The sequence below is a fragment of the Papaver somniferum genome, unplaced genomic scaffold (assembly GCF_003573695.1).
Source record: "Papaver somniferum cultivar HN1 unplaced genomic scaffold, ASM357369v1 unplaced-scaffold_10, whole genome shotgun sequence".
NCBI classification, from domain to species: domain Eukaryota; kingdom Viridiplantae; phylum Streptophyta; class Magnoliopsida; order Ranunculales; family Papaveraceae; genus Papaver; species Papaver somniferum.
In genome coordinates, this window is record NW_020618825.1 from 16,139,388 (window position 1) to 16,211,476 (window position 72,089).

General features: G+C 36.2%; 2 protein-coding genes across 2 annotated transcripts; one reads left to right on the forward strand and one right to left on the reverse strand.

Annotated features, from left to right (window-relative positions):
• Positions 1-24,179: 24,179 nt before the first annotated feature.
• Positions 24,180-24,971, reverse strand: LOC113326137 (mulatexin-like). The gene is made up of 2 exons (XM_026573922.1): positions 24,857-24,971; positions 24,180-24,708 (listed from the first exon to the last, which is right to left on the reverse strand). The coding sequence occupies exons 1-2, from the start codon at positions 24,969-24,971 to the stop codon at positions 24,212-24,214; spliced, it is 612 nt and encodes a 203-aa protein (XP_026429707.1). The 3' UTR covers positions 24,180-24,211.
• Positions 24,972-40,961: 15,990 nt separating this feature from the next.
• Positions 40,962-41,759, forward strand: LOC113326449. The gene is made up of 2 exons (XM_026574178.1): positions 40,962-41,481; positions 41,578-41,759. The coding sequence occupies exons 1-2, from the start codon at positions 40,962-40,964 to the stop codon at positions 41,757-41,759; spliced, it is 702 nt and encodes a 233-aa protein (XP_026429963.1).
• The last annotated feature ends 30,330 nt before the right edge of the window (positions 41,760-72,089 follow it).

Consider the following 72,089-nt stretch of genomic DNA (forward strand, 5'->3'; position numbering starts at 1 on the left):
TAGTTGTGATAAATTCTCTACAGTTCATAAAAAGTTTCTTGCAGCAATTACTGCTGGGTCTGCGCCTAAAAATTTCAAAGAAGCCATGAAGCATCCAGGATGGCGTAAGGCAATGGCAGAAGAAATACGAGCTTTGGAAGAACAAGGAACATGGGAATTAGAAGAATTACCGCCGGGAAAGAAAGCTCTTGGTAGTAAATGGATTTACACAGAGAAGTATGATGAGAATGGACAGTTGGTGCGGCTCAAAGCTAGACTGGTGATCTTTGGGAATCATCAAGTAGAAGGGTTGGATTACAATGAGACATTTGCACCAGTGGCGAAAATGACGACAGTGCGGACTTTCCTAGCTGTGGCAGCAATTAAGAATTGGGAAGTGCATCAGATGGATGTACATAATGCATTTCTTCATGAAGACTTGGAAGAAGGAGTGTATATGAAAATACCACCTGGATTTGCTCAAGGTAAGTCTAATATGGTGTGTAGGATGAAAAAATCTTTATATGGTTTAAAGCAGGCTCCTCGGTGTTGGTTTGCAAAATTGTCTGCAGCTTTGAAGAATTATGGGTTTCGGCAATCATATTCCGATTATTCTCTTTTTACTATGACTAAGGGAAAAACCCAACTTAACGTTTTGGTCTATGTGGATGATTTGATTGTTGCGGGTAATGATTTAGTTGCGCTTGATCAATTCAAACTTTACTTGGGACAATGTTTCAAGATGAAAGATTTGGGAAACTTGAAGTATTTTCTGGGTTTGGAGTTGGCACGGAGTGCACAAGGTTTTTATATGTGTCAACGCAAATATGCATTGGATATCATCATGGAAGCAGGTTTATTAGGTGCAAAACCTGCAGAATTTCCAATGGAAACTAATCATCGTCTTTCTTTGGACAAAGGAGATTTGTTCACGGATGTGGAAAAATATCGAAAACTGATTGGGCGTTTAATCTATTTGTCCGTGACTAGGCCAGACCTAGCATATTCCGTTCATATTTTGTCTCAATTCATGCAACTGCCGAGAATAGCACATTGGGAAGCGGCTCTTCGTGTGGTTCGATATTTGAAGAAGAATCCTGGGCAGGGAATTCTGTTGCGCTCTGATAGTGGTCTTAATTTGAAAGGATGGTGTGACTCAGATTGGGCTGGTTGTCCCTTAACTAGACGCTCGTTGACAGGATGGTTTGTTCTTCTTGGGTATTCTCCAATATCCTGGAAAACTAAGAAGCAATATACCGTTTTTCGTTCGTCAGCTGAAGCGGAATATAGATCTATGGCGGCGGCTACGTGTGAGTTAAAATGGTTGAAAAAATTACTGGGTCATTTGGGAGTTCATCATCCACATGGTATGCGTCTTCTATGTGATAGTCAATCGGCTTTGTATATTGCCCAGAATCCATTTTTTCATGAACGAACAAAGCATATTGAAGTGGATTGTCATCTGGTTAGAGATGTTATCATGCAGAAGCTTATTACGCCTTCTTACACTCCTACAACAGTGCAATTGGCGGATATTTTTACTAAATTTTTAGGGAAAGCTCAGTTTTAGTTTCTTATTTCCAGGATGGGCATGTGTGATCTCCATGCTCCGTCTTGAGGGAGGGTATTAGGAGAGTTATATATGGGCTCGAGACTGTTGGTTTGAGACCCAGGATTGAGACCCATCTTCTCAGTCTACTGTCTAAATTGTTATGGACAGTCCAACGTCTAAACGGTTATGGACAGTCCAATGTAAGGTCGAACTCTAGGGTCTAAAACTAGGGTTGTGTCTTGTATAAGAAGCAGGTTGAATGAATGAAAGAGATACGGACTATTTTGATATATGTGTTTACAAAATCTAACATTGATGACTGTTTTCAGCTGCTAAAGAATAACATTCATAGAAATGTGTTAATGTGGGTTATATTTAATGAAGTTGCTCGATAATTTAAGAGTATGTTCAAAGGTTACAACTTTGCTGATATTTACATTTTTGGAAAGTACGGACTAATGAGTTTCATAAGACTTTACAAAGAGGTAGACGTAGAAACACTAAACTTGGGTACGTTTGTTGGAGAAGATCTGCATAATCATATAGAATTAACAATTTTTCTCAAGGATGAGTTCAGTCAGCGTATAATGGGTGCGAAAAGCGGCGACAATTTACCAGGTAAAGCGTCTGTTACATACGAAAAGGTGGTGATTCATACCACTGGCCAGTTTGGTGACTCTCTAAGAGAACTGGTTAATAAAGATGCACCAATCAGGTACTGTCCAAGCAGTAATGTTCACATTGGTTTTCCTGATTGGTATTCTCATGAGGATATGGGGTTACTTTTTCCCAGAACTAAATATCGGGGTGTTTTATTTTTTTTTGCTTTTTTGGGAATACACTGAGTTTGATACTCTAAGTCCTGTGCAGATGATTTTGAAATTTGAGAAGCTAATCCATGTCTTAAACCATCAGAGGAACGAATCAATTGGATTTGAATTCAAAAATGTAATTCAAAATTTGGGAGATACATTTTCTATACTCGTGATCGCTGCTTGGATTGTCAACTCCATTACAATCACTAATGAGGTGACTTTGGTGTTTGATCGCGGAAAATTTAAATGCACATCTTCTGATGCGTGGAACAATATTTTGTGGCTATTTCGTTTTATAATATACAAGGCTATGACTTTTGTGTTCGATCGTGGTAAGTCGTACCAGTTGCTTAAAAGAATTATATAGAGATTACAAGCCGCGCGCATTGTCGTGATGTATTTCCAGAATTTCAGACTTGAGGACAAGTCATTTTTCCAGTAGGGCGGGATGTTGCGACATCAAAACCACCTGTTTTCTATTTCCTTATTTAGTTTGCTTAAGTTCTCCTTATTTAGCTTAGATTAGTTTCCTAGTTTGAATATAATTATTAATATTAGCTTTGCTTGTTTACCAAGGCTTTGAAGCTATAAATAGCCTGGTCATAAGTTGTTTTGGATCAATCAATCAAATAACAATTCAAGTTTACTTTTATTTTCTTCTTAAAGTAGTAGGTGTGTGCTTTTTTCTTTCTCCAAGTCCCAAAAATGGAAGAGCTTCTTGCAGGGGAGCCCGTCCGTTATAAGGGTGTGCACTTACATCTTGCCCAGCTGACTCCAAAACCTATTTTAGGCTCAACAGGGGAAGAATGTGTAGCTCTTGTGTGGCGTCGGGGCTATTTTAGTATCTTACATACGAACTCCAATATCGCAACACTGTATGGAGAATTATTGATATTCACAAAGACAAACTATCCCGCTCAAGCAGGCTTCTTTACCGTTAGATGATCAAATCAACGGTTAGATTCGCATTCAGGAAAGGACCCACCATTTTTCCTAAAGGGTTCAAGGATGTTAGATCTGGATTTTAGCGTGATCTAACGGTAAAAAAACCGCTTGAGCGGGATACCTACCCGCAAAATGATGCGGGACAGCATTGCTCATTCACAAATATCATGTCCAACCAATCATTTAGTTATGAAAGGAATATTCTCAATTCCTTCGTAATTGGATTCTCTTGCAATCCTTCGGTGGTGCAATGGAAAACAAATATTTTGCAGGTAATATATCCATTTTTAATCTGGTTCTGAATTTTGAAAGCCTTTTCAGTTCAAAGAATTCGACCCATTTTTTGAAAATTAATTTAATTAGACTTTGAGTTCCCCAAACCAACACGTTGTAAGGGAAATACAAGGAGTTGAACATTAATCCTAAATCATTTATTAATGATTATCCAGTTACCGTGGAAGCTGAGCATTTTAGCTGACATTTTAGTTGCATTTAGATATGTTTTTTTTTTGTTTTTTGGAAGTCATATTTCAATTCATTCAAACCAAAACGGTGATTACATGATTACTTACAAAATTATCAAAAACACCAAAATACAAGATAATCAAAACTCAAATATAAATGATGACACAAATTGCAAATACATCGCGAAGAGAGAGCCATGCACCGCAAAGATATCCAATTTTCGTACCAGTAGTATTGACGAATGATGGTGTGAATCGGAATCAACTCCGACCATTTTAAATATTTATCTTCTTCAATAAGAGATGCTCCAATTAAAATGGAGTAGTTTGCCCAAAATCTTGGAGAGCCAAATGAATCCGGATGCCCTAAATCCCTCTTGTTGAAGATAAATCCAAAGCGAATCCGAGCAGAATCATAGATGTTCTTGATGAATCGAGAATAGCATCCCAAGACCATGGAGATTTGAGAAAATCGCTATTAGAGCGAAGAGAAAATCGTCCTAAAGACGAAGAAAAGATCGCTCAAATAGCGAAGAAATGTATCCATAGACACCAAAAACAACAAAATAAATTTCTCAAACTACAAATTAGAAATTAAATATCCTTGCACAAATCTAGCAAAAAAAAACTAAATCTGAGCAAAAAGAAAAAATTCTAGAGCTTTTTTTCTTTTTTCTCTTAGGAGAGAGAGGATAGAAGAAAGCATTTGGATACGCGTAAATTAACAATTAAAGCATTTGTGTACCGAGAAAAATCAATCAAACGGACCGCAGTTTGACCATCAGTAAACCAAGCTTGACTTCAAGGTTTGAACCTTGGCTTTGGGTGAACCTCAGAGTACTTTATTTGGCCCATTTAGTTATAGCCTGCATGGACTTATAACTTAAGGCTTCAATAAAGTTCTTTGTCCAATGTGAAAACTACAGGGAGACCCATTCTTACACATTTCCCTACTGTGAAACCCATTCCCACAAAATCTCACGGGCACACCCAAAATCGGCCAACAAATTATTCATAGGCCCAGAGTTTTTAAAATTCGTTTATTTTCTTTTTTATTTCCCAGTTTAGCCTCAGTTTCAGTTTCAATGATTTAGGCGCAGAGATTTAGATTCAGGGATTCAGTTTTTGAGAGATTGAGAAGGAGGTAGAATACGAGCGGGAGCTGAGAGATTGAACTATCGATAGATGAGAAGGAACTGATTGAGATATTCGATTTACTCAGAAAAGATAATTCAAGCTTTAGCCTCACTTGTTCTGATCGAGAGATTGATTATCGAGATTTGTCCTTGATTATCGAGATTCAATTTACTCAGCAAGCCTTAGCCTCACTTGTCCTTGATTACTGAGATTCAATTTACTCAGCGAATCTTCAGGTTCGTTCGTTTTCATTCCAATCTTGATTCTGATTTTTGTTTAATCTTGATTCGATTCTATGTTTTAGTTTCTGTAAGATTATGATCTATTATTTTAGGTTTTCGAAGCTTAATTTTTAGTTTTTCGAATCGTTTTTTAGATCTTTTAAGCTTATTTTTGTTTATTTTCTAGGTTTTGAATTTGTTACCATCAATGTAGATCTTTTCGATTCAATTTTTTTTGTTTCGATTTCATGTTCCAATGTTGATATACCAATTTACTAGGTTTTGCTTTTGTTCTGTTGGATTTTTTATTTGATTTGTTTTTCCATTCTTATTTTTGATCTGTTATCTGTTATTGATTTTGATATCCTGTTGATTTCTCATCTGATTATGGTTAATGTAGATTGTTTGCTGTGGTTGATTTGATCTTTTAATTTTGAGTAAGAATTTTTGTGAAGCAATATGCAGGGTAGATATGTTTGACTTTTTCTCTTTGTGTTTTGCAGGGTGAAAATGCTTGTTGGTAGTGCACTAGCTGTAATTCACTACTTCAATTAATTCTTAGCACATCCTGTTGATATCAACACAACTTTGGAGTCTTTGAAGACAGCCGTTTGCCATAAGTGAACTCGTTTATTACCGCATCATGTCATATTTTCCTTTAATGATGGAAGCAAGTTTGTGCGAGTTGATTCTGATATTCTGCTTCAGTGTTTTGTATCTCGTTGCCACTGTAAAGGTCAGAAGAGCTTTGATTTACTTGTCGAAGTTGGCTGTAATTCTTCCAGAAGTCGTAGTAGAGCTTCAAGTAGTCGTGTAATGGAACTTGAACCCGAACAAGTTATGGTGAATTTCCTTGAAGATGGTTATGTGCCTGTTAACAAGGTTCTTAGGACTGAAGGTTGGGATAAATTACTTGGTGAAGTTGGTAAAGTGTTTTTTGGAGGTGTAGCAGAGGTACGTATTGCAGTAAACAGGTACGAGTTAAAAGCTGGGCGTGTTCTTGTATATACTAAGAATGAACCTAGCAGGTTCTATGAAAAATGCCCTAAAGAAAACTTCCCTTGGGAGTATAAGGTTTGTGCTGTTGATGTTGAAAACACGATGCTTAAGGTTAAGAAGTATGTTAGCAGTCATAGCTGTGGTGTTGGATGTGAAAGTATTTTCCACATGATCAGCAGTAAATTTGTTTCTAGTATGATCAAGGATGAAATTAGAAGTGATCCGAGTTTCATAGCTTCTGATTTGAAAAAGTTTTTTAAAACTAGCTACGGGATTAATGTGAAATATTACCAAGCTTACAATGGAAGAGAGAAAGTGTATGAGGATATATTTGGTGATGAAGCCATTTCATATTCGCATCTTCCATGGTAAATCCTGGGAGTTGGATTGATTTTCACTTTTCTGTTTATGCATCATTTCTGTTTAGATGCATAAGACATTATACATTTTTTGTTTTAGCTGCATAATGTCTTATGCATTATGGTTTTCACTTATTGATTTTATGCATCCTTTTTATGCATTATTTGCTTTCACTTTTCTAGTTATGCATCATTTCTGTTTAGATGCATAAGACATTATACATTTTTTGTTTTAGCTGCATAATGTCTTATGCATCATTTAGTTTACATGCATGAGCCATTATTCATTTTTTTTAGCTGCACATACTTCATGTAGACGCTGGCATGATTTTTTTTTTTTCCGTGCAGGGTTCTTTCCACTAGCCATGGCCCTGGTACCTGGTGAAGATGATGATAACTGGGAATGGTTCATCAGGAATTTGAGTAATGTTCTTGATCATGATCAAAGGAAAATCACATTTTTATCTGATCCTACAAAAGGATTAAAGAGAGCGATTCCATTTTACTTTCCTGGAGCCTTCCATAGTTTCTGCTATTATCATCTTAAGATGAACTTACCTATTTATGCATCTGACGAAAGGTATGCTGCCGTTATTTATTCATTTCAAGCTGTTGCGTTTTCTCTTAGTCCCGAAGTTTTCCAAATTGTCATCGCTACTATTAGGGGTCTTAGTTGTGGTTGGGTTGCATACTATATTGAAGATATCCCTCCATAGAAGTGGTCAAATGCCATTTTCCAGGGTTGTAGGTATGGTAGGACATCTTCTACTCTTGTTGAATCCTTCAATAGTTGGATGAAGGTACACAAGAAGCTCCCTGCAAATTCTCTTCTGGATCAGATAAGGAAGGATGTGATGAGTATGATGTCAGAAAGGCAGAATACTGGTAATAGTTTCATAACAATTCTCACACCGAAGAATAAAAATAAGATGAAGGCTCTTATTGATGAGGGTTTAACCTGTCTGGTTATACAGTCCGATACTCATGTTTATGAAGTGGAGGGAGGGGAGAGTTCTCATAGTGTTAGCCTTGAGGCAAGGACATGTACCTGTCAGAGGTGGCGCGTCTATGGGTTTCCATGTGTGCATGCTTTCACATCGATAAAAATGTCTGGTTCTAATCCATATGACTTTGTTGAACCTTATTTCACTACTTCATACTTCAATAATGCCTACATCCATGCAATTCATCTTATTCCGAACTATAACAGGCCTGAAGTTTATGAAGGTAATGATATTATCGATGTACCTGATGTTAGGAGGCCGCCAGGGAGACCACAAGCTAATAGGCATTTGAGCATATATGAGAAGCCTCCCAGGAGAGCTATGCGCTGTGGTAATTGTTTTGATATTGGTCATCATAACAAGCAAACATGTACAGATCCTACCTGTTACAAGAAGCCTCAGAAGCCGCCGAAGCAGCCTAAAGGAAGTTAAAGGAGAGCAATTATCTTGTTTGTTTCTTCAGACTATTACTTTTATGTTTGAACCTTATTCATTTTTATTTCATTAGTTTCTGTATTAGTTTTTATGAACAATTACTTTTTCTTTACTTAGTTTCTTTTTTGTATTGGTTTTATGAAGATGGTTGCATAACGAGTCATTCAACTGTGGTTCCTTCATGCATCTTCATAACAAGTCATTCGTCTGCATAACAAGTCATGCACATTTATTTTATTCTGCATAACATGTTATTTCAGGGTTTTTTTGTTGCTTAGCATGTGCTTTTTTGTTGTGTAACATGATATTAGATGTTTATATGTAACCTGTTGTTCATTCATTTTCCTTGTAAGATTTATATCATGTTATGTTTATAATCGGGGGTCGAGGGGGCAGCGCCTCCTCGTTATCATGGTACAGTTAAATGAAATAAAATTGCAGCAAATACAAGCACTAAAACAAGCATTGAAATAACATAAATATATATATATGTAAACATCGACAAGATATAAGTTGTTCAGAAAAGATATAAGTTTTCTGATCTTCATGGTAATGTAACAATATATACCAACACATTACACTACCTACGAGTTAATAATGACCGACTAAAGTTAAGCTTTACACATTACACACCACTGAAGGTTTTCGCTTCATATCAATAGATACCTATCAAGCCACAATATCATCTATTGCATCCCAGAAGTCTTCATGGCCATCTATGGCCCAATTCTTACCAGTATCTGTCAGCATTTTCAATGCCAAACTTACTCTCTTCTTGTTGGCTTTCGCTATTGCTTCTTATCTTGTCAACTCTTCCCATTTCTGTTGGCCATTTAATTTCATCCTCATCTTCATATAGTAACAGACAAATATGAGGCAGTCGGGTAAGAACCTTGTTCATGGACCTTGGGCACAAGAATATCCCTGTATACAAGTTTCTCTCTCTTTATATCCACGACATCTGCTGAGAGTCCCAGTTTGTCATATCTTTGGATCAAATAAGGCATACAAGCATTTGCCATCTGGAGTGCTTGATGCTTGCATTTTAACTTTATAGCCCGAAAGACTGTTGAAGAAGTTACACTCACCCTCAAAGAATTCATACTCTAACAATGTCCAATGTTTACCAGCAGGGTTTTCCTTTGTGATATAGTTCATTGGAATGAACATTTTCTCAACTAAAATAGGTAGATTTAAGATGAATCGTTCAACATACCTGGAAATCCCATCTTTTCCCTTGTTTTTAACAAAATACTGCACAACAAATATAGTAAACAATGTTGAATAACTTATTGTGCAGAAGTAACAATGTGGGTATCACAGGTTATGCAGTAAAACAATGATGAATAATTTTTCATGCAGAAAAGTAGTTGTTTAACTTACCCAAGCATCTGGCCTCATGAATGCCGCCTCAGCATACCTTTGATGAAAACTCACCAGATCCTTCTCAATTTTTCGCTTACGGAACAACATATAACTGTAGAAGCTTATTACATGTTCTTCCAGGTATTGATTATTCAGCAGCTGTATTATTACATCTCCGTGAATCTAAGTATCCCATAGGTGCGTGTCTTCGTATGATTCTCCTTCTCTGAGAAACCAAGCCGAATTGCTGCAAAAGACATAATAAGATTTTTCTTTTAAGTGACAATCAAAGGAATACATAACAAATATAACAACATTTTTATATGCATAACCTGTGATGCAGCAAGTATAATCAATGCATAACTGGTCATGCATTTAATATTGGAACTGGATAATATGTTATGCATTGCTTTGTTAAGGTGTATAACTTATTATGCATTCATATTTTTAAAAACTGACAATCAAATGTACCCACAAATTGTGACAAACTGTTATGCATTGAAATATTAAATGCATAATATGTTATGCACTGAAGTTTTATAAAGCAAAACTTGTTATGCATTTAACTTTAAGAAGCATAACCTGTAATGCATCGATTTGTTTAACAAGCATAAAAGTAGTTTGATGTACTCACAGGCTGTTGGCATGGTCAAAGTATCTCTGAAGTACTTCCATGGAGGATGTTTCTAATGTATCTTTGTAATATAAAAAGCATTCCATTGTTTCCAGCGGTGGTAATTTTGTGAACGACCCTTTTGCAGAAGTACGAGGATTAACTTCTTCAACTTCATTATCTACAGCCTTGTCTATTTTCTTTGGTTGCTTCCCTAGGTAACAATCTTTGAGGAGTACAGTGGTTGTTCTCTCATCACCTGTTGTCCTTTTCTTAATTCTTTTTACCTTGCTTCCCATTTCCACCAGGTTCTCATCTTTATGTTCCTACTGCCCATCCTCTTTTGCCTGGTTGACTTTTCCCTTCACTACTGACTTTTTCTTCAATGGTGACCTCTTCGAAAATTCTGTTCTTGGTACAAACTCCCCTCCTACTTCTTCTTCTTAGAGATTCATGTAACCAAAATGTGTTAGATATAAACAGTTTATTATGAAATTAAGTAAATAGTTGATTAAACATCAATACAACGATATAATAAATAGTTTATAGTTGACTAAAAATAATAAGTAGTATATAGTTGATTCGAGATTAATAAAAATATCATATAAAGATGTTATGTTGCTTTTCTGAAAGTTTCAAAATACAAAATATGTTTATATTTTAGGTACCAGGTTTTGTGTTTTTATCTCCATCTCAGCATTTTCATTATAGCCTTTTTCTTTTTCAGCATCTTGTGTGGCACCAGGAGTTAAAGGATTCTCAACTACCATCTCCTTCTCTACATCAACAACCATCTCAACAACTACTTGTTGTGGCTTTTCAGCCACCGGATCTTCTGGTTGTTGTGGTTCTTCAGCTTGATGTTGTGGTATCTCAACAAAAGGTTGTTGTAGATTTGCAGCTTGTTGTTGTGGTCCACCAGCATCATGTTTAGTTGCAGCATAAGGTTGTGATAAATGTAGATTAAATGTGGGCACTACATATTCTTATGCTTTCTTCTGAGTTTCTAGAAGAATGTCATCATCACCACCGGCCAAAAAGTCTCTTTCCTGTGCTTCAAGTCTTTCTTGTGTTGTTGCTATATTGGGTGTTGGCTCCAATTCCACTTGATTTTTTTTTCCTTGTCGTCGCTGGAGAGATTAACAGCTTTTTCCATGTCCATGAACTTGAAAGGTGAATACTGGATACCTTGACTAGCCGTTTGGTCTTGGCTATCGAGTCTGATAACTTTTGGCACTGATTCTTGTGTAGGTGGTTCAGTTGAAGATACCAGTTCAACAAGAGTCTCATTCCTTGGAAAGTTTTGTCTCAGTGGGTCGCTTGGCTCAGCTGATGATACATTGACACTAGGTCCACCTGACGACTCATCATGCACTTCTATATTGCCATAATCAACGAGCAATTCCTTCACGTAATTATACAAATTTTCATTGAAGTCTACTCCACTATGTTTATTCTCCTAAGTCTGCTTCATGTCATTCAGCTTTGCTTCAATGATCTGCAACCTTGCTTCAGCTCTATCGGGGGGACACTTTTCTTGTTCAATGATATTTATCGCATCCAGAAATGCTTCTTCATACTTGTCCCTGTTATCTTCAAGATTCATTGCGACGACATCATATATCTCTTTCTTTTTTCTTGGTTTTCTTGGTTCACATAGTTCCATCTCCATTGCACTGTACTCATCTCTAAATTTCTCATTATACTGCAACATGATTAATGACACTCATCAAAGGAATGCATAAAAAATATAACAACATTTTTTATATGCATAACCTGTGATGCAGCTAGTCTAAACAATTCATAACTAGTCATGCATTTAATATTGGAACTAGATAAGATGTCATGCATTGATTTGTTAAGGTGCATAACTTATTATGCATTTAAAAACACAACCCTGCTTAACTCCTTTTCAATATTGAAAAAAGCATAATCGGTCATGCATTCATATATTGGGATGCATAACATGTTATGCATTGATTTATTAAGGTGCATAACTTATTATACAGTTATCATTTTTGCTAGCGTAACTTATTATGCATTCATTTTTAAGGAATTTAGAGATACTATCATAGATGCATGAAGGTCAATTATAAATCATGAAATGTTCACAAACAGGTACCTCTAAGAATGTAATATTCTTCTTGAGCATTGCTTTCTTCATTGTTGCCAAGTCCCACTTTGCAGCTATCGGTGTAGCATTGGAACTGACCTTGACGATGTCGGATGATATCGCATCTATGTGAGAATGCTCAGTCAACCAAATCTGAAAAAAATAATAACTAATAAGATATTTTGTATTCAAGAAAGTAATATTTATTAACAGATATTATGAAAGTAAAAAAAACTAACTCACAGGTGAATATATAGTGCAACCACTGCAATTCCTGATATAAAGATTGTCTCTTTTGACATTCTTGATGCTCTTCATCAGGTGTTCATGAATAAGATCAGGAAAAGAGACAGAATCCATGGTTTCCAAATCCTTAACCAAACCAACATATGAGACGTCTAAATTGTCTCCACTTGAACGACAAAAGAACAAGACGACTAGCATGTAAAGGCAGATAAGGCAGAAAACTTCCTCTTCATGACCTTTCTTATCAAGTTTTTTCAACACCAGCCTTTCAATATCATCTGTCCACACCTTTGTTACCCGTGCTAATAAATTCTGGCTTTGTTTTGGATGAGAATTGCTTGACGAGGGAAAGTGACTAAGTCATCTCTATCTCTGCCTTCGAAGTCAGAATATCATTTCCCCTGTCTCCTTTGATTCTTGGAATCATATATGTAACAGCAAGCTCACTAGACGTTGATGTTATAGACTTGTTTTTAGACAACTTGAATGAATATTGATTCAAATCTTCATGGTCATATGATAGAAAGACTTCATCCATCAGATTGTTGCTCTTACCATCCAAGTATGCCATGTTTGCATCATATAACCAGTTATAGAACTTCCCAAACACACACACATTCATCATGTTAGCCTGCAACGGATTCAAACCACCTATGTATTTTATCTTACCAAACAAGTGACCTACCTTTAGGAAACCTGATCTATAAGTACCTCCTTGAACTGCAGATTTGGTTTTAGGTTTAACTGCATAAACAAAAGAACAAAAAAAAATGCATTTTAGTACTGCTATTTTAGAACAATAAAGGATTGCATAACAAATATAACAACATTTTTTATATGCATAACCTGTGACGCATCAAGTCTAAACAATGCATAACTAGTCATGAATTTAATATTGGAACTGGATAATATGTTATGCATTGATTTGTTAAGGTGCATAATTTATTATGCATTCATATTTTTAAATAATTTATGCTCCTTAACATTCTGCTATTTTAGAACTGTATAACCACACATGCATCTTTCTCAGGCATCTACATAAACCATTATGCACATCTTTTACCATGCATAATCTATCATGCACACTAGTTAATACTACATAAACAAACAGTTGAATGCATAACATATTCTGCATATTTTTAAAAAGGCACAATATGTTATGCATTTGTTTTTTTAACAAGCATGTAAATGATAAGAGAAGTTTATTAACTGATGCATAACAGGAACATGACGGAATTCAACACACCTTGTTTATAGAAAACACACTGCTTATTAGATTCTTCTTCTTCATCATCTTCACTCTCGGATCTTTCGATTTGCTTCTTCTTCATCCTTTTCAGGTCTTTCGATTGTTTGGGTTCATGTCTTTTTATTTTCTTCCGATGATCAACATCTTGCCTCACTGAAACAGACCAAATCAATGACAGCAATTAAAAAATATATCACACAGAAGATACCACAAGCAAATCTTACCATCTTCGGCATCATTTGCATTATCATCCTCATTATCTGTATCATCACCCAATACTTCCTTTGGCGCAGCATTATTTGCTTTCTTTTTTCTCTTAGTAGCTTTTCCAGGCCTAGGTGAACTAGGTGATACTTGAGGTGACACCTGATATTTTAATCTCTGCGACTTCCTTGACGGGGTTGCTTCGGGATCTTTTCAACACACAAATAAATAATCTATTCATATTAAGTTATGCAGTAAATTTGGTAAGCAGAACCTGTTATGCATCTGCATAACACGTTATGCACATTTTTCTACAGAATTTTGTTATGCAGATGAATCACAAACACACGAAGGAACGTAAATGCATACCCGCGACTTTTCTTTTCTTCTTCGCAGCGTCGTGCTTTTCCTTGGTTCTTGTCTCCTTTTGTTGCTGGTCACCAGCAGTTTCCCTTTTTTGCTCTTCTAGGTTATCATCATTAGCAGGTAAAAATGATGTTAAAATTTAAATAGATGAAAATTAAAAAGCAACACTTAAAAATCCTAGCATTTTTAGGGGCCACTCAAAAGGAATTAGGGGCCAACAATAAGACAAAATAGGGTCACCCAAACCTAAATAGAGTCCACCCTTATCAATTTTTTTCGTAATGACAAAATTACCCTTCAATAATCGGAAGTTAAACAACAATTCGGTAGTTTTTTTTCCCTATTTTTTGTACGACCATAATCGGTAGTAAATTGTGTTAATTAAACTTCCGAAAATATAGTGTCCCTAAAATGATATTTTTCAAAAATCCTTCAATTTTCGAATTTTGGTACTACCATAATCGGTAGTAAATTTAATTTCCGAATGTATATCGGCCCCAAAATGAGATTTTGCCAAAATTCTTTAATTTTCTAACTTTGGTACTGTCAGTAAATTATGTTAATTTAACCTCCGAATATATTCAATTTTTGAATTTTGTTACTACTATAATCGGTAGTAAATTTAACTTCTGAATGTATGTTGGCCTCAAAATGAGTTTTTGAAAAAGAAACTTAATTTTTCGAATTTGGAATTATAACAATCGGAAGTAAGGTAAGCGAACTTAACTTCTGATTATATAGTGGCAGTTTGAAATGAGAATTACCATATTCGATAGTAATTTAAGTTAATAAAACTACCGATTATATACTGGCCCCAAAATGAGTTTTTGGATAAAAACCTTAATTTCCAAATTTTGGAATTATAAAAATCGGAAGTAAGGTAAGTAAACGTAACTTCCGATTATATAGTGGCATTTTGAAATGAGAATTACCATATTCGGTAGTATTTTAAGTTAATAAAACTACCGATTATATAGTAGCCCCAAAATGAGTTTTTGGATAAAAACCTTAATTTCCAAATTTTGGAAGTATAACAATCGGAAGGTAAGTAAACATAACTTCCGATTATATAGTGGCATTTTGAAATGAGAATTACCATATTCGGTAGTATTTGAAGTTAATTAAACTTCCGATTATATACTGGCCCCAAAATGAGTTTTTGAAAAAAAATCTTCAATTTTCGAATTTTGGTACTACCATAATCGGTAGTTAATTGTGTTCATTATCTACCGGTTGTGTTTAATTTTTAGTACTGAAAAATTGAATTTTTTGAATGAAGAATGATCGGTAGATAACAATCATTTTATCTACCGATTCTGGTTGATGTTCATCGTTTCTTAAGAACATCATCCATAATCGGTAGGTAAAATAGATTACTATCTACCGATTACGTTTCTGCAACTGTAAATCCAAGAACATCAACCATAATCAGTAGGTAAAATAGATTGTTACCTACCGATTATGTTTCTGCTGCTGCAAATCCAAGAAAATTTCGGATCAAAATTTTGATTTCAAGTAATCTGATCCTAATTTTGGATCACAACTACCGATTATGGTCGCACCAAAAATCGAAAAAAAAAAGAAAAAAAAAACTACTGAATTGTTGTTTAACTTCCGATTATTAAAGGTAATTTTGTCATTACAATTTTTTTTTAAGGGGTGAACTGTATTTAAGTTTGGGTGACCCTATTTTGTTTTAGTGTTGGCCCCTAATTCCTTTTGAGTGGCCCCTAAAAATGCAAGGTTCAAAATGGGTGTTATGCAGTGTTTTTTTTTTGTAAGCATAACCTGTCATGCATCTGCATAACAAGTTACACACATTAATTTGATGCTGCATACCCTGTCATGCATCTGCAGAACAAGTTATGCAGATTTATTTTATACAGAATCACACATGAGAACTAGTTATGCATACAAGAGACTTTCATACTCTTTTTCAGAGCATCTCCTTTTGCTTTCATTTGCATCTCCTTCAGTGGTTTGTCACTATCAGTTTCTTCTTGTTCATCTTGAACATCAACAAGTAAAATCACATTGAGGAGAAAATTATGTTAAAATCGAAGAAGAATAAAGTAATAACTCAAAACAAATTATGGGTATTCAGGATGAAACTCTCACCAGAAACAGTTTTCTTTTTAAGTTTACTTTTTTTTCCGGTTCATCATCTGCAATTACTGTAACAAAATTTAAGATTAAAAAAAGAATTGGAAAAAAAAAATCAAACACTAACAGATGAAGCTAATGATAAATATCACCGGGTTTTTTCTGTTTCTTCGACTTCATTTTTCTTCATCTGAATCATCAAGAACAAAAATTAAAATTGAAAAAAAAAATCAAATGTACCGAATGCATGCAAGAATAAGATCGATTAAACTAGTTTTAGTACCTAATTTCTTCTCTTTTGATTTCTGAAGACGTGTTTTTGTTGGTGTTTCATCCATTTTGGTTCTACTAAATTCTAGGGTTAAGGTTTTTTAGAGTTTGAAATTGATTTTTAGGGTTTGATCAACTTCAATCGTCGGTTTTAAATGATTGATTTGTTTGAATGATGTAGAAGAAAATCTTTGCAGGTACGTTTATGGAGGAATAGGAATAGAAAAATAAACTGGTGAGAAACGGATGAGGAATAAATGAGAAGAATAGAAAAGAAACGGGTGAGAGGAATAAATGTTCTGACCGTTTTCGGGAGTTAATAGAACTTCCCAAAAACGGTGATGGGTAATTGAGGAATTCTGCACGTTTTTAAAAATTTTAAATAATGTTGGGTGCGACTGTAGAGAAAAGTAATTGTGGGCCTGGCGGTAAGAAAAAAAATAATTCTAGGCCTGCGCCTAATTTTCCCTTGCTGAATACATGTTCCTTGAGGTCCAATTAGGGGTGAACATTTTATCCGTCATCTGCGGATTTAGACGAGACCAACCGTATTTGTGCGGATGGATGCCCAGATCGTTCGCTAACGGGTTGGGCGTGGATGAGATTTTTGAAATCCAACGGATTATGGATTAGACCCGGATACAACCTTGAAAATCCGTTGGACATCCATACCCGTTAGATTAACGGTACTTATATAGTTTTTAGAAAATATATGGATAGTTTGGAACTTTTAAAGTGTTTACTTTGAGTGTTTTCCATGGCATTTCTGTATTTGTATACATAAATAAATTGTGTAGGTTCCATAAGAAGTCATCTATATTGGATTTATTTTTTCATTATAAATCTTAACTAACACAAGTCCATTGGATTATCCGCACCCAATCCGTTCATTCGTGCATCCACTGGATGCAAAACAGTTGGATGTTAGATTGGTTGCGGATGCCAAATTTGAAATCCGCAGTGAATTGAATTGGATGCGGATGAGGTGAAAACCGGACCATACCGTTCCATGCTCACCCCTGGTCCTATATACTAACTAAAACTTAACAGTTACAAACTTACAGTTGATAAATACGAATTAAAACTTAGCAGTTACAGTGACAAATAAAAGCTTCTTGATGGATCCCATCCACTACAAGAAAAGTTGGATTAAGCGACCAGTCATTTTTGGTTGGAAAAGCCCATATTGAGTCGCTCTAACCCTTAAAGCGACTTAATTTGGCTCTCGCTCCCGAGTTGCAAAAGGTGGGATTTTTACAAGTCTAGAGCAGCTAGGCAATCACTTTAGTAATCAAGCAATTATCACATAGCGTCTTTTTTCTTAATTGCTTCATGGCTAGAACGACCTTCCTAGAGCAAGCAAAATAGTGATCGCTTTAAAGCTAGACCAACCAAAATACAGCAAGTAAAACGCTGATCACTTCATAGATAAACCAACGATAATAGAGCAAGTAAAACGCCGATCGCTTCATAGATTGACCAACCATAATAGAGCAAGTGAAATACCTGAAGTTGGTTGCTTACATTTTTGAGCTACCAAATTTTTTGCCCTGAAGTTAGTTCCTTACATTTTTGAGCTACCGAAGTTGGTTGCTTACATTTTTGAGCTACCAAATGTTTTGCCCTGAAGTTGGTTTCCTACATTTTTGAGCTACCAAACTTTTTAACCGTTACATCTGTTGTTCTAGTGCCGGAAGTATCTGGCCGATTTCGATTTAGATAATCCCAAATTGAAATTAAAATTAAAATTACAATTAAAATTGATACTAAAACAAATTATGAACCAAATTAAAAACTGAATCAAGTTTTATTGTATCACATAGATCAATTTACATCATTTCTTTTAAAAAAAAAACAATCTTTACAGGAACAAAAAGATCAAAAATACAAACTAATCATTTCTTTAAAAAATGCTGATTACAATTTCCTTAATTTTGAAACTAAAGATGAACACTCCTTCGACTTTGTAGCACCAAGATCATAATAAGAGATTCATACTGCCATCATTCTTGTGTTTAAGTTCCTATCTGATCATTCATCATTCAAGTGTAAAGAAACCAGCAAATCCTGAATCTCCACAACTTGTAGTCTGCTTTTTGCCACAATGTTACTAATTCAGATTATACAAAACACGAACATGTCAAATCAAAGATAATGATATTCATAATATAAATTTTAGAAATGATCTAATGAAGAATGTCATTATTAGCCAGGAACATCTGAAACAAAGGACATGATTGGGACATATTTTCGGTATTCCGATGGAGGCACTAGTTTCCTCAATAACGAGACCATCACAATGGTGGATGTTAGGTTGTCAAGGACTGAGCTTAGAAAGAAAGTGACAATTCCAACCTGAAATGTACAACAAAAACCCATGGTGTTATCACAGCAACGTCATGCATTTCAATCACATGAAGATATCAAAAAACATCTAACGTATACTTATATCAAGAATATATTTTCATGACTATACTCTTAGGAAAATCTATATCTAATGTACTTCAATATTTCAGCTTAGCCATGGATGGGATAATCGGAAGCCACCAGAACTTCATAACATGAGCCATCAAAATATGGCAGTGATTCTCTGTCCTTGCAGATTTTTAGAATGAAAAACAGATATACATGTTTCTGCTGAGAATGCATTTTACAATAGTGTGAACAACAACTTCAAGGATTAGTTTGGCTGTATAATACATATGTAGGCATCTGACAGTAAAAAGTGCATAACACCTTACTTATATGCTTTTGGAGCAAATGGCTCAATAGAAACAACAGAGGTAACACCAATACACCATGTCATAATATGGAAATGGAATCAGAAGAATCAGTCAATGAGGAGTAGCGACCACTCACCACACAAAGAAGAGTCCGTGGCTTCCGAGTAGTTATATTATCAGTAACCAGTTTAAATCCTTGATGAGCATCAACTATCTCTACTATGGTCATTGCACCAAGCAAAAAAAAATACTATTTCACTAACTTCTGCATATGTATGACTGAGCTCATTCACAGCTATATCAGTCGAGGGAGCCTGTACCAGAAAAGACAACAAATTGTCACAACCAAACAAATAAGAACTTAATAGGGGAAAGAAACAAACATGAAAACCTCCAGATAAGAGAGGTTAGAAATGAAAGGAGCAGCTGATTATTTCGAAAAAGAAAATAGCCAGTATCATGTTTCTATATACTTTTCCCATTAAGCTGAAATCTCAAGAAATTGAAATGAATCTTACCCCGATGCTTCTGATAACCCATAAACTAACTGCCATCAATAATCCAACTCCACTTTTATTGAATGCTAAAGATTCCTCAAAGATAATCCCTGCATATCCTAATCCGAATACCAATTCCATGTCTATGTCCTGTACCATGATACAACTTCCAGTTAAACCAGTGTCAGCAAGTTCTTTTGCATGTCTAGGCAATTCAATGGAGATAAACAACGAACAGTGTTAAAGAGAAACTTAACCTATATGGCTATATGCAATGGTTCTACTCATAAGCAATCAATGAAAGCACAATTTAAATGACGATTCAGGAAAACAAAACATGGGGATGGACCTGATTGGCAGCAACCCATGAGTGATTAATTGCCACAGCCCCAGCCGCAGCTGCTCCAACGATTGCAAACGCTTTCAAGAAATCAGTCTTTGGCTGGTAACTCGCTTCAAAATCTTGGGAGCTCACATCATCAACTGAACATAATGGATCACATGTCCTTGACCTCTGCATCAATTCCTACAGAAAATGCAACTATCAATCAACTGAACAGTACGAATCATATATCCACAAATAGGGAAATGCTTGTGCAGATATTTTAGCAAATGGGGTTCATTGCAGGTAGTTTGAACCACCTAGTATGATCCAAAAATGTAATGAAGGTGGACACAAATGTCCTACCTACATATAGATTAGCTTTTGATTGTGGAACCTTAGAAACACAGTGGTCAGAATATTCATCTGCTCAATTACCATCTGAAATTTCAATGAAAACGAGTTTCTTGAGAAAACATTCAACAAGGCCATTTCCAAAAAAGAAAGATAATACTCGGTAAAAAAAAAATTACCTGAACTCCATCAATTTCACATCGATCTCCAACATCAAATGGGTGCATGACAAACAAAAATATGATTGATTCGAACATCATCTCCCATGCTAACAATACAGAGAAAGACCTACTATAATCAACCATATTATCAAAGGCTACTATAATCCAACTATATTATCAAAGAACTTCCTTCAAGTTACTGAATGAATCACACTATAAATCACTTCAAAATAATTATTTCTCAGAGGAATATTAACAAACACATAATAAGCATGGAACAAAATGTTTATCAAACAATCAAAATGAGATGCTTAAAGCCTCAGACAAGTATTACCAGACAAAAAACCCCTCTAAAATCCTAATTACATCTGAAACTACATTTTCATAATATGGGATCCCATAAAAAGCCGCAAAATCAGAGAAAAACATTGATTTCTTTAGTTTCTTAAGCATTTTACTTTCAAGATCTTTGTACGGCCGAACTTCAGTGTTTGTATGGCCACGAAAACAAAATTATAAACATTAGAAATGATGAGGTTTAACTGTAATTCACCATCCATCTTGATTTCAATTCCTTCTTTTATGTAATCAATTCCATCTACAGTTCAGTTAAAATCTTCATCTCCAATTTCTTGTTCAAACCCTAACTATAATTCACCATCCATCTTGATTTCTAGCAGCAGCAACACCAATTCCACAAATCGAACCCATGATTAAGAAACTTTAATCAGAGATGGAAGAGATAATGAATTTTATGTTATTGATTCGATGTTCAGGGATGGAGAGATATGATTCTTATGGCTAGGTTAGATGTTGAATGAAGAATTGAAAGGAGTTCTGAGATTGAATCGGTGAAAGAAGAAATCAGTAGCAGATTACGAATTGAAATCGGGTTTCGTTTGATTTAGGGTTTGTAGAAGGTGGATCTGAGGTATTCAATTGATGATTTTCTGTGATGCAGCTCCGACGGTGTGCTTCGGAGGAGAGGAAGAAAGAAAGAGAGAACCAAAAAGAATTAGAGTTCGAGTAGTTGATGATACAACCAAAATGAAAACTAAAATTATCGAAGGACCACATTTCGTTTGATCCACTCATACGGATCAAGAAAAAGATCTTGACGGTTGATATTATATTTGGAATGATCATGCGGATTGAGAAGTAAGTGTTTTTCTGTTTGTGCTAATACGAACTCATGTATCCGGTTTTGTTATCAACATTTGACAAGAAAAAAAATCCAAAAAAAATATTAATAAATTTAGGACATTGTTATCGACATTATGATATAAAAAAATCCAAAAAATACATAAGAATGAATCGGGAAATGAAAAATGAAATCGATAATTGGTGTGTTTCTTTGTGTTTTTGTGCTTTCTTTGTGTGTTTCCGGTTTGAATTTCGACTAGCCGCATAGGTCATGAAGTAATTTCTACTAGTCATATAGGTCATGAAGTAATTTCTACTATTCATTATAGATAAATATGAAGATCAGTATGGATTTGAACTTCAAATTTGGTATAACGGCATAGAAACTATGAACCACGAAGCTCCGGGAGGGTTCTGGCTTCAAACTTAGCATGATACATCATATTTATCAATAAATATGAAGCTCAGTGTCGATTCGAACTTCAAATTCGGTATAACGACAACGAAACTATGAAAAACGAAGCTTCAGGAGGGTTCTGACTTCAAACTTAGCATGATACATCATCAAAATCGATAAATATGAAGCTCAATTCCAACTCGAACTTCAAATTCGGTATAACGACAACGAAACTATGAACCAAGAAGCTCTAGGAGGGTTCTGACTTCAAACTTAGAAGGATACATCATCAAAATAGATAAATATGAATCTCAATGTCGATTCGTACTTTAAATGTGGTAAAATGGCATACAAACTATGAACCACGAAGCTTCAGAAGAGTTCTGACTTGAAACTTAGAATGATACATCATCGAAATCATTAAATATGAAGCTCAATGTCCATTCGAACTTAAATTTCGGTATAACACACTATCACTACTTGAACCAGCTTTGTCATTAAAAATAGATTCCTGATTATAAATTAGACCGGCCTTGTTATCCGAAACCTACTGTTTGGTTTATACAAGTGCATCTCAATCGATCGACCTTAGTCAATTTCGCCACATAGTTATCTATCAAATAAACCGAATGTTCGTGGCTTCACTTAATTTCACTTGTTATTTGTCAATCTTACCCAATGTCAATCGGCCTCACTCAGATTTTCCCAAAAATCATAAGGTTCTTTAGTTATCTATCATTTTAATTGAATGTTCATCGACCTTAATTAATTAAAGACATTATTTATCATTCTTGTCCAATATTACTGGATCTCACTCAATTTTTTTTAGATTCCATGAGTTTATATGGTTATCGATCAAATAAACTAAATTTCCTTCGCTTTGACTTAATTTAACTTGTTATCCATCAATCTTACCCAATATCGTTGGACCTCACTCAGTTTCTCTTAAATAGATTGGTTTATCTGGTTATCCATTATTTTAACTGAATGTCCATCGACCTTTGTGTATTTCACCCTTTATCTATCAATGTTATCCAATTCGCTCGACCTTACTCAATTTCTCTTACATAAATTGGTTTATCCAGTTATCCATTATTTTAACTGAATGTCCATCATTAGTTCACCGAGGATGGGAACTACTGACAGTAAATCGGGAAAATTGACCAAGTTCCACCGATTTTTTGAAAAAAAAGGAATTAATGATATAATTTTTAAATTTTCAAGGTTTTGATAAAACACCTAAAACAATTTCATGTTGAATCATAGGAATCAGATTTTTCCGATTCTTTCTTTTTTCTGTCCCAAATTTTTTTTAATAACGCAATTAGGATATAAAGAGTATTTAAGATCATACAAAATTGTGCTAATTACAAAACGAACAAGGAATACGATTTTTGAAATTTATCTGGCCAATAGAAAGCCAAGAGCTAGGTAATGATTGGAAGTAATTACCTTCGGTTTTCAATTAGATAGAATTTCGAGTATTGTATTAGAAATGGACGGAATGAACAAGTGAATTATTATCGTAGAAAATATGTAGAATATATATATTTTGGATTGAATACTACGAATGTGTATAAATCAATTGAATGAAAATGATTAGCAAAATGAGAAAGAATGGGAAACCCACCTCGTAAAATTACTATAGAACTTCTATTAGAAACCCACCTCGTAAAATTTCTACAAATCAAAATTAAACATCTCAATATCAAACATCAAACACTAGATTGGTGATCGCTTCCCTTTCCCATTATTAGAATCATCCACTTTCCTTTTCTGAATTGGTGGTCGCTATACCTTAGTTGCTGAGACAGGTTTTTAGCAGCCAAACATATTTTGAATTGCTGATACATGGTAGCTTGAAGTACATAGCTATTAACCTACTATTCCACTCGCTATGTATTACTGGGAAAAAGGCTGGAGCAACCCACAAATTTAATTAGTAGCTACGATTTAATGGGGGCATGTTAATAGCACCCAAAGTTTTTGGTAATTGCAAACATGGTTGCTTAACTATTAAAGCGACCAAAATTTTGAGAGCTTGCTAAGATTTTGGTCGCTTAAACCAAGTTTTCTTGTAGTGATCTTATTTATGATTGATTGATGGGCTGGAGGTTACATTGAATGGTGACAGTAGCTTGTAGTCGCATGGTCCATGTAACATCCGAAGGAAAACTAGGACAACTTTAGAGCAGACTTTCCTCCACGACAGCAACACTTGCAACGCCTTACAAATTTAGATTCACCTATGGCGCACTTGTTCTCGATCACACGCCCTCCTAACTCCGAACAATCTTCTTTACACCAATTTGTACAATCAACGCAATTTGAGCTTGGCATCGTAGTCTCTGTGTATGTATCTCCATTTTCACACTGATCGCTCGAAGGAGGTGTAGGACATGGTGGGGGTGGTGGAAGAGGAGTAGGAGGAGGACATGACGGGGGTGGTGGAGGAGATGCTGGTTTTACACAACAGCATTCGCAACGAACGTTTCTACCTGAACGTGTGCATGTCGGGGATAACGCTCCGTGGGTGCGCAACGCAGCACACCCACCATAACAATAAGCTGTACAGACTAAGCAATCTGAAGTTGGACCCCAAACCTGAGTCGTGTATACATTTTTCTTAGTGTCACAGACGTAGTTATCTGTAGCAAGAGCTCCTGTATCTACTGCATAAAAACCACAAGATTGACGACAAAATTAAAACTTGACAACGACACCGATATTGAACTTAATACAGAGCTGCTAACTGGTGTATATGCTGGAAAAAATGATAATTAAAACAGAGATAAAAATCACTTTTACGGTGGTACTTACCGGAAGGGATAACAGAGGCAATGACACTTGGGTGATCCCCAGAGGCGGAAACAAGAAGAACCGAAACCAGGAGGAACACAATATTATAAACAAAAATAAAACAATAAGAAGCCATTTTACTTGCTGAACTGTGATGGATATAGCAAAATGAGTTGGTTTATATATGATTACCGGAGAGGGCAACCCAACCCACCTAAACGGAATTATTGGTGTGCATTAACTTCTTCCCATCTACCCAATGGTGCACATGGGCACTCTGTGAAGTGGTTCAAATCTTTTATTGCGCGATTGAAGGCATCAAGTGAGCTGGGGTTAATCCATATCGTGAGATGGTGTAAGAATTTCTACGGAACTTCTTTATTGTGGGGTTTTTCTCGATCTCTTTGTGCGACGAGATTTGTTGTGTCTCGTGCATGGGTTTCCATGGCCTTTGGCTTTTAGAAGCTTCAATTGCTGATGCCACTTCAGCTGAACAGCTTTGTTTAATACCTTCCCTGGTTGCTTTAATATCTCCCATTGTATTGTAGAGAATTACCATCAATTCTCGGCCAAAATTGGATTTTTATAATCAAATTGGGACGAACGCATTTTCCATCTTCATGACACTCATACAGTGCATCATACATATCATGAGTGATTCAAAAGGTCTTGATAACATTTAAAAACAAAAGAGCAACAAATATAGTCTATGGAAAGTATCCAAAGATATATGGCAGATTGGCAGGTAACTGAAGTTTTATTTTAATCCAAATGTACTCATGATTAAGAGTGTGATTTGGGCATATACTGTGAAGAAGCCCACAAGGCACGCTTTCTTTTTTCTATAAACCAGAAATCTTCCTGTGCACCTCCATCAAGCCACGACTTTTGATGCTTCAAAAGAAAGAGTCGAGCATTTTGTGTTTGCCGTTGGTGTCGAGGTGGTGTAAGATTTTGAATGGCACTCCATTACCGTGGAAAATTAATAGGGGAAAAGCCACTTTTATTAGGGGAAGAAAAGCTGATTTCGGTCTAGGTTACTTGACTTTGGGCCAACATTGGGTGGATTCAAAATCAGCTTTCCTTGTCAAAGAAATAAAAAATACACTAGTCGTACACATCACGTTAAACCCTAATTTCTTTTTATTATTAAACACCGATTAACCAATCCTATCTAACATCCAAATTCTTAGATTATTAATTTGACCTCGAATGTGAAGAACTAAATCAGTGAGGACTGCATATATGTTGCAGAAATGGTAATGCGCTTTCTCTCAATTCCAATATATTTTGTGGTGAAAAACCTTTTCCTTTAAACTTGTAGCTTCATCAATGTTCAAACCCTGTTTAAAATACACATGTTACTGCACTGTAAAAAGAGAAAAGGGGGTAATCTAACTTTAAGCATCACATTTTTACAGTTTCATGAGCTAAACAGCGATTGTCTTATCTCATGTATACCCATCAAAACATCATTAAAGTTAAGATATCCGTACGACTCTACTACCCAATTTTGCATATCATATACGAATATATTCGATCCCTTGAGAAGTTATGATGTGAACTATAGATTTTAGTTTAGTTCTTGAACATCAGTAAAATAAAAAAAAGTAGTCGAGTCAGCTGCGTAGAATTTAGATGACAAAGATAACTACCAACACATAAACAGAGAGGATGATGTCGAAGTAAGCTCCAAAAAGAAAAGATAGATGAGGGGAAAGCTTATCATGAAATCCATCCAATATTGACCTAAAGTCAAATATTTTAGACCGAATCAGCTTTCCTTCTAGTAAATTCGGCTTCCCCTATTAACTATCATTACCGTGGGATTTTCTCTCGCTTCTTTATGTGACGACATTCGTCGTGTCGCGTGTGTTGGTTTGAGGGACCAATGGCCTTTAAGACTTCCCTTTTGTAGTCGGGCGCTTGATTTAGTCCACTTCTTTCACCGACTTTAACATCCGTCATCCATGAATTCAATTGTGGATCGAAACTAAAATAGAATTACCGCCATCAGTTCTCCACTTTCATTACCCTTTATCGTATTATAGCAAGATATTACCAAAAAATGTCTTCCAAAAGTTGATAATATTTTGATGTGTCGTGGCGGAGTGTGTACTGTCGGTGCTTGCTTTTAATGAACCTTCCAAATTGTTTCAATCTGGATATTTTTCAAATGGAATGCTAGATAACTAAAAAAAGTAAAAGACCGAAAAGACGTTACAGTACGATTATTGAGCAATCGTTGGAGCAAGAACATGGTCTTTCTTTTTAGTATAAGCTGAAATACTAATACGGATCAAACCATTATTAGTCTCCTATTGGTTGGCAAACGTATTTCCACCCGCATCGTATGGTATGGAAAAAGGCAATAAGGTGTGCGGAGAAAGCAATCTTTAGTTGGAACCCATTCCTAAGTTGTATATACGTTGGTGTTAGTGTCACAGAAGTAGTTATCTGAAGGAGCATTTGCCGACTCTACTGCATTGTAGTTGCAGGGAATCCTACAACTACACCCTTAATGAAATCTATAGAAAGAATTCAAATAATCATCATAAAATTCATAAGAACATTCATTGGATTTTTCATTTGGATACAAAATAACAAGAAAACTCTAACTTGGAGAACAAACAATCTTTCTTTCTCCTAAATTCCTTGTCTAAACCAGTGTTCTGAAAACCGGTCCGGAACGGCCGATCGGCCCAGTGAATCAGTGACCCGGTCATTTTTCTGGGCTGGGCCATCAGTGACCCAGTAAATTTACTGAAAAACGGCTTTCATACTGAGAACCGGGTGACCCGGCAGTATCAACACGTGATTCAGTGGATCAAGTTCGATTCAAAGGGGTTGGTAATCCTGTAAATCTTGAAAAGAAAAATCAAAAGTCTTTTATTTCTTCACAATGTCTCCTGTTCAACTATAAGTTCTCTTGATTTAATATTGAAACACAGAAAAGGGGCAGAAATTAATAGATAAGTTATAGGAATATATTTTTACATTCCATTACAAAAACATCAAATGAGAAAAATACAATAAAGATTCACTGAATAAGAAGAAGGAAAATGAAGCTTTTGAGTTCTCGTTTGACGCCTGAAAGGGTATTCCCATCGTTAATCAAAACCTTTGGTAAGGAATCTTAGTGAGAGAAACGACCGGAGCATATGGTCTCTGTCAAGATTTTGTTTGATTCCGAGGGATTTTTAGATTTCCATACAAACAAATGTAAGGACCAAATGTCAATCACACCCTTGGGAACAAGGTTTTTAAATCGTGAATCGAATTGTAAATCGTTTTTTGAAATTTGCGAATCGATACTGTGGAACCATACAAAATACTACTACATGTTTGGTTTATTTTCCTAGTTTTGGTTTTTGGTTCGTATATAGAGCAATAAAGTCCAATAAACAACAAAAAAATCAAGTTGGAACGCTGGTTCAAGGTCACTCCTGTTGCGCAGGAGGTCGTGGGTTCGAAACTGAATCCTTTCATTTTTTAAAAAACAACTTGGACCTTTGAATTAAGTTAAGAATCGTAAGTCAAACTTGGTTGACTACGATTCATGGGAAGAACGCGGACCTTTGAATTAAGTTAAGAACCGTAAGTCAAACTTGGTTGACTACGATTCATGGGAAGAACGCGGACCTTTGAATTAAGATAAGAACACGTAGGGTGGGTGAATAAGCCCACACCGCATCAACTAATTTGTTTTACATTTATATGATCGCTCGGTCCTTATATAGGGTTTACATAGTGGATGACAACTAATAAAATCCTTATTTTCGGATCTGGCGTGCGTCTTAACGCACGTTTATATTGATTTTTTTCGCACGTGCTCTATAACATCGCATGGCTCTTCACACTTTTCTCGTGATTAAACTGACGGCATCCGATGCGTCATTCTGAATAAGTTGTACGCGATTGTCTTCGCTTGGTCTTGATAATCAGTACTTCGCATGCGTTATAAATGTGCGTTATTCTGTGTCTACATGCATAACACAACAAATTTCACTGCTTAATTAGAAATCTGTTTTGCTGATCTTCAAGAAAACCCAAAGTAAGATTAAGTCCCGGTTTCTCTGGTACCAGTGACCTGAGTTCAAAACTCGCCACCACTAAATTCTTTAGTGATCAAAAATATATAATTAAGATCAAGAGTTTTTTAAGATTTGGGTCTTAAGTTTTAGCATGGTAGAAGATTTGGATCCTAAGTTTGTCCATTTTTGAGTTTGGATCATTGACCTATTAATCAACTACAGATTTAGGTCGAACTGTTAGGGGAGAATTATCTGTTTCATAACTTCGTTATATTTTTCTCGATTGTAATTGATTCTTCTATGCAGTACTTCTTTAGGAACTAAAAGCACACTAAATAAATCAAACCGCACGTCAACCACAACATCAATACTTATCGATTTAGTCGCTAAGATTTCTTCTCATTTTTCAAATCAATAAAAAGAGATTTAAAAAATGGATCTCTAGATGATAAATCATCCAATGAATTGGGATTTCACGTGAATCAATATATAATGGCTTTCCTGCTCTGTACTATTTTCACCACTGTTATCATTTAAATTATCTGTGAGGACTGACATGGTCTTGGTGTTACATGGAGAGGTTAGAAGAGGGAAATGGAGGAGGAGCAGAAGTGAGAAACCGCCATTTAAGTGTTACCGAGAGGAAGTCAGGGAGAAAGAGCAAAGGGAAAAGGTGAGGCAACTGTAAGAAGCTGGATACGGTTGACAACCCTAACAGTTTGATTAAAATCAATAGTTGGCTGACGTGTCAACGACCCAAACTCAAAGATGGACGAACTTAGGACCCAAATACTCCACCACGCTAAATTTACAACCCAAACCCTAAATAACTCTAAGATCAAGTTATTTGCAACAAAACGGGAGTATAAATATTGCAGATTTCTCTGAATCACAGAAATGATGACAAATACAGTTATGCCGTAAAAATGACAATAAAACTCGAAGGAGACGAATGTTGGAAATACGTTTACCAACGAATAGGAGACTAATAATGGTTTGATGCTTCTACCGTATTAGTCATGGTTTTTAAAAAGCGTATGCTTCACGTTTCAGAGCGTATTTTTCGCTTCAAATTTCAGCATTTTTCTCTGAAGCGGTCATGTGAAACGCATTTTTCTCTGAAGCTTTAAAAAATTTGCGTGATTTTTAAAGATTTCAAAAGAAAAATATAAATGTTTTAAGAGGGAATTGAACACCCCACCTCCCACTAATCTGGAGTAGATTGAACTGTTGTATACACATTTTGTTTTTGATAAAAATTAGACTTATATAAAATTTATATAGATATTATCTTCCTAATAAATTTATAATTACTAGTTACGACTAATTTATTGATAAGAAAACATCTGCTTCAAACATCAACCATGAAGCGACGCTTTACGTTTCGACATATGCATCACTTCCTAAAACTGAAAAACGTTTCACACTCCGCTTCAGGCTTTCAATACCTTGTGTATTAGTATTTCAGCTTATACTAAAAAGAAAGACCATGTTCGTGCTCCAACGTTTGCTCAATAATCGTACTGTAACGTGTTTTCGGTCTTTTACTTTTTTTAGTTATCTAGCATTCCATTTGAAAAATATCCAGATTGAAACAATTTGGAAGCTTCATTAAAAGCAAGCACCGACAGTACACACTCGGCCACGACACATCAAAATATTATCAACTTTTGGAAGACATTTTTTGGTAATATCTTGCTATAATACGATAAAGGGTAATGAAAGTGGAGAACTGATGGCGGTAATTCTATTTTAGTTTCGATCCACAATTGAATTTATGGATGACGGATGTTAAAGTCGGTGAAAGAAGTGGACTAAATCAAGCGCCCGACTACAAAAGGGAGGTCTTAAAGGCCATTGGTCCCTCAAACCAACACACACGACACGACGAATGTCGTCACATAAAGAAGAAGAGAGAAAACCCCACAGTAATGGAGTGCCATTCAAAATCTTTCACCACCTCACTTACCAGACACCAACGGCAAACACAAAATGTTCGACTCTTTCTTTTGAAGCATCAAAAGTCGTGACTTGATGAAGGTGCAGACGAAGATTTCTGGTTTATACAGAAAGAAAGCGTGCTTTGTGGGGTTCTTCACAGTATATATATATATATATGGAGAAACTTACGTGTAGGTCCAAAAAAAATAATATATTTATAATTAGGTCCACAATTAATTTTAGGTTCTGTGACATTCATAATTATATGAAATTTTGAACAGTGATTGTATAGCGGGTTATGCATCCTAGTTTTTCAGGGGTATAATTGGGAACGCACATTAGATATAACATATATACAAAATGGTGTCTTGGAAATTTATAAATTTTATATCGTTGGAAATCTTTTAAAAAGAGCTACACAACGAGTACAAACAACAATATCAAATTTTTGTTTCTCAAGAAAAAATCGGAGGTGATCATCATTTTAGGCAAAATTTTCGAAAACTTGATACACTACCACTATTCAACCACCAAAAAAGATGCATAACACATTATTCAGACGCAACAAAAGATGCATAAAACGTTATGCAGCCATATTTTGGTTCATGTTTTTACTAATTTATTTATGCAACCACTAAAACGATATATAGCCTAAAAAAATAACATCACAAAAAACAAAAGACGCATAACGAATTATGCAATAATTCTCTAAACTACAAGTTATGCATCCATTGTTTTGGTTAATTTCAGTGCTTACAGAAAACGTCAATGCATAATGTGTTATGCAGCCATATTTTTGGATGCATATCAAGTTATGCATCAATTTTTTTTTTTTATTTCAGTGCTTATAAAAAAGTTGTTATGCATTCATTTTCACGACTGCATAACATGTTATGCAGATATTATTGTAGATGCATAACAAGTTATGCGGTCTTTGTTTTTGTTGGTTTCAATAGTAACAAAAAAGTTGTTGCATAACGTATTATGCAACTGTTTTCTGGACTGCATAACAAGTTATGCAATAATTTTTATAGATGCATAACACAACCGTTTTTATAGCTGCATACAAATTATTCAATAATATTTCTCCATTTTCTCCACCAGACCAACAATCTCTCACTTGCTCCATAACTAGCAGGCTCCATTACAGCACCACAATCATTTTAGAATGTTCAGTCAAAAATGTTTACAAGGGTAAAACTTAAAAAATGAATCGATAGACGGTAAAGGTTCGTGCAAAGTTGTTAAAAGTACTATCTGGAGAAAATTTCCACGTACTACAACTGTTTACAACTTAGTTAAAATGTATTGCAAAAACAATTTCTAAATACTTCCCATCCGCAAAAAGATAAATAGAGTAGAAAATTTGAGACTCTTTGTCTTATCACAGACACCATTACTGTGAGTTTACACCTGAAAGAACATTCTTTAGAGCACGGACCATGTTTCCAAAGTAATTCCCTGTGACTTTGGTCAGTCCAAATAGCTTTGTATGATAAAACTTGAAGCCTTGGTGTGCATCACCCGATTCATCTTCTATGAGATATATTTGTATTTCCTGTTCTGCACATTGATGGAGCCTTTCCAACCCAGACTCAGCTAAACCTTGCAAATGGTCAAATAAGTTCTTTTTTGCAAGTTCGCTTTGAGGTAAGTAGTATCCATAGGCATAAGTCCACTTTAGAACATGCCTGCATTCTATGATCTGTCGCCAAGCATCTGTAATAACCCCAAGCTCCATTTCTGACAAGCCATATATGTCGATAGCTTTGCTAAATCCTCGGATAGCATTTTCTTCAAGCTTTCGATTGCCTTTAAGCCTTGACACTCATGGTTTTCTACAAATCTTTCGTAGAAAAAAGCATATCTATCCAAGTAATTTTTTGTCTCTTGTGAATCAAAGCCTATACCCACTACTAAAACGACTCTTACAAACCCTAACTGACTGACTTTTTAAAGAACATCGTAAATGTGACCAGTAGATAAGGCAGAAAAAAGAAGAGATAACACCCACCATAATTCCTATCTTACACAACTAAAAAAACATTACAAACCACTCCATCTTCCTTTTTGGTTGCACAAATCAAATAGCCCCCCAAAAAAGGGTACTTGAGCAACTAACCACCGAAACCCAAGAACAATTGACTAACCATGCATCAACGACATATTCGACGAATGAATTATAAGAAGAGACGCAGAAATGTTGGCAAATTCGTACGTGAGATTTTCAAAGACGACGACAAGATTTAATAGAGACTGACCGAAGAAACTAACCAGGATGTGTGATTTGAAAACAGTAAGAACACACCGAACGAACACCATGCAACCTAAATCCTTCTCCGATTCGATTGCAGCAGCCACAATTATCTTCTCAACCACATCAACAGTTTCTCGATCTGATTTCACATCTATAGTTTTGGATTGTAGAAACTGAAATTAGAAATTCAGGGCACGTGAAGAAATTCGGTAGAGAAGAAGAAAAGAAATTGACGAAGAAATCGCGAAGAAATATAATTTTATAAACTGTGTAGGTCTGTGAGAAATTTTCTCACAAAATTTGGGGGCGCGCTTGAGATTTTCCATTGTGGGTTCATCATCGTAAAAAAAATCTAAAAAATGGGTGTGGACGTAATTTTCACTAGAAAAATAAGAAGGGACAAATGGGAAAAAGGAATAAACAGGATAGCAAAAAGTATTAGTAGAGTAGAATCAATTACGTTTCTTACTACTTGGTACGTACGTTGAATGCAAATGCGGGGACTCCACAAAGAAATCCAAGTCATTTTAAAGATGCTAATTTTCGGAATGAGCATAGCGTATTCATATGGAGTTTTGCACATGCTTCTGAATCGTGAACCTACATGACGTCCTCCCCCATTTTTTGGCCTCATGATGTGGCATAATCAAGACCGTTGATTTCACCGACCTCGCCCCTCGGGAACAACAGGGTCCCGTTATACACAGTTGAACCATTAACACAATGACACGTTGCAGGAGGGAATTTTGTGGGCAACAAGCATTTCCGTCCTAATCGTACCAAAATTCGTTGTGTCCTCCAGCTGTCACAATCAGTGTCACTTGGTGCCTGGAGTATATCGGAGGAATCCTATTATTGGGTCTCGAAAGTCCATGGGTTTTGGGAACTTGGGACCTAAAACCCAAATATGGACATGGGACCTCATCCGTATAAATAGTTTAATTTACCCTTATATATAAATAAACTATTTCATCTTCTTCCTGTTTTTTTATTGGCAAATCATGATGAGATGATGACAATGATGAAGGTGAAGATTTAAAAAAAATATATTAAAAATTTCATCTTCTCATTCATAAATCATGATAAAGATGATAATTATAACTTCATCATGATGAGGATGATGATGGTAAAAAAAAAAAACTATCATCTCTCTATTATCTCTTCTTCTCTTTCTTTTCTCATTCATAAATCATTATTAATATCATAATTTCATTATGGTGAAAATGATGATCATAAAAAGAAAACTAAAAAAACCCATCATGTAAAATAGCTAAAAATTCGATTCTATGAATTCTGGATAACAAAAAGCTAGTTTCTGAAGTTGTTTACGGCTGAGAGTTCTTATTTCTCAACCGCAAACCATATATTACGGCCAGAAAATTCCTAAACGTGAAATAGGTACACGGGTGGGAAAAAATTAATTGCCAAACGTAATGTATTGTTCACGGTTAGGATTTCCTAGCCGCCGTAAGTAATTCTAATAACCACGGAAAGAAAACCAAAGGTCTCATTTCGTATAGGGTTTTCCCAACCGTGATAGTACAATCGTCTGGGTTTTTCCAGCCGGATGTTCTGATAATAAAAAACAGGTTGAGTACGACTAGATATTCCAAGCCGTAACTTGAACTTCGGCTAGGAAATATGCTAGGAAAACGTAGCCGTAATTTTTTTTCAATCCACAAATTCTAAATATGGATGGAATTTCTTCACGTCCAGAAGTCTTCATTTCACAGCCGAACGTATGGTTCACGGTTGGGATTTCTTCACTCGCAACCGTAAATTGGTGTTAATTCCTAATTGTATACGGTGTTTACGGTTAGGTCGAGTACTACATTCCAGCCATGATTATTGAAAAACTCATATTTTGATCCTGATTCTTAAGGATTTGAATCAACAAAATTATAATTGGGAGAGGCGTACAAGGTCGTTCTGACTATTTTCAGGATGTCTTCATCAATTTCTTCCAAAATTTTTCAAAAAGAGCTCATCAAAATCATCATTCTTCTTCTTCTAAATCAAAGAAAAGAAAACTTTTTTTTGATTTTTAAAGGATTAATCAGATAATTAGTTTATTTAATCATTCACTAATTATAATTAACGAGTTATAAGAATTACTAATAATGACCTAGTGAAGCCCCAAAAACCCATCTGGGGTGATGTCCCAACAATAGAGTTACATGGGAGTCTGGAAATGTTTTATATCTCCCAAAAATTTTCTTCCACGATGTGTCACATAGGCGCCGCAGATCCTCTGTCCCGAAATCCTCTCTGTGACCCTGTCCCAACCACTCTAAGACGCCGTGTGGGTTTCATTTTAACAGCATCAAACGCCGTTACTTCTTTTAATATTTAGATTAAATCGAAAAAATCAAAAGCAAACCAGTTCTTCTCCTTCTTCGTATCAAAGCACAGTGTTTTTTGTTTTTTTTTTGCCAAAATCATAGAATCCAATTTTATGCCGATCACTCAAGTAAGTTCTTCCATAAATCTCTATTTCAATTTTTGAATTATGGTTAGGAAAAAGAAAAGAAGAGAACTTTCAAACCTATTATAAGTTATGTAATCCAAATTATATCATATACTGTGATAGGCCATTGGGATTTAATAAATAGATCTCTGGAATCAAAGAAGAAACCAATTGATTTTGCCTTTGCGATGATTTTCTTTGATTTTCATAACCTTGATGGTTTAAAAACGGATAAACTATTTTCCATGACCATCAATTTCCATTCCTTAAATTCTTTTTGCCTTTGTGATGATTATTCACCAAATCATACAAGCCATTGTGCTATGGGAATTAATAGGGAGTCACTTGGAAATTCATTATCATATACAATATCAAAGACATGGATCAAATCCCAGCTGGAATTTCACCACCTTTACAAATACAATTCAAATCCAATTTCATCTCTTGATTGTTGCGAGCCTGCCTCCCAGAACACCTAGATAAAATTAATATCTCCGTCACCTCCCAGGGCAATATATAGATCACCAAAGGTGTAGTATCTTAGTAATTACGCATAAACTAAATTAGATGCGCGGAGTTCAAATCGAGGTTTCGAAGAATAACAGAAGACAGGATTATGAAGAAGGAAGAAAGAGAGAAAAGATAACGGGTTTGGACGTTGTTAAAATGAGATCCACGTGGGGTCTTATGAGTGGTTGGGATAGGGACACAGGGGATTTCGAGGTGGTTGGGATAGGGACACAGGGGATTTCGAGACAGAGGATCTGCCTCGAAACGACGGTAGAAAGTGGGGAACGTCAATTACTTTCAATTTTAAAAATATTACGCATGTATCGTTTTGGAAAGAAGGTAAGTACTTATGGTTAATAAATATTTTTGTTGATCAAAGGAGGAATTTATTGGGGTGGGGGGTGGACCAAAGTCCTAGTACAAGTTTATTCTACTAAACCTAAAACCTTATACTTGTCTAGAATGTTTTGCAAGCTTATCAGTGGCATGGTTTGAAGACCTTCTTTAAAAAAAAATATCAGAACAAGAACTCATAATTCTAACTAGACACTGAAACTCCTTCAGAGTGTTTTGATCCTCCCATCTAAAGTTGTTGATATCTCCATTATCACCTTATAGTATTACATTCTGCTGCTTTATATCCTGAATCCATCTTAGAGCTTTCAGCGTCACCATTGCTTTTGCTTGACTTATATATCTGGCGCAGACCGAGAATGAGAATGTTATTGCCCCCAAGAATTTTCTAGCAGAGTCATGAATAATGAATAATAATAGCAAAACCTGCATTATAGATTTTGGATTTTATTGAAGCATCAATGTTATTTCCCCCAAGAATTCTAGTATATGACCCGTGCTGTAACGGCCCGGGCATTGGATTGTTACTCCAAATTGTGGTGACTATTCAAAGTTTTGTTTGGTTGGTATTCAAGATATTTAATTTATTTTCAGTTCACTTGACTCTGGCTATAATTGGATAATACTCATACTCATACTCATACTCAATTACCATTTAAACTTTGGGACACATTTAAGTCTAAAATCTTTAACTTTTTAAGACCAACTACAATCACTTTGCCCCAAAATCTTCAACTATCCAAAGAAAAGAACAACTACTCAAGTCATTTATGTTAGAGGAGAAATGTTACGGCAGCGTTACAGGTTTTAGGTAAACTTCCGAAGTGTCTCCTGTACATATGTCTTATTACCTCAAGAATGAAATGTTGGCAATCAGAAATGTTGGCAATCTTGGTCTGGCGGAAACATGTCTTCTTTAATCACCATGTGGATGGAAAGAAGTGACTGTGCTTTAAGTGTTGACGGGTGATTTGATATGACGGTTTGACAAACAACACTCTTCTATCTGAAAGTTTTTCTCAAAATAGTGATTTCAAGGTAAGTCAAAGTTTGGGTACAAACACCCAAACCCCGGTGCCAAAATTAAATTGGATTTTCTAATGGTTATATGGAGACTGGGTAAGAACTCTCTTGCCCACTCCATCCATTCCAACAGGGACAATTTTGAAACAATTATTTTTTTGCAACGTATCATGTTTAATTTTTTGAAGACAATGTCTAATTATGTTTACCAATACGGTGGTCAGAACACCTGATACTATTAATGTTATCAATGGGATAATCCAAATCACCTATGCGACCCATGTTAGGTTGTGTAACACTCAACCTAAAAAACACTCAAACTACAGTAGAGAAAAACACCGGCGCCGCTTGCTTGCTCGGATCTAGTCTAACTAGATCCGAGCAAGGCTCTCCTTTAATTATATTTTTAATAGTTTTATCATTAGGTCTCTCATGGCAGTTGAAATGGGTTTTGTTGGTATCCATGGATCTCCTACTTTCCTCTGCCAATCTCATCTTAGTTTGAAGCTTTGAGGTACTGATGGTGAATCTACCAATTTCTTTACCTCATCATCCATATAATCAGAAAAATCCTATGTCAATTTCATCAATCAAGACCATTTGCAACCAATTGCTATATATTTCAACCTAATTAATATAATCTCCATCAATCAATTGCTATTACCCTTCTCATAGATCTCCTGCACCCATCCCCTACATTTCTTACACATCCCTTGCACCCATTTATCATTTTCAGTTCTAAACCAACAATGGTGTACTGGTTTCTGGTTTTGCTGTTGTTTCTTTTTGAGACGACAGTCACGAGCAAAATGGCCGGGTTTGTCACAGAAGTAGCAAGGGCCGACAGCGCCCTTCTTCTTACTCTTCTTGTTGGGATGCTTCTTAAACTGAGTATCATTCTTAGGTTTCAAGGAATTCGGTGTTTTAGATTCTTCTACGCTATTCACCTTAGAATGGTTTTCAGAATGTGGACTATCCTTAAGTTCTCTCTTACGAGAGTCCTCTTCTATGCGAAGATGACGTTGTAAGGCCTCTAAATCATAGTCAGTCTCAGCATGCTTAAGTTTCTTCTTATAACCATTCCAAGAAGGGGGGAGACGAGAAATAATAACCCCAACAACAAACGCAGAAACAAGATCAATTCCAGCATCCTTAAGATGATTAACTATGAGTAAAAGTTCACTGACCTGGGCAATGATTGACTTACTGTCAACCATCTTAAAATCCATGAAATTGCAAATCAGGAATTTCTTGTTGCTTGCTTCAGAAATCTTGTATTTGTTGTCAAGCGCAGTCCACAATCCCTTTGCAGTCCCAATACTCCGATGTGCATTGTACACATGTTTGTCCAGAGCATTCAAAATATCACCACGACACATGAAATCATCTTCCTGACGCTGCTTTCGTCTAGCCTTCAATTCCTCAGTGTCATTGTCAGTTGCAGCAGGAATTTCCTCCAATCCATCTTCAAGTATGTACCACAACTTGATGGTGATCAGGAAAAACTTCACAGTCTCTTGCCAACGGGTAAAACCTTCACCATCAAAACGTTCCAATCGAGTAAAGGTTTGGTTCATCACTTGCAGAGATTGAGCAGTAGCATTCGAATTCGAAGATTCACCCTCCATTGCCAGAAATATTTGTCTAAAAACTGTTGGAAAAAATTGGGTTTCACAAAGGATGAATGAATCAGAGAAGAAAGTGTTGCACTCCAAAACTTTCAAGGCTTGTATAAATTTCTTTTAGACAAATATTTCTACCCTCCCAATAACAATTGGCGATTACAACAGGTATGCGAAATATTGCCTTCAGGATACAATGAAAGCCCTGCAACGAAAACTGAATTCAAGGTTTGTACCCCTTGATTCAATCAAGAACACACAAAGAGATTACTGATTTCTGATGATGCTTTTTGAAACAGAGAAAACAGATTGATTTTTCTTATATGTTAAACGAAACTGGGAGAAGCTATTTATAAAGGGTTTTGCACCTGTTGGGAATAGGTTTTTATTCGCCAACAGGTTTCTATTCACGAAACGTCAGGTTCCTTCATCAACAGACATCAATGGTGTCTTTTGGATTCGAAATTTTCGAACAGGCTTTTATCGGCCAAATAAAACCGTCAGGCTGTTATGCAGATATTATTATAGATGCATAACAAGTTATGCGGTCTTTGTTTTTGTTGGTTTTAATAGTAACAAAAAAGTTGTTACATAACGTATTATGCAACCGTTTTCTGAACTGCAAAACAAGTTATGCAACAATTTTTATAGATGCATAACAGGTTATGCAACCGTTTTTATAGCTGAATAACAAATTATTCAATAATATTTCTCCATTTTCTCCACCAGACCAACAATCTCTCACTGCATCCATAACTAGCAGACTCCATTACAGCACCACAATCATTTTAGAATGTTCAGTCAAAAATGTTTACAAGGGTAAAACTTAAAAAATGAATCGATAGACGGTAAAGGTTCGTGCAAAGTTGTTAAAAGTACTATCTGGAGAAAATTTCCACGTACTACAACTGTTTACAACTTAGTTAAAATGTATTGCAAAAACAATTTCTAAATACTTCCCATCCACAAAAACATAAATAGAGTAGAAAATTTGAGACTCTTTGTCTTATCACAGATACCATTACTGTGAGTTTACACCTGAAAGAACATTCTCTAGAGCACGGACCATGCTTCCAAAGTAATTCCCTGTGACTTTGGTCAGTCCAAATAGCTTTGTATGATAAAACTTGAAGCCTTGGTGTGCATCACCCGATTCATCTTCTATGAGATATATTTGTATTTCCTGTTCTGCACATTGATGGAGCCTTTCCAACCCAGACTCAGCTAAACCTTGCAAATGGTCAAATAAGTTCTTTTTTGCAAGTTCGCTTTGAGGTAAGTAGTATCCATAGGCATAAGTCCACTTTAGAACACGCCTGCATTCTATGATCTGTCGCCAAGCATCTGTAATAACCCCAAGCTCCATTTCAGACAAGCCATATTAAGCTTTGCTAAATCCTCGGATAGCATTTTCTTCAAGCTTTCGATTGCCTTTAAGCCTTGACACTCATGGTTTTCTACAAATCTTTCGTAGAAAAAAGCATATCTATCCAAGTAATCTTTTGTCTCTTGTGAATCAAAGCCTATACCCACTACTAAAACGACTCTTACAAACCCTAACTGACTGACTTTTTAAAGAACATCGTAAATGTGACCAGTAGATAAGGCAGAAAAAGAAGAAGATAACACCCACCATAATTCCTATCTTACACAACTAAAAAAACATTACAAACCACTCCATCTTCCTTTTTGGTTGCACAAATCAAATAGCCCCCCAAAAAAGGGTACTTGAACAACTAACCACCGAAACCCAAGAACAATTGACTAACCATGCATCAACGACATATTCGATGAATGAATTATAAGAAGAGACGCAGAAATGTTGGCAAATTCGTATGATCCAAATTAGCATGTTTTACACTAATTCCATGAGAAAATGGATGATCCAAATTAGCATGTTTTACACTATGAAACTGCCATGACTCTGTGGTTGTACAACGATGAGTTGGTGTGCAAAATGTTTCCACAGTCACTGGCTGGTGGAGCAATAAAGTGGTTCAATCAGCTCCCGGCACAGTCGATCGGTACTTACCATGAGCTGGTTGGAGAATTCTGCTCTCACTACAAGTACAACAGACGTGATCATAAGGGATGCCACGTATTGTTCCTTCTAGGAATTCGGAATGAAAAAATCATCAGACATTTTACTCGACGCTTTAAGCAAGAGTTGGCCGATGAGGATGATGCCAACGACCAAGTCATCACCGAAGCTCACAAACAAGCATACCAATATGATCAAAGAGGTGTGTATGGTTTCTTGGTCAAGAAACCACCAAAGACTCTAGAAGAACTGTATGATCCAGCAGAAGAATACGCTCGAGTTGAGGATGACTCCAAAGATCGAGAGACGAGAGATGTTAACAGATCATCCAATCATCCAAATGATGGGAAGAAAGACAAGTCAAAGAACCGTTCGAGCGAACAACATAACGATCGAGGTGAAGTTCGAGATAAAAACTAAGGAGAACGAATGGAAACTGGATATCAGAAATATCATGATATGAAGCTGACACCGTTGAACATACAACTTACAGAGTTGTATGAGAAAACAAGCAAGGATTTGATCCCCCCTCGGCCTTTGCCAGCGAAGACACGTGATAAACTTGATAAGAGCAAATACTGCAAAATTCACAAAAACCATGGTTACAAGACCGAGAATTGCCGCTCTTTACAGATCGAGGTCCAGCGAATGATAGACGCTGGAAAGCTACAATAGTACGTGAAAAAGGATTTTGGGAAAGGTCCTGGATAATTTGGCACAACACATGTGATTAACGCACATGTAATTAACGCCAGCCACGTCAGTATCCATTCAATGACCAGGCGGGCATCGGAAGATGAGACCAGGACAAAGCTCAGACATTTAAAAGAATGGTACTTGACAAATCATATCGATTTGGTCAGTGGAAATGGAGCAGAAATTCGGGAGATTGGATACACAAAGATTGAGTACTCTGAATCATACATGATAGGTGTATATGCTCCCCAAAATGATCACTACAAAGCAGAAGGGCTCTTGGGACGGTCAAAAAACCGTCCCAAGAGGCAAAAGTCCATCCCAAAAAGGTACTAGGGACGGTTTTGTTAACGTCCCTAGATCCACCGTCACTAATACTTCTGGGGACGTCTTGGGGTTCTAAAGACGGATTTATAAAACCACCAGTAATACTTTTTGGGACGGATGTAGGGATGTAGGGCCGGTTTTTAATTCCGTCCCAGATGTATTTCTAATGGTCATATAATGACTATTAGCAACACCTAGAAAACGTTGCTAAAGTTTGAAAAAAATTGAATTCTCTTTTCAGTTGCTTTGGCAGGATGCTTTTCCCTTTACCTGTTAAACATTCATTCAGACTGCATTTTATCCCAAAATAGATTCTCACTCGTGAAATCAAGTTGTTGACAAAAAAGATTCAGTCATTTATAATACCAAGTCTCATACAAGAAAAAAAAAAATCTGTAAAACAACCAAAAGGTGATATTTTCAGGCTACCAAAGTTGTACACAACCCGGACATAGATGGTGCACCATCTGCACTGGAAATGTATTTGAGTGCTTCTGCTCCAGAACGACCCTTTATAGCTCCTGAAATTAACTAAACAAATTGTGTCGTAAGTTATATACTCAGTTCATATTTGCTCATAAGAGAAAATGGAAATGAACAGTTTGAGCAGCTTCACACGGTAGAATTGGACTCTCACCTATTGAATAGTTGTATATTGATGGACGGAAATACTTGAGTAATAGAGCTTGCGGATTAAAAATGAAGGAACCTAAATTGAGGGATACCAAAAGAAACAACAATATCAGTAAGGTGATATACTTCTGAAGTAAAAAAAAAAAAACAAAAATCTTTGACCAATTCACTCAAAAGAAGATCTAGGACTGTTCTTTGCCCGAAAAGGTTAAGAAACATATTCTTTTGCATGACATGCTCATAACAAAGAGAGACGGAAAAAATACCACAAAATTTTCTAGAATAAGGTGTATACAGTATCTTGTTGAAATAATAAATAATAGAACTCACATGATTTTCGCATAAGCGGGTCATCAACAAATCCAAGAATTTTATAGTACATTCTCAGTTGTTGTTATGTGACCTCTTAGAACCCATCCCAGGCGACTTTGATGATTTCACAGCATTTCCTCGCACAGCTTTTGATGCCTTCCAGACAATTGGTCAATATGAGATTGACAAACTCGATGCCTGGTTATGTTTAGTTCTCTAAGATAGATACAAACTTAAAACAGATATGAGATAATAAATGTCACTTGGTTGCAAAGTTAAAGTGCCCTATCTCTTTCTTTGAAAGATATCGAGTACAGCTGGATACCTGACTTCAATTGATGTGTTCTCGTCCGACCCAGCGTATCTAAAAGTAGATTTTAACCCCTGCAGAAAACCAATCTTATTGTGTCAGTATATAAATCAAAATTGACATGGATAGACAACTGATGAATATGATTTCTTAAATTGAATAAAATACAACATTTTTAATGTACTCTATTTGCTCAACAATGTTGTGGCCATGTGGGATTCTCCCTATTCCACACTAGGGTTACCAGATCAAGCAAATCTTTAGGGGTAAAAGTGGAATAAAATCAGAATTACTTACCCATGCTATCCTCCCAGTTAATCCATGCTGAGATGAGTTGACAAGAAACCAAAGTTATCAACATGGTAAAACAGCTCAAAGTTATTTAATGAATATATTAACATGGTAAAACAGCTCAAAGTTATCAGTGACTATAAATAAGAACTGGGTAATAGGAAGTTCAACAGACTTCATGACGAAACTACTGACAGATATGACACAAAAACTGGGTAATAGGAAGTCAAATCATTTATCGGATGGTTCTCTTTAGTTTACACTAATACAATAGCAGCAAGAACTACCAAATAATCCATTCAACTAAGTATGAGCTTCACATCTAGCATGCATGTACCCTTAATCATGTAATACCAAAGAAACAAACATATTTAACTCAAAATTATCTATCTAGGACTAAAACTGAACTCAAAAACAACAGATTCAACTCAAAATTATCATACTCAATCAATAATGAAACAAGGATATAACAGATTCAACTCAAAACTACCAAAATCTCTCTAATTGAACCTAAGAAAAACAAATTTCACCTCAAAATCGAGCAAATTAATTCTTCGTTTCAAACAGCAAACCAGAAAAATTCCAGGGGAATGAGCAGATATTCTCTAATTGAGAAAGGGATTGCGATTAGGGAATATAGGTTGCGATTTCCACAAAAGCACCCTTAAATTCTTCGTTTCCCACGAATTCCAAAAAAAATTCAAAGGGAATGAGAAAGAGATTCTTACCCTAAGTTTGCATCATTCACTTTCTTAGCGGAGATGGAGAAGATCGTGAAGATTTCACGAAGAGAGTTCAGATTTAATTTTAGGGTTTTCAAAAACACAGAAAAACTGTTTGAGCAGAGAAGAACAAGAGAAATGTCGAAACTGAAAGAGGTTTACCAAAAAAAAAGAATAAAAAGAAAATAGGGAAACTATTTTATTATACCGTGGGGGTAAAATAGTTAAGTTACGAACGGCAAATCTCTAGGGACGGCTAGAGTTGAGTGTCCCAACAACAACTATGTTGGAGGGACGATTTTTTTTAGTATGAGCCGTCCCAAGAAGCCTTCTTTTTGGTAGTGGATGCTATCGTTATAACTGCTTGGATTGGCATGTTTCGTGTACACCGGATTCTTGTGGATACAGGAAGCTCAGTGAGCGTGCTGTTTTCAAGAGCCTATTCCTCTATGAATCTCCCACACGACTTGATCGAAGAGGATGAAAATCCAATTATCGGTTTCAGTGCCCAAGTTACAAACGCGATTAGAAAAGTGAAGATACGTACAACAGTGGCTGACAAGTCCATTTTAGGAAGTTTCTTGTTGCTTGATTGTACGACGAGACTGGATGCAAGAGATTGGTGCAGTCACATCCTCATATCATCAATTTCTGAAGTTTATTACCCCTGAAGGAGTCGTGAAAGTTAGAAGCGACCAGATGGCCTCCCACAAGTGTCACGAGAGTGCTATGGATGAGTACAACAAGTCAGAAGGTAGCGGGAACCGAATCCTGCGAGTCGAACAGAAATAGCAATTACAGAATCCTCTCCCTCCAGAATCATATATGGGAGAGAACGCAGCTGAACCCCCAACATTTGAGAAACTAATCGAGGTCCGTACTGGAGATGAAAAGCACAAAACAACGTTCTTAGGGGCATATCTTCCTGCACACGAACGTGATGGTTTGATTACATTGCTAAGGGAAAACGCCGACGTTTTCGCATGGAGTTTTGCTGAGATTCCTGGGATAGATCCGAATGTAGCCTTCCACATGTTAAATATCGATGAGAAGTTCCATCCAGTTCGTCAGAAAATCAGGAATATGGCGCAAAGAAAAAAAATATGAAGTTACTGCAGAAGTCGAAAAGCTGTTGGAAGCAGGCTTTATTCGACCAGTGCAGTATCCTCGTTGGCTGTCTAATGTTGTACCCGTTCGAAAGAAGAATGGTAAAATTCGTGACTGTATCGATTTTACTAATTTGAATAAAGCATGTCCTAGTGATCCATACCCGATACCGCTGATAAGATATTTGGTGGATGCAACCTCAGGGTACGGGAGACTATCATTCATGGACGGTTTTTCGGGGTATAACCAAATACCTTTGTTCGAGGAAGATCAAACGTTGGTGGAGATGGAGTTGGATGTGTCATCCTTACTCCTGAAGGTTCGAGGATCGAGAAAGCGACCAGATTGGGATTTCGAGCTTCAAACAATGAAACTGAATATGAAGCAACAATTATCGGTTTAAAGGCTTCCAAACAGTTAGACGCGAAGAACGTGAAGCTGGTAACTGATTCTATGCTGGTAGTTAACTAGTTTCTGGGAACCTGCAGAGCCAAGGAAGAGAGGATGGCCTTATATTTGGATCATATGAGAGAGATTGCAAATGAATTCGACCAGTTCTCTATTGGGCGGCGACCACGGATGGAAAACAGGCACGCATATACTTTAGCATATCTATCTTCCGAAGTCGATACTGATACCACCTGTTTCGTTGTAGTGGATTTCCAAGAATTACCTAGCATCTCCGACAGCCACTTTGTTCAGGATCTCGAACACGCTAGTGGGGGCGAGAGGGCATCTGCATTGGCACATGGAGATACCGAGAACGTTGACAGTCCAGTGATAAATGATTCAAGTTGTCCTGCTGAAAACACTGCAGACTGGCGTCAACCTTATGTTCGGTATTTGACAACCAGTGAACTCCCAGAAGATGAGCATCTCGCTTCAAAAGTGAAGAAGAATGCTTGGAGATATTCAATGATTGAGGGACAGCTGTACCGCAAACCTGTAGCTTTGGAGCCATTTTTGCGGTGCATATCAGCCGAAGAAGGGCACAGATATTGGCGGAGGCTCATGAAGGAATATGTGGAAACCATTCTGTAGGGCGCAGTCTCGCGCACAGGATCCTTGCCCAGGGATACTTCTGGCCATACATGAAGAAAGATGCTAAAGAATACGCGAAGAAATGCGTGCCATGCCAATACCACGCTCCAATTCCTAAAAGACCCGCCAACGAATTGCAACCATTTTTTAGTCCCTGACCATTCTCTAGGTGGGGACTAGACATCGTCGGATCACTTCCCAAGGCTCCTGGAGGCGTTAAATTCGTACTAGCCGCTACTGATTATTTCACCAAATGAGTCTAAGTTGTGGCATTGGTACATGTTATCGGACATGATCTGAAAAGGTTCATACGGAAGAATATCGTCTGCAGATTTGGAATCTCAAGCGAGTTAGTACTAGAAAATGGGAAGCAGTTCGATTCTGGGTGATCAAAGAATTCTGCAAGAACCTGAATATTCGCTACAATTTCTCATCTCCTTATTATGCTCAGAGCAACGGGCGGAAGCAACCAATCACGTTATTATGGAAAATCTCAAGAAAAGGCTGGAGAAAGCGAAGGGAAAATGGACAGAAGAATTCCCTGGAGTATTATGGTACTATCGAACGATCCCAAAAAAATCCACTGGATTTTCACCATTTAATCTGGCTTATGGGACAGAGGAATTTATAACCACCGAGGTACATATCAAGACTACCAAAACTCGTGTTGTCAAATATGGGAAAAACGACAGCATACCTCTCTTTTGATAAAGAGTTGCTAGAAGAACAAAGAGAAACATCCTTACAGCAGTTGGTCCGATACCAGCAGGCAATCAAGCTTAGCTATGATCGTAAAGTCAGAGAACGGTCATTCAAACCAGGGGAATATGTCTTGAAGAAAACCCGAGCAGCCACAATGGAACCAAACTGTGGGAATCTCGGAGCAAACTGGGAAGGTCCATACATAGTGGACAGGCCAGCGTCTCGTGGCTCTTACTACCTAAGGAACCTCGATGGTACTCAAGATTCAAAACCACGGAAGCCATGGAATTAGTTCCACTTGAAGAAGTTTTATCATTAGGAGTAGTTTCAAATCCTGTTGTGCTGCACTCTTTTTCCTTTATGATGGTTTTATCCCAATGGGTTTTCCACGCAAAGGTTTTAACGAGGCAGCTGTTGTCAAGCAGCAGGTATTTAACTTGTTATTTATATTCAGAAATTTATCTTGTTATTTCTATTCAACATTATTTTGGTATTCCACACTTTATAAAAATTATTCGTGTTTAATTTTAAGCTGTTGCGAACGTTCAAATCCGCAGTCAGTCCTAAATAGAAAAACAGTACAGTTTAAGTATACTGTCATCAACGTCTCTACACCTCGCAGATAGGGTGAATGCACAGTTCGAGCATTTTTATCGTATTCCAATTGTAACCCCATCATGGGATATCAATAAATGTGGCGAACATTTTCACCTGTCCAGACATGTGAAAATGTACACATCTCAACTCTGCGCGCATCTTGAATAGTAGGATTGGCCCCCTGTGCGAATTCAAGATAGCATAAAAACTCAACTTTTCATTCCATGCGCGAGCAAAATGCAGCAGGGAAGTGCACCCTTACGCGAGCATTGAGCAGCATGACACCACAACATACTGGGGGTGAGTTATATGTCACCTCAACCATTTGGGGTGGGGGTGGGGGGAGATATATGACACTACAACGCAATCATTACATTCCTGGGGGCGAGTTGCATAACACTCCGAACAACGCGCTTGGGGGCGAGTTATGCAACACTCCAGAAAAATGCAAATTCAGTAGAATTGGGGAACCCGAACTTCTTAACCCATAACAGGTTATGGATTAAGAGGGTGTGATGTTTGTTCCCCTAATATTCTACACCAAAAATGGGCTAACTTAGGTCTAATATGCTCCTCATATTAGCCAAATATAGACAAAGTGGGCCCTAAAAGCACTCTACGTGCAAGCCCATGTGCAACAAACTAAATAGCTAGGCCTCACAAGAATCATACATAGAAGCCCATGTGAAAGGATCCAAGTCAAGTCAAGGAGGTGCCAACCACTCAGCGTTGCCTCATCAGCAGCTTCGTCCAACCAGCGTCGACCACGTCACCAGAATAGGCATGGTCAGCAGCAAACTGGACAATGACGTCAGCAAATGCCGATGTCGTTAGAATATTCCGTTATCGTCACTAAACCGTCAAAAGATTCCATTAAGGTAGGCATATTCCGTTATCATCTAACGTCGTTTGCCATCAACCAATTTTGTCCGTTCATTCATAACTCCGTTAGATGGCCGTTACCGTTCAAGACGTCAGCATGACGTCATCATCAGCAGTTCATCTTCCCCAGCGACGGTGCAGCAGCAGGTCGACGACGGCAGCCGGCGACGGTCATCCTCTCCGGCAACAGTGACAGTTGCAGGTGGCCGGCGGTGGCAGCACTGTCCAGCGGTTGGACTGAATTTTGTCCGGCAGCAACAGTACTTCTTCCGTGTATCCCGAAACAACTTAATCTCGTAGCCCTGATTCAGCACATCACGGTGTAGTTTAATTCCATATCCCTTGGATTTATACGCTCCTCTGAGTTTTACGTGGGATGTTTTCTCCCCAACTGAGCCGAGCCGAGGCAACTCGGCCGAGTCGGCTCGCTAGACGAGCCAAGTCATGGCTCACTGGATTTTTCCTTCCCTTTCTGATTTGCCTTGCAAATATTTATGACCCACTGTGGGCTTATGCACACTTCTCTCTTTGGGCTTAGCATGTGAACACCTAATTGTTTGGGCCAACCCTTTGCACTATTTGGCTTGGTTAATTCCATAACCATAGAGGAAGTTTCTGGAAACTTCTAGGAGGGATGGAAGGGCCAGTCAATGCAATTCATGATAGGAGGCATGCAAGGGCCAGGTAATGCAATTTATGCCACGAGGCACGCAAGGGCCAGTCAAGGAAATTTATGCCAGGAGGCATGCATGGACCAATTAATGCAATTCATGCTTAGCTCAAAATGAGGTAAGATCCTGATTTGCAACATATAAATAGATGGTTTCGCAACCCTAGAAGGTATGCAATCTTCCCCACTAAAATAATCTGTGAAAAACCTAAGCTAACTTAAGTATCAGAGGATTTTTTGCAGGTACCCCCAACACTATTCACTTGGAGAAAAAAGCAGTGGATCGATCATCAACAAATCACCATTAAATTCGTGGTTGATGTAGAAGAATATGTTACCATACAAAAAATTTCCTTTTTTGGTTAACGGCAGACAAGGGTATCTTGGTTATTATTGTTTTGTTGAAGATCAATGCTAACGATTTTTTGGACTTTTTTGATGCATGATATCACTGACTTTTCTCAAGGTATTATCAATAGTTGGCTTTATGTCGTTTCATTGGATAAGATTGGGGTTATGTAGATATCCAGTTCTGATCCCATAACTTTTATGAATATCCTCCACATTCCATATCCTCCATACATAGAGCTGTCAATTTATAACCCGTCTTGCGGGTTGATTCTAACCCGGCTTGTTTCAACCCGGTCCGATTTGGTTTGTTGTCTAAACGGGCCGGGTTAGGGTTGGCATATATAACCCTACTAGAAAACAAGACGGGCTAGGGCCAATCCGCGGGTTACCCGTCAACCCGTCAAAATTAATAAATATATCCCTCAATCCCACCAATTCTTTAAAATTCATGATTTGCAAACATATATTAGAATTAGTTAATTTTAAATCAATAAATAAAGCTAATTTTGGATCTACCCAAACAAGTATAACAATTTTTAGATTTTAAATAATCAATCAATAAATTAAATTACAACTTAGATTCATCAATCACATATTTATTCAGGATGCCATAAATTGATAAAAACATTAGCATAATTTAAACAGTGAGTTAGTCTTACTCACATTAATTTAAACTTATAAAATGATAAAAAAAAAGTAAAATGCTTAGTTGATGTTAGGGTTCTCTGCGTAAGAAAACTAAAGCGCCGTAACCGGCTATATCGTTGATTAAATGGCAATAAAAACGTCCACTTTCCAACTCAGTGGTGGGGCTTCTAGTTAAACAAAAAATTGACCTAGGTTCGACCTTTACTAAATGAATAATCCTAAACAATCCTAAATTTTAAATTTAATTTCTAAATTGATAACATTAACAAGCCAACCCGCCAACCCGTCAGGGTTGACCAGTCTAGGACTAGGGTTGGGGTTTTGAGCTTGTTCGTGAATAGTACTAGGGCTAGGGTTGATCCTAACCCTAGTACGGGTTGGCAAGCTAGGGACGGGTTGACCCTAGCTTGGCCCGTTTGACAGCTCTATCCATACATCCTCGTCTTGTATGATTTTTAGGCCATCCCAAAGACCCTTCCAGAACCAAGAAAAAAAAATTTGGTTTGGAAATGCTGAGAGGAGAGCTGGTTCTGAAGTATTTTGTTTTAAGAACTTTAGAGTTAAGAGAGTTGGGGTTTTGTAACATCCTCCAGGTTGTTTTGGAAAACATTGCTATGTTAAACTGAACAACTTGTTTGAATCCTAACCTGACACTTTGAAAAACAAGGGAATGATGCTCTATAATTCATGCATATTATGCGGCAATACTGAAGAGTCCCAGGAACATTTGTTTATCCACTGCAAAATTGCACAGAAGATTTGGTACTCTCTTTTCCCTGGCGGCAGTTGGACTTGGGTTTTTCCAAACTCACTGTATTCTTTAGCTAATGGATGGGACCACAAGTTGTTCTCCAGTTCTGGTAACCTGGTTTGCGGTTTACTCCCAGCTGCAATCATCTGGGTGATTTGGCGATAACGCAATTGTAGAACCTTTGAGAAAGACTACACCTTCAAAACAGATTTAGATTTGATCATTGATGCAAAATCGTTGGTGCTTAGTTGGACTGCAGCAGCAGGTAAAAGGGTTCATCTGAACTTTGCGGGTTCAGTTCATAACAACTGGGAAGAAATTTTTGTGTAATCTTCTTTGTTTGATCATCTGAACTTTGCAGGTTCAATTCTTTTTCTTTTTTCAGCTACTATTGGTAGCTTTTCGGTATATTCTTCTTTCTAATAATATCTTCTCTTTCAATTAAAAAAAACAAACGAATCCTAACCTGACCCCCACCCCACCATCAATGATGGGAGTGTATATAGAGTCCCAAGCTTTAAGGCACCAACCCCTAATGTTAGAATCAGAAAGTCCCCACCAGAAGGAACAATTTAAAGAATCCATCTTCTTTGTTATTTCTTTTGGTATACCGAAACAAGACATTTGATATATGGCCAGACTCCATTTTCTTACTTGGTATGCTGCATTGCAAAAGCAAGACTCCACAAACAAATTCAAGTCATTTTAACGATGCTTATTTAGGAATAATCTTAGACTATTTGTACGGAGTTTTGCAAATGCATCCGCGAACCCACTTGACTTCTCCCCGGTTTTTGCTCCCATGATATGGCATTATCAAGAGTCTTGATTCCAGACCCTTGATTTAATCGACCTTATCCCTTTGGAACAAAAGGGAGTCCCGTTAATACATATTTGGACCATTAACATCACAACACGTCGTGGGGAAACAGGGAAGAAAGTGGGGGATAGAAACCACTTTCGATATTAAAACTATTATGGTGTACACAAAATTGATTAAAAAGACCAAAATCAATAATTTCTGGGTGAAAAAGACAGTTAGATTTTGATACTATTTAAATGGACAAAAATGTAAAAATAGCCAGGATGTAAACAGTTTCATCCTACCCATTTTCAAATATTTTTTCTTATTTTTAATTTACATCAGGATGCATCCAGTTTCATCCTTGCTATTTTTTATGTTTAAGTCAAGATGAATCCAGTTTCATCCTTGTTATTCTTTTGTGTCCATTTCACCAAAACTAATTTTTACTCGTCCATTTGAACCATGTTTTAAAAATATTTGGACAAATGACCCATTTTCCGTATAATGTATCATTTCAGAAAGTGAGAATTAAGTGTTTGGTCCTCCCCTCACTCTCTCTTACTCAAATGGCATTTGACTTAAAACTCAATTTTAAAAGAATTAACTCATTTTATTGAAATGACCCTTAAAAAAAATGGAGGGTCATTTGGATAAAGATGTTTCATGATGTTATCAAATGATAAACTATATCCTTTAAGGGTATAATCGTCATGCCAACTTAAACATAATATGTCTCACAAATCATACGTAAGAATTCAACAAATTTTATATATTTGGAAAGCTTTTTGAAAAACCTACACAACGAGCATAAATACAACTATCAAATTTTCATTTCATGAAATTTTTTACTCTCTAAATAATTTTAAAATTTTTCTTCATATTTTTTAGTGTGCAGATAATATGCATACTGATTTGATGTGCAGGAAATATACACACTGATTTCTGTACATATTTTTTTAAATTTTCTTCATATTCTATAGTGTGCAGGATATATGCACGCTGATTTTTGTAAAAAAAAATTAAATTTTCTTCATATATTTTATAGTGTGTAGGCAATATGCAAACTGATTTTATGTGCAGGCAATATGCACACGAGTTATTTTGTTAATCCTACTTCCTATAATATTCCAGGACGACTTGAATAATTTGTAAATTTATTAAATAACTCTGGGGCTAAAAGTGTAAGACCCATAATTTCCAGGGTCATAAGAATAAATTTCTCTTTCAGAAATAAGGTAAGTATTTCTGAAAAGTAATGTGCAGGCGATTATAGTAGAGTCGAAGTTCACCTTTCTTCTTTGGGATAAATGTCTCCCCTCCATGTCTGATATTAATTGCACGAAGCTATCTGTAACTGCAAGACGATGTTTTTTGATCCTCCTAAGCGTTGTTCTTTTTGGGTTTTCTTTTTCGTGTTGTGTTTTTCCCCTTACTTGGTGGCTTAGCTGCATTGCAGCCGTTAACTCTTTGCTTTCCTCTTAATATATCTCTCTGCTTACCGAGCAAAACAAACAAAAAAAAAAAAAAAAAGAAGAAGAAGAAATAGGTAAGTATTAATAGTAAATCATTTTTTTTTTTGTTGACCTGAAGAGGATTTTATATGAGAAAAAAAGGACCAAAGTCCTGATACAGGGAACTCAACCATCGATCAGTTTTGATGGTTACAATTTAAAGCAAGGACTTAATGTAACACCCTAGGTGGTTCATTCCTCCGGACCTAAAACCTTACACTTGTCTTGCCTGTTTTGCAAGCTTATAAGCTGTACGGTTGAACGATCTTCTTTGAAAAATAACAGAACAACAACTCAAGATTCTAACTACACACGAAAACTCCTTCAAAATATTTTGATCTTCCCGTCTAAAACCGTTAATACATTACAACAACTCACAATATCTCTATTATCACTAGAGGTGTGAAACGTGCCGCCAGGCACGGTCCATCCTATAAAGTCACGTGCTTAGCAAGCTGCGTGCTGTGCTGGGTTGTGCCAAAGATTCAGACATGTTATGCTGTGTTGTGCTAGTGCACTTATTTTATGTTTTCCATAATGAAAATAAACGTCAAAAATTGGCTAAAACAATGATTTTTTTATGAAATATGCATCAAATGTGATATATTGTATAATATTCTACACATGACGTGGCGTGCTTTCTTCGCGTGCCGCTGTACTAACAATGTTGTGCCGCGTGTTGTGCCGTGCTGATGTGCCAATTTGTCTGGCACAACACCTCACGTTAAATAAACGTGTTGTGCCCGTGCTGTGTTCGAATTTTAACGTGTTGTGTTGTGCCATAAACGTGTTGGCCCATCTCAATTTACACCTCTAATTATCACCTTCCACTATTGCATTCTACATCTTTGCACCTTAATCTATCTTAGAGATTTCATGAAACATATCTGTCATAGACCGAAAATGTTATTGCACACAAGAATTTTCCTTCAGAGTCACGAATAATGATAGAAACACCTGCATTAGAGTTTTCAGATTTTGATGAAACACCAATTTTTATTGTTATCTATATAATTCACTTGAGGTTTTTTCCAATCAATGTTCAGTCTTATTTACGTAATTGTTTAAAATTATGGGATCTTGAGACTGGAGAGTGCTCATATAGTGCCTGATTTAATACACTATGTTACGAGACCAACACCACCTGTTTTCTATTTCCTTATTTAGTTTGCTTAAGTTCTCCTTATTTAGCTTAGATTAGTTTCCTAGTTTGAATAAAATTCTTAATCTTAGCTTTGCTTGTTTACCAAGGCTTTGAAGCTATAAATAGCCTAGCCATAAGTTGTTTTGGATCAATCAATCAAATAACAATTCAAGTTTACTTTTATTTTCTTGTTAAAGCTGGTGGCTAACCCCAAAATCAAAGGGTTTATCCGGTTCTTTTCTTCTTTTTCGTTAGAATACATTCTGTGAAGACTATATTCACGACTTTTCTCCTGTGAAGACTATCTTCACAGCTTTCTCCAGAGTTAAAAGATCTAGAACCCTAACACCTGGATCAGAGCAGGTTTATATTAAACCCTAAATTCACCAACAAAAAAAGAAATTCTAATGGGTCAAAATTATACAAAGAATCTGAAACTCGTAAGCGATGGTATAACTGATATGTCTAAAAACTTTGATCACATAATTACTGCTTTGGCTAAACAACAACTTGATGAAGACGAGAAGAGCAATACCAAGGATGTTGCAAAACGTAAACAAAGAGAAGAAGAAGAACGAGTTGCTCATCAACTAGAAACAACTGAGAATAATAAAGTTCTCGCAGATACCATTGCAACCAACATAACAACAGCTCTGAATAGTTGGTCCACAACTCTGTCGACAAGTATATCTACAGCTTTGTCTACTCACCTCACTCAAAATCTAAACACAGAGCTCACCAATTCGTTGAAAACGGTCTTTCCTGAATTTATTCCTCAGCCTACCAATAATGGTGATGGTAACAATCATGGTGCAAATCCTCCACCTCCACTGCCGCCTCCACCAGCCATAGCTAGTGTCGTTCACCTCAAGTTTCCTTACTTTGACGGAGAGGATCCTGATGGCTGGATTTTTAACGTTGATCAATATTTTTCGGTTCATACAGCTGATGATGCTCTAAAGATTACTATTGTTGCTGCTAGTTTGAAAGGTGATGCCTATGTTTGATATCGTTGGAGGAAGTCCACGACCATGACTTCAGTAACTACATGGGAAGATTTATGTTCTCTTGTTCGTGCTCGTTTTTCTCATGCGAAATTGGTTGATACTAGGATGGCATTAAGTACCATTAAACAGAAATTTTCATTGACAACTCAAAAAGATACTTCTAAAGAGAAAGATGAAAATCAGGTTACAGAAGTTTTACCAGCGAATCAAGAGGATTCGTCATCATCTAAAGATGCTAAGGCTGATTCCGCTACATTGTTAGTTGAAGAGATTTTGCATGATTCACGGGATATTATTGCATTAGTTGATGATGAATATACAATAGATACCACAGAGAAGGATGATGCGATACTGGTTCAAGAATCGTAAGAGATTGCTAAAGTTCCGCAACATTTAGAATTCGCAGTACAAGTCGTCCGAACAGAACCAGTCGAGGAAGATCATATTCCTAAAACGGTTCCGTATGATTTTCAAAAGATGAATGGTGAGTTATTGAATCTTAAACCTAATGATTTATTAGTTCATGATTTCGATTCATCGTTATCTGCTGTTGAGAACAATCCAGTTGTCATTCATGAAGAAACCCAAACCGTCTCTTATGTAAACTCTAGCAAGGTTCAACTTGTAGAGTTATCCCAGGAGAATTATTGTGTGTCTTTTGATATGTCTGTCGATGTGTTTTATTCTCAATCTTTTGAGGATATAACTGTGGAAAATTATACCGGACGAATTCGTGTTCGAATTTTCTCAAACGCCAAAAGAGTATCATTGGCACAAGAGTTTGTAGTTAAGCTAAGAGATAACATAAATACATGTCCAGATATTGATACTTATGAGAAGTACACTTTTGTGCTATGTCCAAGTATACGATGGAAAGATACACATCTTACCCCTACTATTGCATATGACATCCTAACATCTGTGAATGAGATGGAGCTATCGAGACCAAGTAAAGGATACAGTTTATTGCATGGAGCTTATTTCACAATAATAGTTTGTAGTTCATTTCCCAAGAGTCCAAAATGGGAAAAGACAAATGAATCTGCATCTCGAACGATTCCTGTGATATTTTTGTTGTATCTTTCTGCTCACGTACTCTTTCTATCAAGAGAAGAATTCCTAGTAATGGGAAAAATTTCTGCTCACGTACTCTTTTACAGAAGGAAGTTTACAATATGAAGACAACTGAGAATGTTTTGCTTTCAGGAGGCAGTATCCCTTTTGCTCTACAAAGTTTGTTTTACAAATTTCAGTATAGTAAAGATGATGTTTTCAACAAGTGTGACGGTGAATGCTTACTTGTTCAAGTTTGTCAAGAAGTTTCAGAAGTTAGTCCATTATGCTTTGGTGGAATTAATGCTATAAGACACTACAAATTATACTCTACTCCTAGTGCACTTTGTTCTGACAGTTCGACAAGTAATGGTGTTGCCATCTTATCATTTGTTACGGAATTAGACCATTTGATGCCAAGTAAATTTGAGTTTTTGAACGGAGAATATTTACCATTAACTAAGCTACCTTATAGAGAAGAGTGTTGGTCATAGAGTTGCTTTGTTGAACCTGTAATTTCACCAAAGGTTGTTACTTTCGTAAAACTAAGCTTGATAAAACAAATAAATACGAAATCTGATTGCTTCTGGTATTCGTTTCTTCAAGGAGATAATCAACCTGTTCTTCATGACAAATCACTTTGTTATGCCCTTAATAATTTCATCAAAGAGAAGCTTGCAAGTGTTGTGAAGGGAAGCTGTTGCGAAGTGAAAATAAGCCTGGATACTGGTCCAGTCATGTTTAAAGAATTGAAAAATACAGTATTTCAGGGACTATCCTTGACTAAGTGGACATCATATCAGTTTTGGCTAAAGGAGGAGGAATTAGTTTTGAATGATGGATATTCTTCGCAATGGATTTCAAACTTTACCATCACATTAGTTCGTCAGAGATCGTTCCTAGGTGTGCCGGGATGGAAGTATTTTTCATATTGCAAACTTATAAATTTAACTGGATGGGACGATCCTATTAACGACTTCAATATTTCAAGTGGATATGTTTCTTTGGTATTCAATATTCTAGTTAAGACAAAGAACAAATATATCGGAGTCTTGGAATACGATGCTCGTAATCTCTATCGAACGTTTCCTACACACTGGACACGTGATGAAGAAAATTTTCGAGTTCACTGGACCTACTTCCTGATCTCTACTATACAAATGATAGATGTTCACGTCCACCAAAAGGTTAAAATTGAAGTGGACTGCAATGAAGTTGGTACAGGTCTAGGTCCAATTCTGGAGTTTTGTACTTCGGCTAACCATGAACTTCAGAAACCAGGCGCTGTAAAATGGTTCATCGAGAATCTTATCTTTCTTCGTCGAGTTGGTCACGTGTTGTCTCAGCTATGATATGCGGATTCGTTTTTTCCCAGAAGTTTTATGAAGGTTGATGACTGTTTTCAGCTGCTAAAGAATAACATTCATAGAAATGTGTTAATGTGGGTTATATTTAATGAAGTTGCTCGATAATTTAAGAGTATGTTCAAAGGTTACAACTTTGCTGATATTTACATTTTTGGCAAGTACGGACTAATGAGTTTCATAAGACTTTACAAAGAGGTAGACGTAGAAACACTAAACTTGGGTACGTTTGTTGGAGCAGATCTCATAATCATATGGAATTAACAATTTTTCTCAAGGATGAGTTCAGTCAGCGTATAATGGGTGCGAAAAGCGGCGACAATTTACCAGGTAAAGCGTCTGTTACATGCGAAAAGGTGGTGATTCATACCACTGGCCAGTTTGGTGACTCTCTAAGAGAACTGGTTAATAAAGATGCACCAATCAGGTACTGTCCAAGCAGTAATGTTCACATTGGTTTTCCTGATTGGTATTCTCATGAGGATATGGGGTTACTTTTTCCCAGAACTAAATATCGGGGTGTTTTATTTTTCTTGCTTTTTTGGGAATACACTGAGTTTGATACTCTAAGTCCTGTGCAGATGATTTTGAAATTTGAGAAGCTAATCCATGTCTTAAACCATCAGAGGAACGAATCAATTGGATTTGAATTCAAAAATGTAATTCAAAATTTGGGAGATACATTTTCTATACTCGTGATCGCTGCTTGGATGGTCAACTCCATTACAATCACTAATGAGGTGACTTTGGTGTTTGATCGCCGAAAATTTAAATGCACATCTTCTGATGCGTGGAACAACATTTTGTGGCTATTTCGTTTTATAATATCCAAGGCTATGACTTTTGTGTTCGATCGTGGTAAGCCGTACCAGTTGCTTAAAAGAATTATATAGAGATTACAAGCCGCGCGCATTGTCGTGATGTATTTCCAGAATTTCAGGCTTGAGGACAAGCCCTTTTTTCAGTAGGGCGGGATGTTGAGACACCAACACCACCTGTTTTCTATTTCCTTATTTAGTTTGCTTAAGTTCTCCTTATTTAGCTTAGATTAGTTTCCTAGTTTGAATATAATTATTAATATTAGCTTTGCTTGTTTACCAAGGCTTTGAAGTTATAAATAGCCTGGTCATAAGTTGTTTTGGATCAATCAATCAAATAACAATTCCAGTTTACTTTTATTTTCTTCTTAAAGCTGGTGGCTAACCCCAACTCAAAGGGTTTATCCGATTCTTTTCTTCTTTTTCGTTAGAATACATTCTGTGAAGACTATCTTCACGACTTTATTCCTGTAAAGACTATCTTCACAGCTTTCTCCGGAGTTAAAAGGTCTAGAACCCTAACACACTATTGTATTGAGCTTAAATAATCTGCTTTCAAAGATCTTTTCACATCTGACTTCCGGAAGCGCCATAGGCCCATAGGATACAAGCAGCTAAGTTAGCAAGATTGCTCTTTGGTTTGAAGAGAAGTAAAGTCAGGAAACCAAGGTAGAATCTTGTCTTAAAGATCGCTGTGAATGTCTTTTGACTGTTATAATTCCTTACATAACCCATGCCAAAAATATCATATAAGTAACTTCAATTAAAAGTAGTAGGTGTGTGCTTTTTTCTTTCTCCAAGTCCTAAAAATGGAAGAGCTTCTTGCAGGGGCGGAGCCCGTCCGTTATAAGGGTGTGCACTTACACTCTGCCCAGCTGACTCCAAAACCTATTTTAGGATCAACAGGGGAAGAATGTGTAGCTCTTGTGTGGCGTCGGGGCTATTTTAGTATCTTACATACGAACTCCATTATCGCAACACTGTACGGAGAATTATTGGTATTCACAAAGACAAATGCTATCCCGCTCAAGCAGGCTTTTTTACCGTTAGATGATCAAATCAACGGTTAGATTCGCATTCAGGATAGGACCCACCATTTTTCCTAAAGGGTTCAAGGATGTTAGATCTGGATTTTACCGTGATCTAACGGTAAAAAAACTGTTTGAGCGGGATAGCTACCCGCAAAATGATGCGGGACAGCATTGCTCATTCACAAATATCATGTCCAACCAATCATTTAGTTATGAAAGGAATATTCTCAATTCCTTCGTAATTGGATTCTCTTGCAATCCTTCGGTGGTGCAATGGAAAACAAATATTTTGCAGGTAATATATCCATTTTTAATCTGGTTCTGAATTTTGAAAGCCTTTTCAGTTCAAAGAATTCGACCCATTTTTTGAAAATTAATTTAATTAGACTTTGAGTTCCCCAAACCAACACGTTGTAAGGGAAATACAAGGAGTTGAACATTAATCATAAATCATTTATTAATGATTATCCAGTTACCGTGGAAGCTGAGCATTTTAGCTGACATTTTAGTTGCATTTAGATATGTTTTTTTTTTGTTTTTTGGAAGTCATATTTCAATTCATTTAAACCAAAACGGTGATTACATGATTGCTTACAAGATTATTAAAAACACCAAAATACAAGATAATCAAAACTCAAATATAAATGATGACACAAATTGCAAATACATCGCGAAGAGAGAGCCATGCACCGCAAAGATATCCAATTTTTGTACCAGTAGTATTGATGAATGATGGTGTGAATCGGAATCAACTCCGACCATTTTAAATATTTATCTTCTTCAATAAGAGATGCTCCAATTAAAATGGAGTAGTTTGCCCAAAATCTTTGAGAGCCAAATGAATCTGGATGCCCTAAATCCCTCTTGTTGAAGATAAATCCAAAGCGAATCCGAGCAGAATCATAGATGTTCTTGATGAATCGAGAATAGCATCCCAAGACCATGGAGATTTGAGAAAATCGCTATTAGAGCGAAGAGAAAATCGTCCTAAAGACGAAGAAAAGATCGCCCAAATAACGAAAAAATGTGTCCATAGACACAAAAAACAACAAAATAAATTTCTCAAACTACAAATTAGAAATTAAATATCCTTGCACAAATCTAGCCCAAAAAAAGCTAAATCTGAGCAAAAAGAAAAAATTCTAGAGCTTTCTTTTTTTTTTCTCTTAGGAGAGAGAGGATAGAAGAAAGCATTTGGATACGCGTAAATTAACAATTAAAGCATTTGTGTACCGAGAAAAATTAATCAAACGGACCGCAGTTTGACCATCAGTAAACCAAGCTTGACTTCAAGGTTTGAACCTTGGCTTTGGGTGAACCTCAGAGTACTTTATTTGGCCCATTTGGTTATAGCCTGCATGGACTTATAACTTAAGGCTTCAATAAAGTTCTTTGCCCAATGTGAAAACTACATGGAGACCCATTCTTACACATTTCCCTACTGTGAAACTCATTCTCACAAAATCTCACGGGCACACCCAAAATCGGCCAACAAATTATTCACAGGCCCAGAGTTTTTAAAATTCGTTTATTTTCTTTTTTATTTCTCAGTTTAGCCTCAGTTTCAGTTTCAATGATTTAGGCGCAGAGATTTAGATTCAGGGATTCAGTTTTTGAGAGATTGAGAAGGAGGTAGAATACGAGCGGGAGCTGAGAGATTGAACTATCGATAGCTGAGAAGGAACTGATTGAGATATTCGATTTACTCAGAAAAGATAATTCAAGCTTTAGCCTCACTTGTTCGAGAGATTGATTATAGAGATTTGTCCTTGATTATCGAGATTCAATTTACTCAGCAAGCGTTAGCCTCACTTGTCCTTGATTACTGAGATTCAATTTACTCAGCGAATCTTCAGGTTCGTTCGTTTTCATTCCAATCTTGATTCTGATTTTTGTTTAATCTTGATTAGATTCTATGTTTTAGTTTCTGTAAGATTATGATCTATTATTTTAGGTTTTCGAAGCTTAATTTTTAGTTTTTCGAATCGTTTTTTAGATCTTTTAAGCTTGTTTTTGAATTTTTGTTTATTTTCTAGGTTTTGAATTTGTTACCATCAATGTAGATCTTTTCGATTCAATTTTTTTTGTTTCGATTTCATGTTCCAATGTTGATATGCCAATTTACTAGGTTTTGCTTTTGTTCTGTTGGATTTTTTATTTGATTTATTTTTCCATTCTTATTTTTGATATGTTATCTGTTATTGATTTTGATATCCTGTTGATTTCTCATCTGATTATGGTTAATGTAGATTGTTTGCTGTGGCTGACTTGATCTTTTAATTTTGAGTAAGAATTTTTGTGAAGCAATATGCAGGATAGATATGTTTGACTTTTTCTCTTTGTGTTTTGCAGGGTGAAAATGCCTGTTGGTAGTGCACTAGCTGTAATTCACTACTTCAATGAATTCTTAGCACATCCTGTTGATATCAACACAACTTTGGAGTCTTTGAAGACAGCCGTTTGCCAGAAGTGAACTCGTTTATTACCGCATCATGTCATATTTTCCTTTAATGATGGAAGCAAGTTTGTGCGAGTTGATTCTGATATTCTGCTTAAGTGTTTTGTATCTCGTTGCCACTGTAAAGGTCAGAAGAGCTTTGATTTACTTGTCGAAGTTGGTTGTAATTCTTCCAAAAGTCGTAGTAGAGCTTCAAGTAGTCGTGTAATAGAACTTGAACCCGAACAAGTTATTGTGAATTTCCTTGAAGATGGTTATGTGCCTGTTAACAAGGTTCTTAGGAATGAAGGTTAGGATAAATTACTTGGTGAAGTTGGTAAAGTGTTTTTTGGAGGTGTAGCAGAGGTACGTATTGCAGTAAACAAGTACGAGTTAAAAGCTGGGCGTGTTCTTGTATATACTAAGAATGAACCTAGAAGGTTCTATGCAAAATGCTCTAAAGAAAACTGCCCTTGGGAGTATAAGGTTTGTGTTGTTGATGTTGAAAACACGATGCTTAAGGTTAAGAAGTATGTTAGCAGTCATAGCTGTGGTGTTGGATGTGAAAGTATTTTCCACATGATCAGCAGTAAATTTGTTTCTAGTATGATCAAGGATGAAATTAGAAGTGATCCGAGTTTCATAGCTTCTGATTTGAAAAAGTTTTTTAAAACTAGCTACGGGATTAATGTGAAATATTACCAAGCTTACAATGGAAGAGAGAAAGTGTATGAGGATATATTTGGTGATGAAGCCATTTCATATTCGCATCTTCCATGGTAAATCCTGGGAGTTGGATTGATTTTCAAGTTCAAACGGATGAACCTGAAGCGAACGAGGATAGTTCAGCTGAATTAGAAGATGAGGCACCTTCAAATAAGTTTGTGCGTCTTTTTATTGCTTTCGAGGCATGCATCCATGGTTACCGTTATCTTCGCCCCATGGTTTATATGGATGCTACCTTTCTTACAGGGACATATAGAGGATGCCTCATGGATGCAACCGCTATCAATGCTGCAAATGGTAATTTTTATGATAATGCATCCTTTCTATATATGTGCATAATGTCTCATGCATTATTTATTTTTGCTTCATAATGTCTTATGCATTATTGTTTTCACTTTTCTGGTTATGCATCATTTCTGTTTTGATGCATAAGACATTATACATTTTTTGTTTTAGCTGCATAATGTCTTATGCATTATGGTTTTCACTTATTGATTTTGTGCATCCTTTTTATGCATTATTTGTTTTCACTTTTCTAGTTATGCATCATTTCTGTTTAGATGCATAAGACATTATACATTTTTTGTTTTAGATGTATAATGTCGTATGCATCATTTAGTTTACATGCATGAGCCATTTTGCATTTTTTTAGATGCACATACTTCATGTAGACGCTGGCATGATTTTATTTTTATTTTTTTCCGTGCAGGGTTCTTTCCACTAGCCATGGCCCTGGTACCTGGTGAAGATGATGATAACTGGGAATGGTTCATCAGGAATTTGAGTAATGTTCTTGATCATGATCAAAGGCAAATCACATTTTTATCTGATCCTACAAAAGGATTAAAGAGAGCGATTCCATTTTACTTTCCTGGAGCCTTCCATAGTTTCTGCTATTATCATCTTAAGATGAACTTACCTATTAATGCATCTGACGAAAGGTATGGTGTCGTTATTTATTCATTTCAAGCTGCTGCGTATGCTCTTAGTCCCGAAGTTTTTCAAACTTCCATCGCTACTATTAGGGGTCTTAGTTGTGGTTGGGTTGCAGACTATATTGAAGATATCCCTCCTTAGAAGTGGTCAAATGCCTTTTTCCAGGGTTGTAGGTATGGTAGGACATCTTTTACTCTTGTTGAATCCTTCAATAGTTGGATGAAGGTACACAAGAAGCTCCCTGCAAATTCTCTTCTGGATCAGATAAGGAAGGATGTGATGAGTATGATGTCAAAAAGGCGGAATACTGGTAATAGTTTCATAACAATTCTCACACCGAAGAATAAAAATAAGGGAGGGGAGAGTTCTCATAATGTTAGCCTTGAGGCAAGGACATGTACCTGTCAGAGGTGGCGCGTCTATGGGTTTCCATGTGTGCATGCTTTCGCATCGATAACAATGTTTGGTTCTAATCCATATGATTTTGTTGAACCTTATTTCACTACTTCATACTTCAATAATGCCTACATCCATGCAATTCATCTTATTCCGAACTATAACAGGCCTGAAGTTTATGAAGGTAATGATATTATCGATGTACCTGATGTTAGGAGGCCGCCAGGGAGACCAAAAGCTAATAGGCATTTGAGCAGATATGAGAAGCCGCCCAGGAGAGCTATGCGCTGTGGTAATTGTTTTGAGATTGGTCATCATAACAAGCAAACATGTACGGATCCTACCTGTTACAAGAAGCCTCTGAAGCCGCCGAAGCATCCTAAGGGAAGTTAAAGGAGAGCAATTATCTTGTTTGTTTCTTCAGACTATTACTTTTATGTTTGAACCTTATTCATTTTTCTTTCATTAGTTTCTGTATTAGTTTTTATGAACAATTACTTTTTCTTTACTTAGTTTCTTTTCTGTATTGGTTTTATGAAAAAATACTTTTTTTCACTGTGTGTTTTTCTGCTTCTATCAGATTATGTTTCCAATTTTATTCTTAAATGCATAATGGATTATGCATTAGTTTTTGATGATGCATAACGTGTTATGCATTATGTTTGAAGATGCGTAATCTCTTATGCATTTTTTTTTGAAGATGCACAAGCTGTTATCTATTTATTCTTTTGAAGATGGCTGCATAACGAGTCATTCAACTGTGGTTCCTTCATGCATCTTCATAACAAGTCATTCGTCTGCATAACAAGTCATGCACATTTATTTTATTCTGCATAACATGTTATTTCATGGTTTTTTTGTTGCATAACATGTGCTTTTTTGTTGCATAACATGATATTAGATGTTTATATGTAACCTGTTGTTCATTCATTTTCCTTGTAAGATTTATATCATGTTATGTTTATAATCGGGGGTCGAGGGGGCAGCGCCTCCTCGTTATCATGGTACAGTTAAATGAAATAAAATTGCACCAAATACAAGCACTAAAACAAGCATTGAAATAACATAAATATATATATAAACATCGACAAGATATAAGTTGTTCAGAAAAGATATAAGTTTTTTGATCTTCATGGTAATGTAACAAGATATACCAACACATTACACTACCTACGAGTTAATGATGACCGACTAAAGTTAATCTTTACACATTACACACCACTTAAGGTTTTTGCTTCATATCATTAGATACCTATCAAGCCACAATATCATATATTGCATCCCAGAAGTCTTCATTGGCATCTATGGCCCAATTCTTACCAGTATCTGTCAGCATTTTCAATGCCAAACTTAGTCTCTTCTTGTTGGCTTTCGCTATTGCTTCTTATCTTGTCAACTCTTCCCATTTCTGTTGGCCATTTAATTTCATCCTCATCTTCATATAGTAACATACAAATATGAGGCAGTCGGGTAAGAACCTTGTTCATGGACCTTGGGCACAAGAATATCCCTATATACAAGTTTCTCTCTCTTTATATCCACGACATCTGCTGAGAGTCCCAGTTTGTCATATCTTTGGATCAAATAAGGCATACAAGCATTTTCCATCTGGAGTGCTTGATGCTTGCATTTTAACTTTATAGCCCGAAAGACTGTTGAAGAAGTTCCACTCACCCTCAAAGAAGTCATACTCTAACAATGTCCAATGTGTACCAGCAGGGTTTTCCTTTGTGATATAGTTCATTGGAATTAACATTTTCTCAACTGCAATAGGTAGATTTAAGATGAATCGTTCAACATACTTGGCAATCCCATCTTTACCCTTGTTTTTAACAAAATATTGCACAACAAATATAGTAAACAATGCTAAATAACTTATTGTGCAGAAGTAACAATGTGGGTATCACAGGTTATGCAGTAAAACAATGATGAATAATTTTTCATGCAGAAAAGTAGTTGTTTAACTTACCCAAGCATCTGGCCTCATGAATGCCGCCTCAGCATACTTTTGATGAAAACTCACAAGATCCTTCTCAATTTTTCGCTTACGGAACAACATATAACTGTAGAAGCTTATTACATGTTCTTCCAGGTATTGATTGTTCATGTATTATTACATCTCCGTGAATCTAAGTATCCCATAGGTGCGTGTCTTCATATGATTCTCCTTCTCTGAGAAACCAAGCCGAATTGCTGCAGAAGACATAATAAGATTTTTCTTTTATGTGACAATCAAAGGAATACATAACAAATATAACAACATTTTTATATGCATAACCTGTGATGCAGCAAGTATAATCAATGCATAACTGGTCATGCATTTAATATTGGAACTGGATAATATGTTATGTATTGCTTTGTTAAGGTGTATAACTTATTATGCATTCATATTTTTAAAAACTGACAATCAAATGTACCCACAAACTGTGACAAACTGTTATGCATTGAAATATTAAATGCATAATATGTTATGCACTGAAGTTTTATAAAGCAAAACTTGTTATGCATTTAACTTTAAGAAGCATAACCTGTAATGCATCGATTTGTTTAACAAGCATAAAAGTAGTTTGATGTACTCACTGGCTGTTGGCATGCTCAAAGTATCTCTGAAGTACTTCCATGGAGGATGTTTCTAATGTATCTTTGTAATATAAAAATCATTCCATTGTTTCCAGCGGTGGTAATTTTGTGAACGGCCCTTTTGCAGAAGTACGAGGATTAACTTCTTCAACTTCATTATCTACAGGCTTGTCTATTTTCTTTGGTTGCTTCCCTAGGTAACAATCTTTGAGGAATACAGTGGTTTTTGTCTCATCACCTGTTGTCCTCTTCTTAATTCTTTTTACCTTGCTTCCCATTTCCACCAGGTTCTCATCTTTCTGTTCCTACTGCCCATCCTCTTTTTCCTGGTTGACTTTTCCCTTCACTACTGACTTTTTCTTCAATGGTGACCTCTTCGAAAATTTTGTTCTTGGTACAAACTTCCCTCATACTTCTTCTTCCTAGAGATTCATGTAACCAAAATGTGTTAGATATAAACAGTTTATTATGAAATTAAGTAAATAGTTGATTAAACATCAAAACAACGATATAATAAATAGTTTATAGTTGACTAAAAATAATAAGTAGTACATAGTTGATTCGAGATTAATAAAAATATCATATAAAGATGTTATGTTGCTTTTCTGAAAGTTTCAAAATATAAAATCTGTTTATATTTTAGGTACCAGGTTTTGTGTTTTTATCTCCATCTCAGCATCTTCATTATAGCCTTTTTCTTTTTCAGCATCTTGTGTGGCACCAGGAGTTAAAGGATTCTCAACCACCATCTCCTTCTCTACATCAACAACCATCTCAACAACTACTTGTTGTGGCTTTTCATCCACCGGATCTTCTGGTTGTTGTGGTTCTTCAGCTTGATGTTGTGGTATCTCAACAAAAGGTTGTTGTATATTTTCAGCTTGCTGTTGTGGTCCACCAGCATCATGTTTAGTTGCAGCATAAGGTTGTGATAAACGTAGATTAAATGTGGGCATTACATATTCTTATGCTTTCTTCTGAGTTTCTAGAAGAATGTCATCATCACCACCGGCCAAAAAGTCTCTTTCCTGTGCTTCAAGTCTTTCTTGTGTTGTTGCTATATTGGGTGTTGTCTCCAATTCCACTTGAGTTTCTGTTTCCTTGTCGTCGCTGGAGAGATTAACAGCTTTTTCCATGTCCATGAACTTGAAAGGTGAAGACTGGATACCTTGACTAGCCGTTTGGTCTTGGCTATCGAGTATGATAACTTTTGGCACTGATTCTTGTGTAGGTGGTTCAGTTGAAGATACCAGTTCAACAAGAGTCTCATTCCTTGGAAAGTTTTGTCACAGTGGGTCGCTTGGCTCAGCTGATGATACATTGACACTAGGTCCACCTGACGACTCATCCTGCACTTCTATACTGCCACAATAAACGAGCAATTCCTTCATGTAATTATACAAATTTTCATTGAAGTCTACTCCACTATGTTTATTCTCCTAAGTATGCTTCATGTCATTCAGCTTTGCTTCAATGATCTGCAACCTTGCTTCAGCACTATCGGGGGGACACTTTTCTTGTTCAATGATCTTTATCGCATCCAGAAATGCTTCTTCATACTTGTCCCTGTTCTCTTCAAGATTCATTGCGACGACATCATATATCTCTTTCTTTTTTCTTGGTTTTCTTGGTTCACATAGTTCCATCTCCATTGCACTGTACTCATCTCTAAATTTCTCATTATACTGCAACATGATTAATGACACTCATCAAAGGAATGCATAACAAATATAACAACATTTTTTATATGCATAACCTGTGATGCAACTAATCTAAACAATGCATAACTAGTCATGCATTTAATATTGGAACTGGATAAGATGTCATGCATTGATTTGTTAAGGTGCATAACTTATTATGCATTTAAAAACACAACCCTGCTTAACTCCTTTTCAATATTGAAAAAAGCATAATCGGTCATGCATTCATATATTGGGTTGCATAACATGTTATGCATTGATTTATTAAGGTGCATAACTTATTATACAATTATCATTTTTTCTATCGTAACTTATTATGCATTCATTTTTAAAGGAATTTAGAGATACTATCATAGATGCATGAAGGTCAATTATAAATCATGAAATGTTCACAAACAGGTACCTGTAAGAATGTAATATTCTTCTTGAGCATTGCTTTCTTTATTGTTTCCAAGTCCCACTTTGCAGCTCTCGGTGTAGCATTGGAACTGACCTTGACGATGGATGATATCTCATCTATGTTAGAATGCTCAGCCAACCAAAGCTGAAAAAAATAATAACTAATAAGATATTTTGTATCCAAGAAAGTAATATTTATTAACAGATATTATGAAAGTAAAAAAAAAACTAACTCACAGGTGAATATATAGTGCAACCACTGCAATTCCTGATATAAAGATTGTCTCTTTTGACAGTCTTGATGCTCTTCATCAGGTGTTCATGAATAAGATCAGGAAAAGAGACATAATCCATGGTTTCCAAATCCTTAACCAAACCAACATACGAGACGTCTAAATTGTCTCCACTTGAACGACAAAAGAACAAGACGACTAGCATGTAAAGGAAGATGAGGAAGACAACTTCTTCTTCATGACCTTTCTTATCAAGTTTTTTCAACACCAGCCTTTCAATATCATCTATCCACACCTTTGTTACCCGTGCTAATAAATTATGGCTTTGTTTTGGATGGGAATTGCTTGACGAGGGAAAATGACTAAGTCAGCTCTATCTCTGCCTTCGAAGTCAGAATATCATTTCCCATGTCTCCTTTGATTCTTGGAATCATATATGTAACAACAAGCTCACTAGACGTTGATGCTATAGACTTGTTTTCAGACAACTTGAATGAATGTTGATTCAAATCTTCATGGTCATATGATAGAAAGACTTCATCCATCAGATTGTTGCTCTTACCATCCAAGTATGCCATGTTTGCATCATATAACCAGTTATAGAACTTCCCAAACACACACACATTCATCATGTTAGCCTGCAAAGGATTCAAACCACCTATGTCTTTTATCTTACCAAACAAGTGACCTACCTTTAGGAAACCTGCTCTATAAGTACCTCCTTGAACTGCAGATTTGGTTTTAGGTTTAACTGCATAAACAAAAGAACAAAAAAAATGCATTTTAGTACTGCTATTTTAGAACAACAAAGGATTGCATAACAAATATAACAACATTTTTTATATGCATAACCTGTGACGCATCAAGTCTAAACAATGCATAACTAGTCATAAATTTAATATTGGAACTGGATAATATGTTATGCATTGATTTGTTAAGGTGCATAATTTATTATGCATTCATATTTTTAAATAAGTTATGCACCTTAACATTTTAGAACTGCTATTTTAGAACTGCATAACCACACATGCATCTTTCTCAGGCATCTACATAAACCATTATGCACATCTTTTACCATGCATAATCTATCATGCACTACTAGTTAATACTACATAAACAAATAGTTGAATGCATAACATATTCTGCATATTTTTTAAGAAGGCACAATATGTTATGCATTTGTTTTTTTAACAAGCATGATGTGTTTTACATACAAACAAGCATGTAAATGATAAGAGAAGTTTATTAACTGATGCATAACAGGAACATGACGGAATTCAACGCACCTTGTTTATAGAAAACACACTGCTTATTAGATTCTTCTTCATCATCATCTTCACTCTCGGATCTTTCGATTTGCTTCTTCTTCATCCTTTTCAGGTCTTTCGATTGTTTGGGTTCATGTATTTTTTTTTTCTCCCGATGATCAACATCTTGCCTCACTGAAACAGACCAAATCAATGACAGCATTTAAAAAATATATCACACAGAAGATACCACAAGCAAATCTTACCATCTTCGGCATCATTTTGTATTATCATCCTCATTAACTGTATCATCACCCAATACTTCCTTTGGCGCAGCATTCTTTGCTTTCTTTTTTCTCTTAGTAGCTTTTTCAGGCCTATGTGATACTTGAGGTGACACCTGATATTTTAATCTCTGCGACTTCCTTGACGGGGTTGCTTCGGGATCTTTTCAACACACAAATAAATAATCTATTAATATTAAGTTATGCAGTAACTTTGGTAAGCAGAACCTGTTATGCATCTGCATAACACGTTATGCACATTTTTCTACAGAATTTTGTTATGCAGATGAATCACAAACACACGAAGGAACGTAAATGCATACCCGCGACTTTTCTTTTCTTCTTCGCAGCGTCGTGATTTTCCTTGGTTCTTGTCTCCTTTTGTTGTTGGTCACCAGCAGTTTCCCTTTTTTGCTCTTCTAGGTTATCATCATTAGCAGGTAAAAATGATGTTAAAATTTAAATAGATGAAAATTAAAAAGCAACACTTAAAAATCCTAGAATTTTTAGGGGCCACTCAAAAGGAATTAGGGGCCAACAATAAGACAAAATAGAGTCACCCAAACCTAAATAGAGTCCACCCTTATCAATTTTTTTCGTAATGACAAAATTACCCTTCAATAATCGGAAGTTAAACAACAATTCGGTAGTAAATTTTTGTGCGACCATAATCGGTAGTAAATTGTGTTAATTAAACTTCCGAAAATATAGTATCCCTAAAATGATATTTTTCAAAAATCCTTCAATTTTCGAATTTTGGTACTACCATAATCGGTAGTAAATTTAATTTCCGAATGTATATCGGCCCCAAAATGAGATTTTGCCAAAATTCTTTAATTTTCTAACTTTGGTACTGTCAGTAAATTATGTAAATTTAACCTCCGAATATATTCAATTTTTGAATTTTGTTACTACTATAATCGATAGTAAATTTAACTTCCGAATGTATGCTGGCCTCAAAATGAGTTTTTGAAAAAGAAACTTAATTTTTCGAATTTTGGAATTATAACAATCGGAAGTAAGGTAAGCGAACTTAACTTATGATTATATAGTGGCAGTTTCAAATGAGAATTACCATATTCGATAGTAATTTAAGTTAATAAAACTACCAATTATATACTGACCCCAAAATGAGTTTTTGGATAAAAACCTTAATTTCCTAATTTTGGAATTATAAAAATCGGAAGTAAGGAAAGTAAAAGTAACTTCCGATTATATAGTGGCATTTTGAAATGAGAATTACCATATTCGGTAGTATTTTAAGTTAATAAAACTACCGATTATATAGTATCCC

Excerpts from the sequence above, each read along its gene's own strand:
- LOC113326137 (XM_026573922.1), bottom strand. The coding sequence starts at position 24,971 with ATGGCTTCTTATTGTTTTATTTTTGTTTATAATATTGTGTTCCTCCTG. Across the intron at positions 24,709-24,856 it reads TGCCTCTGTTATCCCTTCCG|TAGATACAGGAGCTCTTGCT; the intron begins GTAAGTACCACC and ends GTTTTTATGCAG.
- LOC113326449 (XM_026574178.1), top strand. The coding sequence starts at position 40,962 with ATGACTCTGTGGTTGTACAACGATGAGTTGGTGTGCAAAATGTTTCCA. Across the intron at positions 41,482-41,577 it reads CGAACAACATAACGATCGAG|AGTTGTATGAGAAAACAAGC; the intron begins GTGAAGTTCGAG and ends TACAACTTACAG.